Source organism: Dipteris shenzhenensis, chromosome 2 (assembly GCF_047967505.1).
Source record: "Dipteris shenzhenensis isolate YYH24624 ecotype China chromosome 2, Dip_SZ_1.0, whole genome shotgun sequence".
NCBI classification, from domain to species: domain Eukaryota; kingdom Viridiplantae; phylum Streptophyta; class Polypodiopsida; order Gleicheniales; family Dipteridaceae; genus Dipteris; species Dipteris shenzhenensis.
The window spans coordinates 32,334,094-32,406,182 of record NC_141597.1 but is presented as its reverse complement, the minus strand read 5'-3'; the positions used below and the strand labels follow the sequence as shown (position 1 = coordinate 32,406,182).

General features: G+C 44.4%; 1 protein-coding gene across 1 annotated transcript; it reads left to right on the top strand.

Annotated features, from left to right (window-relative positions):
* The first annotated feature begins 33,399 nt into the window (after positions 1–33,399).
* On the top strand, positions 33,400–68,038 carry ABCB26 (transporter associated with antigen processing protein 1). The gene is made up of 18 exons (XM_087387710.1): positions 33,400–34,106; positions 44,844–44,971; positions 45,906–45,948; positions 46,061–46,105; positions 48,605–48,727; positions 48,889–48,992; positions 49,123–49,177; positions 49,624–49,694; positions 49,934–50,036; positions 50,656–50,866; positions 53,939–54,012; positions 55,679–55,735; positions 55,899–55,973; positions 56,082–56,156; positions 59,140–59,421; positions 59,742–59,809; positions 59,939–59,999; positions 67,579–68,038. The coding sequence occupies exons 1-18, from the start codon at positions 33,522–33,524 to the stop codon at positions 67,654–67,656; spliced, it is 2,238 nt and encodes a 745-aa protein (XP_087243836.1). The 5' UTR covers positions 33,400–33,521; the 3' UTR covers positions 67,657–68,038.
* Positions 68,039–72,089: the final 4,051 nt, after the last annotated feature.

The window sequence follows — 72,089 nt, the reverse complement described above, 5'->3', positions numbered from 1 at the left end:
AGCTTCAAAGGCTTGATGTACATGCTCTCATTTTTTTATTCTCTATGAGCTCAAACGTGTATGAAAATTTAAAAAAAATTGTCATTGGAAAAAACTAACTTTTAAGGCCTATAAAAAAAAAAAAACCTCTTTGTAAAAACGTCCCTATAATATTTTGTATCAGTGTCGCTATATAGCGACTTTTAGCAATAGTCGCTATATAGCGACGATTTAGGAAACCCGCTTTTCATACCGATGATTAACGCTAAGCGGGCGCTAAACGTTGGTACGTAAACGTTGCAATAGGATCCATGTGTAGTAGTGATATGAATGAGTTGAAGTAGATGCATGAAAGGGTTTTCGATGATGCTTGCCAAGAGTGCAATATTCACAGAGGCCCATGTGAGGACGAGCTGGGAGATTCATACCATCCACAAGATCATGACGATTTATAGCAAGTAGCTTGGCAAAATCTGAATGAACAAAATGATGATGCCATAGCTTGCAATCCAGATCACTAGGGGCTGTAACCACATTAGCAATATCATCATTTAAGGAAAGTTGAAAGAGGTTACCATTCCGAGGAGCAACTACTATGGTATGTCCATCTTTTTCAATCCGACACTATGTGTCAATAAAGAGACCAAGATCAAAAAGTTGTGCAACAAAAAGAAGATTTCTTTGAAGATCTAGAACATGGAGAACGCCTCGCAAGACTCTTGTTGAAGAAAAAGTGCCAAGATATAAATCACCAACACCCATGACTTGACAAGTAGTGTCATCAGCAAGATAAACCAATTTCTTGTGAGAAAGAGCATGATAATCATGTAACCATTGAGATTGATATGTCATATTACCTGTAGCACCAGAATCAACAATAAAAGTGGAACCATCTCAAACATGAAGTATCCTTTCTGGAGAGACATCAGAACAGATATGATTTGCTTCTTGATACGTATGGGCATCTTGTTGTTGAGCAGCATATGCTTGAGTATGTTCCCGATCATAACACCTCTTGTAACACTGAAAGGATGGATGATTTCCGCCACAATATTCGCAAGGAGAATTATTAGATAAGCGGGGTTGCTTAGTGGTAACATCATGTTCCTCATCATATTGCCAAGCCCAACAATTAGACTCCAATTAGAGATGACATGACCATGCTTATCACAGTAAGAACAATGTTTCTCAGGATATTTGAGACAAGAAGAATTGCCACCTCTATACGGATGACCACCACGTCCATATTTAGAGAAAGGACGCTTGCGAGCAACCCAAGCTACTGTCTCTGAATCTACAGCATCCGTTGTTATCATGAAAGATGCATGAGGGTCTTTACGATGCTCATGTCGTTGAGCGTACTCAATCAAAGAAATACATGTTTGATCAAAATCAATCTCATATTTGTTCAAAAGGATGGTAACAATATTATCATATAATGAATCCTGGACTGTGTCGAGAAGATAGGTCACCAATTGATTTCGTGGAACAAGTACACCAGCAGCAGCAAATCGATTGACGATATTCTTGAATGAGTCAATATGAGTTGTCATAGGAGCTGCAACTTTGTACGGAGTGCTCAAAAGATTACGAAGATAAAGAATCTCTGTGACAAATTTCTTCTCAAAAGTAGAAACAAGATATTCCCATATTGCATGAGAAGAAGGAAGGGCAAATACATCCAGCATAAGAGAATCATGTAGAGCGGATAAAATATACCGACGAGCTACTTTATCATGAGAACGCCAATCAGCAGAGTTAGATCTCCATTGCTCAAAGAGAGTGAAAGATTATCACCTTCGAGTATTAATAACATCTTCACTTTCCAACCAGGAAAACCGTGTCCTTGAAACAAAGGAACAGATCGTTGGCCAAAAGGAAAGCCATTGATGATAATAGACGTTGCCATCATATTTCGGGAGAATATGTTTGTCAGAGCTCACATCAATGATCAAGAATACAATGGTTGCTCTGAAACTATAGAACTCGAGATACCCCAAAAAAAGGATAGAACGTGAGACGGGAGTATACTAGAAATAGCATGCATGCCGAGAAAGCGCTTTGAGCTTGTTGATCACGAAACCACGATATTTTTGGAGAAAAGCAAAACTTGTCGATCACGAAACGGAGGTATTTTTGGCAACAAGGACTACGATCGTGCTGATCACAAAACCAATACTGACGAAACCAAGAAAAAAGTAGTCGTCAGGAAAACTGACGTAACTTTTTGCTCCAAAGTCCGATTAGGGTGTTTAAGTGCTCAAAATGAAGAGAACGATGAGAGCTACGCTCTACAAATAATATATGATCCTTTTGCTACTGATAACTTTCTCAAATTTGCACCAAAAGACCTCCAAAAAACCACATCAAGTTAGACATGTCAAAATCGACAAGAGAAAACAAGCGATGAGATACTGAAAGCACTATGTAATCAAATCAACAACTAATACTTCCTGTCTTTCTTCATTACAGTGATCATACAAATAGCAAAACCTTTCTAGCTCTGATAACATGTTGAGAGAGAAGAAGAAGAGATGATAGACACACCAAATAGACTCCCAAAGACTGATTCATATTGATCACTAGTTACATATATATATATAGGTGAGACCTGGTTTAAGTTCTAGGGCAAGCTATATAAGCTCCAACACATTCTACATATACAAGAACAAGTCCTTGCATTGGATGGGATTTTTCTTTCTTGTGTGACCCTTGTAGATTAATGAAATGTAAAGGCTTAGATGCAAGCTGTTGATTTAACCCCATGAACGTATGGCCGTTTACTTATAATTATCTTATAGAGATTCTATGTTAGGCTCTTACATCCCTAAAATTTTTATAGCCCAACTATATGTGAACGTAGAGAGTGGCTTTTAGAATAGAGGTATACAAACTAGCATTCACAACTTAGATGTAAAGAGTGTCTTTCAAAATAATATAAAAGATATTTGTTCCAATTAGGTTTTTATGTTTTTGGGGTGGCTTTAGCAGCGAGCAACTGCTGGTGTACATGCTTGTACCCTCCTTTCTTACCTGAAGCAGTTGCAAGACATACCAAAGATAGCGAATGTAATTTATCAGCAGGTTTTGCGAAGAATTTTTTTTCAACGCTAGATTATAACACGTGTTTTATATTTTAGATTCATCAGTTGTTAGCTCGTATATTACGAATGCATACATACCTACTTTTGTTCACCCCAATGTTGAATTATTGTACATTGCTCATTGGTACTTGTTCTAAATGGTAAATCATGCTTTCTTATTCTTAAATTTCATATAATAAATGAAGTCTGCATAGGATGGCTTCTTCGCTTAAACTATGCGGGTATTTCATGTATGATTTGATAATATTTTGTACTGTCATGCAGTTACTTTTACTCAAGCTTTATGGTTGCGTTGACAAAGTACTGCACTGTCCATACATCATCTTAAGAACTTAGGAGGTGAACACAAAGCATCACTTTTTACCAGTCCCTTCCAACGATGTCTCCAGAGACCACATCTTCCGATGGGTCTTCAAACTTGAGATCCATCAACACTAGGAAGAAGGCACAGAAGAGAAAGGTTGTCAACTATAAGAAAACCAAGAACAAGACTACGAGAATCCCTGGTACTATGAAACCGCAAGGGCATTAGGTTTTTTGGAGTTTATAAGTACACACATGCACTTGTACGACTAGCACTTTCAAGGTAAGTAGTACATTGTAGACATATTGTTGTACATATCACTTTCAAGATAAGTGGCATAGTTTATACATATCACTTTCGAGGTAAGTGGTACACATTACACATGTTGTACATAGCACTGAAAGTAATAAAATCTAAGCTTTGTTACAAGAACGTGTCGACATAATAATTCTAGAATATCTTAATATTTATTTCCTATTACCATCTTATGTTGGAAGAGGCTTCAAAACTATATGCTGAAAATTTCCTTTTATCTTTCAATTTTATCTTTTTAAGTGCTACTGTCAGAAGTACTTTTAAATCTCAATTTTAAGATTGCATGTAGAAGTAGTGCTTTCGTGATGAATGGTTTATACAATGCTTGTTTTTTACAGAGATAAGCAACTCTTTCATTCAAGGTGAAGGCGCTAGTGGCTATGATACTGATGTAGAATCATCCATTAGTGCTATCGTAACCATTGATAAATGTTCCGTGAAGCGCTACTTTCCGAATGTTGATGGGAGAGACGATAAGAGAATGAAGTTAGAGGCCCCAAAGGATGAGAGATCTCCCAATATCTTATCCTTAGAATCATCGGACCAAGCAAGTACAGACACTGAGTATTCTCTGATTGATAAGCCTCTATCAATTGATGAAATAGACTTATTTGTTAGAAATGGAATATTTAAAGGGAGAGTTCTTAACAAGTACGGCACCTGGACTTTACAGAACGTCGGCTACCCCAAAAGCTTAAAGCTAGATCTTACTCACAGAGAGGGAAATGGTTGCATCACCCTCGCAATAGACAAGGTCTACTATGTGGATTTCGTCAAAACCCTTAATGTTGGTGATTGTATCAGAATAACCAACTATTCTGTATGCAATAGAAATACTCAGAATGACGGAGGGATAGCTGACTTCACGTTGGTTTTCGATCCTTCCACCAGGATCAAACGGTGTGAGCCATTTATAGTTAATCCAATGTTCATTCTGACAACGACCATTTGCAAGTACAAGGAAGAATGTAAGGAGCTCATCAATAAAGGCCAAGTAAATTATCTCCCCTTGGCAACAGTTGCAGTTACGGTCATCAAGCTTGGCAGTTCAATCCAGTAGATGGATGAGCTGATTGTTGGCGACGGTGAGGATGCGAAGGACTTGATAACGGTATTTGCTTACTACAATTACCACTCCTCCAACCATTATGCATACTGTACATCTTAGCCGAGTCTCTTTTATTTGTACATCTTAACCTCTCTTTTATCCTTGCAAAACCTATTTTGACTTTTCCTTGTTTGAAGTAGCTGACATTTTGGAGCAACAAACATTCCGACTATGTGAAGATTGCTAAAAGATTTAAAGCTGCCGGAATCTGTCACTTTATACTGAGAAATGTTGGCGTCAAGAAGAACAGCCAGCCCATCCCACTAAACATGTTAGATTAGACCATTCTAGTCATAGCTCGAATTCCATCTATATCTACAAGGCTGGCTCATGTGTTCCACCGGCACATTCAACAAATAGGTTATGGCAATAAAGTACGCTCTAATGCCCCATAGCGTTTGTGAAAATTAGTGGATTTATCTGATTCTATTGATAATTTGCTTCGTCAACATTTTGTATGAAGGTGAGTGGCATGCTCAGTGTCGTCGGAATCAACTCGACACTCCATGAACCTGTATGGAGTATCTGTAAAGAAGGAAATTTTTCAAAAGACAACATTGTAGCATGTTGCTTGACATGCACCCGAGTTACGCTCTTGGAGAAAATTCCAAAGGTGAAAGGTATTCACTACTACACACGGATCCTATTGCGACATTTAGCGCACGCGGGGCGCTAATCGTCGGTATGGGAAGCGCGTCTCGTAAAGCATTGCTATATAGTGACTTTAGGCAAACGTCGCTATATAGCGACGATTTTTAAAGTCACTATATAGCGACATTTATCAGAATTGTAATAGCAACACTGAGATACTTTTTTATAGTGACGTTTTATAGAGAGCTTTTTTACTCATATAGGACTTAAAAGTTAGTTTTTTCCAATGACAAAATTTTTTAAATTTTCATACAATATTGTGATCTCCATCTTCCTCCCGTACGATGTCATTATGTGCATCTTCCTCTTGGCTCATATTGTGATCTTCATCTTCTCACTAGATTCATCAAGAACAATTGGATCCGGCATTGGTAGTGGCATCTCCATATCCACATAATCCAACTGTGAGGAGAGAAGTGTAAGAAAATAATACAACGTCTATGCTCAACAGATAATAGGATCTCGTATGCAAGAGAGAAAACAAGATAGTATGGAGAATCAAAAATTTGATTACTGTAGAACTGATACAATAGATGGCGTTGCCTCCCAACCGTGCGCTCCTGTGAAAGAAGCTTCGATGGCATGCTGGAAATAGTAGAAGACGGAGGCTAGATGCTAAGGAATCAAGGTTGCTGTAGCCAGTGATGAAATGGGCTTCACGGGCTTGCTCTTATATAGCCAACCAGTCATAGTCGGTTAGGCTCAATTGGGTGACCGACCCAGTCCGCCCAAAACGGTCGACTGGGGGTCGGTCTCGAAATAGGCCACCAACCATACGATAGAACCGGTGCGCAAAACAGAGCAACTAACCTACGGTCTCCATTCGGCCCAGAGCCATCCAGGATCATCTGAGGCTCCAAACGGGCCCCGCAACCCGAGAGTGGGCTACCCCGGGAAATGCACCATCTACCCTCAGTGCGGTCAGTCAAGGGATGCCTTCTCGCACTTGCATGTAGCCTAGTTGGCGGTGTGCCAACTCTATCTGAAGCCGTCCAGCCATTAGGCCACACATGGCCCCCATCTGGTGTCCAAACCAGGACCTACCGGATAACCGAGCTACTCAAATGCCTTCTCCTCATATGGGGGGCTTACAAGTAGAGTTCGTTGGTTCCTGCGTAGTTACACGAGAGTGGAGCATTGATATCTAACACCCCCCCTCAATGTCCACCCGCAAGTGAACTTACTTTTTCGGCCCAATGCCAAGTCGATGAAGATGCCTCTCTAGCAAGTCTCTTCCAAGAGCCTTTGTGAAGATGTCCGCAGCATTCTCTGTAGTCGGACAGTACACCAAGTCGACCTCTCCATCCATGATGAGCTCACGTACAAAGTGATATTGAATCTCAATGTGTTTTGTGCGAGCATGGAACACCGGGTTCTTTGCAATCGCCATGCAACTCTGATTGTCACATGATAACTGCATAGGCTTGTTCTGCACTGCACCCATGTCCCCCAAAATCCTCCTCAACCACACTACCTCGCAAGAAGCAAAGCATGCAGATTTGTACTCGGCCTCGGTAGAAGAAAGAGCAACTGTGGGTTGCTTCTTGCTGACCCATGACACAACTCCAAATCCAAGTGAGAAACAGTACCCTGTCACTGATCTCCTGCTGTCCACGTCTCCTGCCCAATTCGAGTCACAGAATCCGGTCAAGATGTTGCCCTTGGCATAGGTGATGCCATAATCAAGTGTGCCTTTGATGTATTTCAGCACCCACATCCCTGCCCTCCAATGGTTCTCCTGGGGCTTATTAGAAAACCTGCTTAGTACACCAGTCGCAAAACTGATGTCCGGCCGTGTGTTGCACAGGTAAATCAAGCTGCCCACAAGCCTTCTGTACTTCACTTCGTCCACCAGTGGTGATGAATCCTCGTTTGAGAGCTTTGCGTCAACCTCCATAGGGGTACCAACTGTCTTGCACTCAGCCATGCTAAATGCCTTCAGTATCTCTCCAGCATACTTCAGCTGTGAAATGAAGATCTGTTTCGGCTCCTGCCAAACTTCAATCCCCAAACAGAAATGCATCAGTCCGAGGTCTGTCATTTCAAACTCTCTTCCTAGCAAATGCTTCATCTGTGAGATCTTCTCTTCATGGTTCCCTATTCGGATGGTTCCTCAATGGCTGGAGGTTCTCTGCCATCCAAAAGTTGCTTTACCCACTTCAGGAATGGCCATTGCTGTTGTGGTTCTGCGAGCTCTTCTTCATCTTCTTTGTCTTGAATCCTCCCAAGCACCGTTGGGGGAGTTTGGTCTACTATTGGTGGTGGTACTGGATGGATATCCTGGTCCTGGTTGTCTGGGAAGGAAGCATCCTCCTCCAATTGATGCGGCTGTTCTGAGAAGACCACATCACGACTTACAATTACCTTCTTGGTAACAGGGTTATAGAGATGGTAACCCTTCGCCTCTTCACTATAGCCCAAGAAAATACACTTCCGATCTTCGGTTCCCATTTGGTCCTCGTAGCATCAGGGACATGCACAAAACGGTCACATCCAAAAACTCTGAAATGTGCAGCTAAAGGTTTCTTACCAGAAAAGGCTTGCAGTGGAGTCATCCCGTTCACAGCCTTCGTGTAGCTACAATTCAAGATGTAAACTGCAATGTTACATGCTTCAGCCCAGAAAGTCTTTGGCAAATCTTTCCCTTTCATCATACTCCAGCCCATTTCGCAGATGATGCGCATCTTGCATTCTGCTACTCCATTTTGCTGTGATGTATGTGGTGGGGGTTTCTACCTCTTGATTCCGTGACTTTTGCAGTAACTTTCAAATTTAGTTGATGTGAACTCTCCACCTCTATCTGATCTCAACTTCTTCACCTTCCTCCCCTTTCTTTCTCGACCATTACATGCCATTCCTTGAACCTACTAAAAGCCTCGTCGTCTTTAGTCTTCAGGAAGTATATCCATATCCTTCTACTGTAGTCGTCGATCAGCGTCATGAAGTAGTAGGAACCACCCAAAGCTTCCGTCTCTATCTTCTCGCAGAGGTCCGTGTGAACGAGCTCTAGAGGAGCCTTTGCCCTGTTGGCCTCTTTAGGAAAGGGATGCCGATGCTGCTTGCCCATCATGCAAGCTTCACATACATCAGGCAGATCTAAAATTTCTGGTAGGTCTGCAATCATTCCACTTTTATGCATCTCCTTCAAAGAACTAAGGTTTAGATGACCAAACCTCTCATGCCACAGCTTAGTGTTCTTCACATCCGCCCGAGCAGTGAAAGCTGAGAGTTCGTAAATGTTGTTGCACCGTGTACCTTTACCAACGACCTTCCCTTGAAGATCCAGAATCTGTGCACCATTCTTATCGAATTGAACTTTGAGGTCCTGATTTGTGATCGCGGAAACGGACAACAAGTTCCTCTTGATATCTGGCACATAAAGAACATCAGACAACTGTTTTACAACTCCATCTGACTTGAGAGCAATCGTACCTTTTTCTTTTGCTAGACATTTTGCATCATTGCCGACTGCTACCAGGATGTCATTCCCTACTAGCTGTAGAGAGGTATACCAATCCTTCCGACTGGTCATGTGGTGTGATGCACCACTGTCAATGATCCAAGGTTCATCCGCAGGTACATGAACTGCCTCCGTGCAAATCTCCTCAATTGCTACCAATAGCTCTATTGGTGCTGCTTGCGCGCTGTTGCTGGACTCTTTCTTTACTCCATTCTTCTCATCTGCAATCTTCTTTCACCACTCATTCTGCTTGTGCCCTGCCTTGTTGCAATAGAAGCACTTGATCTTCTTCTTTCTCTTTTTATCATTAGAAGAAGATGGGTTACCAGAGTCCTTACCCTTACCTTTCTTTGATCCGGTCCAGAAAGCTAAATCTTCTCCAGTCCTCATCTTTTGACGCATCTCCTCCTCCAGAAGCATCGCGCTGAAATCCTCAAAGTTGAGGGGTGGATTTTTGTTCTGCGTATTCAGTGCCCTAACAAGACCGTCGTACTTTGGTGGGAGAATCCGTATGCACCTTCGTGCTAGATTCTCGCTGGTGATGGTGATCTGATTCGTGGTCTTGAACTGATTTTTCAAGACCGTCCATGCCTCCTCTGCTGTGGTGACATGTTGAATTAACGCCATGATAAAATCACTAACACTGCAGACAATAGAACACAACGCATCTGCATTTCTTCTTGTCCATGCGAGAATCTCATCCGCAGTTGGTACTATCTGTTGTCCTGCATTGGCTAGATCCGGTCTCGCAACCAGCCTCACGTCCACCCCAGTAGCAGTGTCCCAAAGCTCATATGCACTTAGGATGGTCTTCATCTTGAACTTCCAGAGTGGATAGTTAGAGCCGTCCAACTTTCCGCTTTCATCGAACGGTGGGATTCGCAGTCTTGCGGGCTGGGCCATCTCTCACAATCTGCTCGCAAACAGAAAACACACTACCAAATCTTCTTGCTAGAGTCCAGGCTCTGATACCATGTAAGAAAATAATACGTCTATGCTCAACAGATAACAGGATCTTGTATACAAGAGAGAAAACAAGATAGTATGGAGAATCAAAAATTTGATTACTGTAGGACTGATACAATAGATGGCGCTGCCTCCCAACCATGCGCTCCTGTGAAAGAAGCTTCGATGGCATGCTGGAAACAGTAGAAGACGGAGGCTGGATGCTAAGGAATCAGGGTTGTTGTAGCTAGTGATGAAATGGGCTTCATGGGCTCACTCTTATATAGCCACCAGTCGTAGTCGGTTAGGCTCAATTGGGTGACCGACCCAATTCGGCCAAAACGGTCGCCTGGGGGTCGGTCCCGAAATAGGCCACCGACCATACGATAGAACCGGTGCGCAAAATAGAGCAATTAACCTATGTTTTCCGTTCCGCCCAGTGCCATCAGAGATCATCTAAGGCTCCAAACGGGCCCCGCAACCCGAGAGTGGGCTGCCCCGGGAAATGCTCCATCTACCCTCAATGCGGTCAGTCAAGGTATGCCTTCCCACACTTGCATGTAGCCTAGTTTGCAGTGTGCCAACTCTATCTGAACCCGTCCAGCCATCAGGCCACACATGGCCCCCATCTGGTGTCCAAACCAGGACCTACCAGATAAACGAGCTACTCAAATGCCTTCTCCTCATATGGGGGGCTTACAAGTAGAGTTAGCTGGTTCCCGTGTAGTTACACGAGAGTGGAGCATTGACATCTAACAAGAAGATTGGTATCCGAAGCACTTGCTCGGCTATCTTGTGTGAAGTTATCCATGACTCCACAATCATACGTGACTCTCTTTGAATCGATGCATTCCACGCAAAAATGTCGTCCATATGACCATAATGCACTGTACTTTTTGTACTGTAAAAGAGCATCATTAAAACAATGAAGATGCATCTATTTTATAGCGTATATTGCCACAAATAATTACTTAATTACGTCAAGAGGTAAGAAACATGCATGCATCATACATCCAGATGATAACTCTCGCTTGCGCTCGTTTATTGTCTCTCCATCGCGTTCAGCTTTACGTAGAGCCAGTTGTAGCCAATCAAGTGACATGTGAGTGGGGAGAAGAGACAGATCCCGTGGATATGGTTGCGATTGCCTGTACATTACTCTGAATCTCGTCCTTGCATTTATTCTTTTTGCTTTGGCCACTTAATATCTCTCAATCCACTTCTGCATCTCAAGGCTATTGAGGATACAAAACGTATTGAATTTCTCCATTTTCTCTTCGCTCATCTTTCTTTCAATCCCTTTTGCTTGGGGAACCTCGCCAACGATGCAATCATCATCCTTGTTATGCCAAGCTTGCGGCATATCGGGATCCGTGGATGCAAGAAACTCTGTGATATATACTAATGACTCTTGCACAAGCCATCTGTCTGCCATGCTTGCTTCTGGTCTTGCTCTTTGTCTTACAAATCCCTTCAAATTTTTCATAAACCACTCGAGAAAAAACATCCATTGACTATGAACGGTACCTGCAATAGCCACCTCATCAACTATGTGCACAAGCAAGTAGACTTGAGTTGTCATAATGCTCGAGGGAAAGTGCTTCTCAAGCAAGCATACGGCTTCGATGGATTCCACCCTAGCCTTCTCGATACTCAATATGGAGATCTCTTTTTGAGATATCCATCTATTTCACATGCCCATGTAAGATATTTTCATAATCAGTCGACAGATTATTCAGCTTAAATTGAAGAAAATGCAATCAATGCGATACCCTTCCAAGCTCCACCCTACATACCAATGCAAGGAGCATCCATGCAAATGCCTAGTAGAAGTGGACCATTTATTTAAGGATTGTCACCTGAGGAGGCCAGCGACTCCAACTACACCGCTCAAGAGCACTAGCATCAAGTTGCTCATCAACAAGGTCAAGTAGCACTGGTGCCCTTGAAGGTCATCATGAGGATATAAGCAAATTCCCTAGGCAAGGGGATGAAGAAGCAAGCAAGGAAGGATAGGACTTCCATGTCCCAAATTTTTGAGGCACACTTGTCCCCACAAACCAAGCCCAAGAAGGTCACCAGGGTGGGCGAAGGAACAAATCAATTGCTCATCATCCAAGATGGTTCACATGAGGAGATGGTTCAGATGAGGAAATGGCCACAAATCAAGTGCTCATCCAAGATGGGTCAAATGAGGAGGCAGCCACCCTTGCCACCTCCTCTACATTCAAATGGGATGCTTCCTTGGATGATCCTACTATGCCCCATATCCGAAGCTAAACAAACTAGTGCGGGCCCAAGGCCTCACATCTCCACCTGCTCATAAGGGAGCTTATCCATGGTCTTAGAGAAACATTGCTTAATAGATGATCATAACTTGGTATGAAATTTCCAAGAGAAATTTGAGCATAGAATCAAGGTTAACAAAGGGTCAGATACCATCCACCCTGACCACCTAAAAACTCATAGGGGAGAGAAGATACTTAGGGTTCCAAAAAGAGTGGAAGAAGACGAACCACCTAGCGCTGATAACTTAGAGGTCTTGGACTTGATGCAACGGATGTTTCAAGAGGACCCAGTGTTGCAGAAACTGAGAGAGGAGGAAGACCTCTACAGCTTTGATGAGCCACTATTGGTGGGAATGGAGGCCTCCAAGAAACCACATGATATTGTCGGGTTAGCTGCCTTCCTCTCCATAGAGTTCAAGATGCCAATTGCATCCTTGTAGCAGGGGACCTACCCTCTAGCGAGACCTCTCAAGCTGGATGAACGGGCAAATCCTGGCCCAAGAACCTACCAACCCTGAAGAAAACCAACCACAAGAGGAGGGCCAGAACCTACCTAACATTCCCATCAATAAATTAGGCCAATAGTTTGAAGGCGATGACACCAATGTAGTTATCCCCATAACCTACCAGAACCAAAGGGTTGACGCCATCCTAGATGGGGGAGCAGGTGTACGTGTCTGCACCAAATAATTTTGGGAAACGTGGGGGAAACCTTCCCTCAAGCGACCCCATCTTGTAGTGAAGCTAGTCAACGTCGAAACTGTTGAACCTATAGGACTTCTCACAGGTATTAACATTAAGGTGTTTGACTTCATGTACCCGGTTCTATTTGTGGTTATGGACTTCACCCAGCAGCCCAGATATGAAGTCATCCTAGGTAGGCCCTTTCTACGAATGTCCGGACTCATACATGATTGGCACACGGACAACATCTATTTATGCCATGAGGAGCAAATCATGTGAGTGGAGCTATGCATATACAAGACCCACCCATTGTCAAGACAGCAATTTGCCACAAAATCCAACACAATGGATAGGACAGCGTCCCTGAAACTGCTTCAAACTTGTGAGAGAGAGTGTGACGGGAAGGAGGGAGATGAGTTTTGGTATGTCCCTCTCCTGGAGCCAAAGTTCTCTCAAAATTGGATGCACATTCTAGATAATATTGACATCCCAAAAAGAATAGGGTTCCAAATAACAACCCCTAACTCAGCATGAAGAGTTGAATACGCTAGTGATGTTTAACCCCCACGAGTTGTGTAAGTCTAAGTTGATATGTGTTGTTTCAAGTGAGCATGTATGGTGGTATTGATTGCAGAATGTGGGTGCAATATCAAATATGTAGCTAGCAAAATCAATTTTAATGCATCTTTCCATATGAGCAAGGGGAAAGTTAGAGTCAAATTGAACCTCCATTGGCTGACATATGTGGGGGCCACTACTGCTCACCATGAGTTTTCCTCCTATTGGGGATTTTGGTTGAGTAGGGTTACCTTTCCAATAGGTTCCATAATTGCCATGGAGGAGCCCCCTCCAGATCCAAAGCTCCAAAGTTCCAAAATCCTGAAGACTTCCACCAAGGGCAAGGGAAAAGACACCCAAAAAGTGGAGGAGGATGAGGATGAAGAAAAGGAGGACCTACAACAGGTTCCTTCTCATTATAAGGCCTACACAATAGAAGACCGCAAAATCTTATACCAGCAAACCAAGAGAATCCAAGAAGAAGGTTGCTTCCAAGGATATGATGGCCTAGCCAAAGTTAAGTGAACTTGGCACTAGAAGGGGCAGGGCCACACCCAATATACATAGCAGATGACCTCACCAAGGAGTAGGCCTTAATTGACCTCCTCTGAGAGTACAAGGACGGCATGGCCTGGAAGTATACAGACATGAAGGGTGTGCCTGTTGAAGTCGTGCAGCACACTATACCCATGGTAGATGACATCATTCTAGTGCAATAGCGTCCCTAAACTATGAATCCCAAGTATGCGCTCATAGTGAGGGAGGAGATCCAAAAACTTATAGATGCGAGATTCATATATGAGATAGAGCATACAGACTGGGTGTCACCCCTTGTGATAAAGAAGAATGGAAAAATCCGAGTATACATGAGCTTGAAAAAGGTCAATGCCATCACAAGGTGCAACCAGTACCCATTTCCTTTCATGGGACATGTTCTAGAAAGGGTAGCCGAGAAGGATGCTTACATCTCCTAAATGGGTTTTCTGGGTACAATCAAGTATCCATCACCCCAGAAGATCAGCATAAAACTACCTTTGCAACTGAATGGGGTGTGTATGTAGCCAATGTGATGATATTTGAGCTCACCAATGCACCCGCCACATTTCAACGGCAACAACTGATGATCACCACCTTCAAGGAGTACCTAAGAGACTTCATAGAAGTCTTCTTGGACAACTTGTGCGTGAATTTGAAATGGGATGATCCTATGAAATACCTAAATCTAGTCCTTGAGAGGTGTAGTTGTATCGGATATCCCTAAATCATCTGGAGTGTCAGTTTTGGGTCAAACACAAAGTGATTCTTGGTCACATGGTGTCCAAGAATGGGATCTACATGGATTATAATCAGATCAAGCTCATTATGAAGCTACCTTTACCCACAAACACCAAGGGAGTGCAGTGATTTACAGGCCATACAAGTTATTATCGAAGATTCATCCTGTTCTATGTAGACATAGCCCAGCCATAGTATAAGTTGTTGGTAGTCTTTGTGTGGACCGAGGAGTGTTAGAGATCCTTTAAAGCCCTCAAGCTAGCTCTCGCTATACTACAACATAGATATTGCGGGCCCTGGACTGGAATCTAATATTCCACGTCCACATAGATGCCTCAAACTTTGCCATCAGGTGCGTGTTAGCCCAACCAGGGGAGTACAACTTGGACTACTTTGCTAGCTGGCAATTAAATGATGATGAAGTTAATTACACTACAACAGAGAGAGAAGGTCTAGCCATGGTTTATGTAGTTAAGAAGTTTAGGCATTACTTGTTAGCCAACAAGTTTGTCTTTTTTGTGGATCATCAGGCAATACTATATCTGGTTAATAAGCCCTGCATGACGGGACACATAACAAGGTGGATGTTAAGCCTCCTGGAGTTATACTTCATAGTCACGGTGCATAAAGGAAAGACCCACATCCTAGCTGACCACCTCTCGAGGATTCCCAATGGAGAATCTCCAACAAGAGTCTAGGATGACCTCCTAGATGCTTCCTTATTTCTCATTGACATAATTCTAGAACGGGCAACTGAAATAGGCCACTACCTAGTAAACGGGTTACCTGTCGACAAAGTCCTAAAGAAGGACAGAGCCCGCAAACTCATTAAAAATGCAGCATACCAACTAATCACATGCCAACGCTACCACATGGGAAAAGATATCATTATGCATAGATGCTTGTGCGAACACAAGTATGTGGATGTGCTCGAGGAAGCACATTCAGGAATAGTGGGTGGTCACTTCGTCATTTTTGATGTTACAGCACATAAGGTGCTACAAATAGACCTTTGGTGTCCAGTTCGGGAATGCAGCCGAGTTTGTCAAACGATGCGATCCCTGCTAAAGAGTGAAAATTCCCCATAAGGCGGATATGATGCCCCTAATAGGAATATTAACTAATCAGCCTTTTGAGAAATGGGGCATAGATATCATGGGTCCTATAAGCCCACAGCAACTAAATGAATGGGGGTCCAGGTACATCATCCTAGCTACATATTATTTTACCAAATGGGTAGAGGGCCGAGCCACAAAGAAAGCTGATGTGCAATCCACAGCTAAGTTTTTATATGAACAAGTAATCACATAGTTTGGGTGTCCCTTAGAACTAGTAAACGATTGAGGAACTCATTTCCTCAATGAAACAATAGCGATCCTGACTAGCGAATTCATGATCATACATAGGAAATCTATGCCATATTATCCTAGAGCAAACGGCCTAGCCAAAAGCTCAAACAAAATGTGTTATTGTACAGTTGAAGCCAGTGGTACCAACTAGGAGCACAAGGTCATCGCAGCATTGTGGGCCTACCAAATGTCTTACAAAGTGGCGACGATCTGCACCCTCTTTAGCTTAGCTTTTGGGGTGAAGACAATTATGTTGATGGAGTATGTAGTGCCCAGCCTTTGCATCATAGTCAAGGAAAGACTCATCAAAAATGCCTTAGCTGAGTGCCTGACCGATCTTGAATGACTAGATGAGACAAGATTGCACGCAGCGTATTGCCTTTGAGTGGAGAAGGCAAGGTGTAAAAAATGGCTCGACTGCAACCTCAAGAACAAGGACCTCAAAGAGGCAACCTAGCACTCCTCTATAGCGTCCGCAACACCAAGTGCAAACTTAAATATAGGGGCATGGGTCCCTATCGCGTAATGGAGATTAGTCTACAAGGCGCATGCCAAATATCCACCCTAGATGTAGTCGAGATGGACGGCTACCTCAATGGTAGCAAATTGAAAAGATATTATGGTCCACTCACTCTACAGACACTCCAGGCCATAAGGAGCTCAAGGCCGAGATAGCTCAGATGAAACTCCAGGCCATTGAAAAAGCCAAGATACATAATGCCAAAATTAGACAAAGGAAACAAATGAATTTGTTTAAGGCTACGGTACAGCACCTAGGCCCAACTGATGAACTAACGGTGGATCGAGGTTGAGTGTCCAATTGTAGGGCCTAGGTACAAGCATTAAGGCACTCATGGATTCGAGAGCGAGCCATAACTTCATCTCCCATAAGGTATGGGAAGCACTAAAGGTACCCCTAAAGCTTAATGTTGCTTGAGTTTGGGTTATTAACAGTCAAATCTTAAGTACATTGGGGTATGTGGACTTGAAACTAACCGTTGTCCGCCAGGTGATAGAGACTCATTTTTATGTTCTTCCCACAGAGACGACTGATGAACAAATGATCCTAGGGAGGACCTAGTGCTACACCATAAATTTCCAAATCAACTGGAGAGCGCAAACTGCTACTCTCGCGTATGGTGGAAAAACCTCAGTAATTTCACTCTATAAAGACCATTCCACCCTCCCTATAGTGCGACCACCTTCAAGAGGCAATGAAATTTTGAACAAATGTAATTCCAGAGACCTCCCATGCCCCTTGTTCTGGTCCCCAGAAGGAGATCAATCGGTCCCAATGCCACTCGAAGTCCTAATCACAATAAAGGCAAACCTCCACTGCATGCTACTATCTTGCCTCTACTTCCCACGCCCATTGCCAGGAGCAAGACCTAGAGATTTCACGAACAATGGATGCACAAGGCCATCCTTCAGACACAACACTACTGTAAAAGAGGACAACAACATTGGATGCCCGAAGCTGTGGAAGAGTTTCCAATCCCTCCTTGTCCCATGCCAACACGAGTGGTTGCATCAAAAAACAGGGGTCCGATGACATCGATCCCCTCACCAGCAAGGACAAATTCCAATACTCCACGAGTAGAAAATTCACAAGTGTTGGGTTACAATAAAGCTCCTAAAAGCCCAAGGCTACTATCAAGGTGAGAGATATGTTTGGGTCCTAAAGCTTCCAACAACACAAAATACACAAACTCACACCACTGGGATTCATAAGGTACTAACACAAGAACCTAGGTCAACTCCTGAGGCAGTCCCACAAGAGCCTACCCTCGAGCCCAACATGACAGACCATGCAAAGAGCCCTAGGAGTATCATGATCCCACATATTGTGCAACTCAAGGAGAAAGACGGCAAGGTCATCGAGGGAGCAACACAAGAACCAACCCCTAAAAGCACAAGAACCTTTCTCCCAGCCCACGCAAACACCATCAAAAGTTGCCATACCAAGGGTAGCAACTAGGTGTCTCCTAGAGCCACTTCACCTGTCAAATCAAAGGCCGTGGTACCACAAGAACTTGCTCCTACTTGGGGTACAGACACACAAGGACTCGTGCGCTACAGGTCCATCAACATGAACACAACAACACAATCCACACCTGACAACCAAGATGATGAGCAAAATCAGCACATGCTCTACCTAGCTAATGATGAGGTATGCTGTTGTTTGGAATTCAACTCCACTACATTCCACATAATTAGCACTTCATCAAGTGCGCGATCATTAAGTCCAGGTCTAGGTAAGTCTGTGTGGTAGGTATATCACCCACATGCACCAGCAGCTCACAAGTCCTTGGTAACCACAATGCACCCACCCAAATTCATGGTGAGCATTAGGTGAATACGATCAATACATGTCTTCATTTTTTGCATCCTTGCATGCTGACCTCACAAGTCTATGCATCATCAAGTCTGTCTACCCTATTTTCCCTCCACCAATTCTCAAAATTCCCATTTTCAAGCCTCACTAATACCCTGTTGCCTTAGCCTACCATCCCGTCGGACTATCACCTTACGTCCATCACGTTGAATCATAGCCATATTGCCATCCCACCAGATACTAGACATACTGCGATCCAACCAAATTGTAGCCATACTGCCATCCCATCGGATCATCACCTTACGTCCATCTTGTCGGATCGTAGCCAACCAGATCGTAGCCATACTGTCATCCCGTCGGATTGTAGCCACACTGTCATCCCACCGGATTGTCATCATACCTCTAACCCTGCTGGACTGGTGCCATACCTGCAAGCCTTCAACCCCCCTTTGCCATAGCTTTGCATCCTATCAGGTCTTTGCCTTTGCTATCCCCCTAGTCGGTGGGATATTGAAAACTATAAAAGGACCCTGTATCCCCCTGGATCATCACCTTGGCAAAAAAAGACAGACTCTATCAGCATTTTGCCAAAATTTTCACAACTTCCTCCCCACTTCCACACTGCCACTAGCCTCCATTTGAATGTCCTCTACCTCTTCCTCCTCCACAAACTTGTTCATTACGCACCTATCCTCCTTCTTCCCAATAGATCCCAAAAATGAGTTCCTTGAATTCAAAAGGGAACTCAACCTCCACCCCCCAAATCCATCACCTACCAATCCATTGTCCACCAGTCCATCTAGGTCCTAGAGCACTCCCTCAGGATCAATCAGGATGCCATCTGATGTACCTGCAGTTGAACTACAAATCAAGGAGGAGATGAGTACTCAACAGACCTCTCAAGAGTAAACAACAGTGTCTGCCACCCCGCCTTCTCAATCATCCAAGAAGTGTACGCCAGCTCCATTACAGGGAGAATACAACATTGTCAGGACACTGACACACTCTCTACTCGATGAAGCCTGGCTCCAACAACTCAACGGTGCCATCCACTTCAAATATGTTATGAGGTCAGGACTATCCTGTATTACCACAACACGGCCTCCTACCAAGCATTGAAGGATCCGGAGGTGCAAGAGTCCTTGGTCATGATAGATCTAAAGCCAATAGTGGACCGATTGCTCTGCCACCTTAATATGAAGCTGCTCTGGAAGTTCATCAGCACTTACAATTTGAATTCGCATGCTTGCATGCTTCAAGATGCAACAGGGACACCCACTTCCACCACCTCAATGTGGATGTAGTGCGTGCAGCCTTCGACCTACCAACAACAGACCCGAAAAAGTATATGCACAAGAAGAATTTGGACGAGCCCCTCAACAACTACAAGTATGATAGAAAGAAAAGCAAGGGCCGCATCAACTTCTCAGAGCTCATAGTGCCAAAATTGGAAAAATCGGCAAGAGTGTTCCAACTGTTGACACAGGTCAAACATATGGACCACCAGTCTAGTGTGTCAAACATACTCACTAGGCTAGTAGAGCCGCAAGTCACAAACTAAGTAGATTACTTCTGCACATTGATGAGGGAGGATCTAAAAACACATGGAGATGTCTTGGGCAACCCAATGCTCTACATGCCCATCATCTACCACATGTTGGAACAGAAGCTACCAGTTGGATTTGGGCTAACCCACAAAGAAGCCACAAGAGAAGTCCGCCGACTGAAGAAGAGACACTGGTGTTCAACCCCAAAAGGCTCAGGCTTCATATAGGTGTGACCCCATCAAGCCGCCCTGCTCAACAGCCACTCGACAAACAACTGAGGGAGCAATATGAAGACCGTCAAATGCGGGGATTTCTAGAGAGACAGAGATGTCTCAAGGCCTCAAAATGTCACCCGAAAGGAACCCCCATTGATGTGGACATGTTTCAAGGTGAGGATACAGTTAATATTGGCCTCCACCTCGAGGCAGAATTGGTTCTTCCCACCTCCTCTGCCCCCCAGACTATCCACCACCCTCGTACAGGCCCAAGATCCATCTTCCTTTGTCACTGGCTCCTCTTCCTCTCCATGTCCAGGGCTCACAAAAGCCTTATATTTTTGCAGTGCACCTGAATACCGAGCGCAAGGAGGTTATAACATGATGTTTGCCGAACAATTGTCGAAGGCAGACAATATGGAGCTCTAATTACTAGATGCCATGTCCCAACTCCCTCAGGTACTACACACAATTTTGCATTGGAGGCAAGAGCACGCCACCCAACTATCCTCCTCTCTACTGCAGGCAAGGCACATGAGAGCCACACACTCATGATCGCCACACAGGCTACTAGGAAAACCGCCTTGGACAGAGCAGAGGAGTACAAGGCCAAGGTCAAGTACCTAGAAGTGACCATTACAAAGCTCAAGGATGAGCTCTATGCAAGCGAATCCCTAGTTCAGACCATGATGGACCAGTTGGACAAGGTAGAATCGGGCATCCAAACAGGAATTGAAATAGACCAAGGAAACATATGCAAGGAAAATGGAGGGATGCTCAGGCCACATCAAGATGCTCCACGACCTCCTCCCATAGGAGTGGACCCTCAACGTCACCTTGCAGATTGAAAATGATCAACTTTGTACCTTTGGATGCCCAAAGTAGTCCACACTAGAAGACAGGGAGCAATAGGAGTTCACTATGTATAGGGAGGTGCTCGCCACCTACACACTCTTCCCATGCACAATCCCCCAAACCCTACACATGCACTTCGACACACTTTGTGCACAAAATCTTATTTTTCACATCGATCTCGCCACCCCTATTCCGCTCAACACACTCTCTACCATCCTTCGCTGGAAATCCCGATCATTGTCGCCCTATTCTAGCTATGTCCTACTTTTCACTAGATCTTCATCCTACTAGCTTACCTCTAGTCCTTCCCTTTGATCTTCAGACTCTAGCTATCCACCCCATTCTCTTAAACTTCCAGGCGTGGTGTCGAATAATCACTGAGTCCACTAATTATCCAAAGGACGATGACGTGATGCAGCTAGCCAAGCCCAAAAACTGAGCCCATGGGTGTGTACTCTCAAAACCATACAAGCTAACATCAACTAGATGTAGACCCATGGTCATGCTTTGGAAATTCAAACTCAAATCCATTTAGCTGCTTATCACTCCACGACTTACCACCCCCTCGGAGTCATTATTTTGTTCAACAGGGTGCTACAAGCACTCCATGACTCAAGAGTTCCGGGTTGGCAATTTTGAAACAATTCATGTAGAGTATCCCAAAGTTGTCACCGAGGAGGATGGGAAGCCATCTGAGTCTTCAATGCCACATCCCCAACCATAGATATTCCTAACCCCAATCCCACACACCCCACAAATCCTGCACACCGCTCGCTGTCAATCCCATCCTGCCTCCCCTTCCCTACACAAACTAGCCTGAGTACTCCTCCAATGCCTCCAACACTAGCACCACACAACACGAGACCTCCTAGTCCATGTCATCCAATGCTCCTATCGACCTACTAGACGAAGCCCTCAATACCTTACTGCGGCCGGCCAATCTAGTTGGCAAACGGATCAACAATTTGACCAGAGGACATGCAGAGGAGGACCCCATGCCAAATGTTTATGATGATGTTCCTCCAGCACCCCCTTCATCACTGCTAGAAGATGTACAATGGTGGCCTGACCTCCAATCCTTCCAGGTTTTACAGTCGCACTCTCATGCAACACTAGAAGGTCCACCAGCTTGAAGGCTCCCACCTTCATCTGTACAAAATAATTCCCCCTCACTACTTTTATCACTTAGTCCTTCAACGACTAGAAACGGGCCAACCTGAAGTGCACATGCGAGGGCTACAACTTAGCTCCAGACACGCCTTTTCCCCTCACCGACATGGACGTAGGTCTCCAACCCCACTGGTGCATCCCATTTTTTAAGAAGGAGCAATTTTGGTGCTATTATCATAGCACAACCCCTGAGCAGCAAATCCATCCCCTCTATATGCCCATGGAATGATAATGGTCCTAGACCCACCACTTCAAGGAGCTGCAAAAGAAGGATCCAAACATTATATACAACTTCCCCAAGGAGATGACACAAGAAGGATTTTGTTTTTGCCATCAGTCATTCAACGATACCTACAGCTCAGTACCCGACCCCATAGTGGTAGCAGTAGTGCACTTCAACCGCCTTATCCTCATGTTGCTTCGAGATCTCCCTGCCCACAATCATCCAATCGATGTGACAAACTTCACAATCTCAACAACTAGATTTTCTTCGACCCCAACATTGGCCCCTCCCAATTCCAAGACTTGTGCCTATACCTTTGGGTCTGAAATCTTCATGGCCATCACATTCAAACGTTCGAGGACATGCATGCCACCCACTTTTGGAAGTACCGGCGTTATTTCACAAGGATCACCCCTCGGCAACTGGACCACTACATAGTAATCCAGACGATCCTCTCCACTCACTAACTGTAGTGCAACTAATCCAAGGACGACTCAGCAATAGGAAGGGGGGCATGTTAATAGCCATTGAGCATGTTGATGGATCTGGACCGCCGTCCAAACCCTATGGGTTTTGAGCCACAAATAGCTCAAGATTGAGGCAGTCACCACCGAGATCGCCCAAATTGGCAAGGAGAGTACAAGAGCCATTTGGATCCCGTATATGGATAACACAAGAGCCATTTGAAGACAGAGGGAAGGATGTGAGAGCCAGCAGATGCCTTGGTGCCATATGGGCCCAAGTGGTTGTAATAAAAGAGAGAGAGTGTGTGGTATAAGGAATAGGGTTGGCCCTCCCTTCAAAAGGTGACTTGTATAAAAGGCCAAGTAGTTGACTTTGGTCTTCATTGTTATATGCAACCTTTGAGAAATACAAGCTCTCTTCTTGCTCACGTGTTGAGATTAAGATTTGCTTGCTCTTCTTGTTTGCCTTTGGTGTTTGCCATGATTCTCCTTCACCTTCGTCTCCTTCTCCATCCCCTTCCCTTCTTCCCTCCCCCTCCTCTCTCATCGAATTAGTGGTATCCTTGTGCAATAGATTAGCCCCTATCCTTGTGCTTTATCCCATATTCCTATGCATCGAATTAGTTGTATCCCTGCGCATTGAATTAGCCCGTATCCCAGCATGTTGAAGTAGCCTATATTCTTGCATGTTGAATTAGCCATATCCCTACATGTCAAATTAGCCCTAACCCAGTGCATTGAATTAGCAAAATGTTGAATTAACAAAATGCTAAATTAGCCAAAGCTCTGAAATGACCTTGATTTAGTGCCACCTTGAAATAGCCCCTAAACTAGACCAAAATGATAAAATTTGCATTCAGATGTGAAATATCCCAAGATGATTGTAAAGAATGAAAGAGAGTGGTAGAGAGGGAATAGTGTTGGCCCTCCCTTCAAAAGGTGGCATGTGTAAAAGGCCAAGTAGTTGCCTTTGGTGTTCACTTGTGCTCACATTAGAATACAAGCTCTCTTTCTTCTCTTGAAGTTTACTCTTTTCCCCTTTGAATGCCTTTTTTGAATGCCATGTTCTCTTTCCCCTTCCCCTTCATCTTGCACATTCCCTCTCCCTTCTCCACTCTCCTCTCCCCTTTCCCTTTTTCTCTTATGGATTCACGACTGCAACAAGCTAAGAGTTGGTAGAGTGACACTAGTGGATGACATTTGCACGCATTGCTCTTAGCCTAGAGTCTCTTAGAGGGAGTACTGGTGTATTGGCTAGATCCCCATGACATATGAGTCACTGATGGAGACCACAAAATCATTTCCTCAAGTTGAAATTAAAACCCCTCTTGTTATTGTAACCCTGTTAATTTTTTTCAAATTTTTGAATTAAAATACCCCTCCTTTTGAATGCACATAGTATGCCAAAATTGTGTGAGGTGAGCTCCCTGAGAACATCACCAAGCCTATTGCATGTGCTTAAACCAAAAAATCTAGTGACTCCAAAAGCCAAATGTCTTCCTATGCATCTCAATAGTCAGTGTCTAGTCAAAGGAAAGGCCCTCATGAGGGGTTTAAAGATAACACAACCTACTAGTTTCTTTTTTCCTTTTTGGAGGTCCACTCAAGTGGCTTTACCCTTAGCCTTGTTGTATCTTATTTCTTTAGTTTGATAGAAGTTTTGATATTTTGTAGGATGTAATACTCTCTCTCTCTCTCTCTCTCTCTCTCTCTCTCTCTCTCTCTCTCTCTCTCTCTCTCTCTCTCTCTCTCTCTCTCTCTCTCTCTCTCTCTCTCTCTCTCTATCTATCTATCTATCTATGTGTGTGTGTGTGAAACACGTTTGTCATTTGTCACCTATCTTGTTTAACCTCTACAAAGATGAGCTTGATCCTTTCATGGGGACACTAAGCGGGCCTGTTGCTCTCTCACTGGCTCTTTGATTCAAATCGTCTTATATGCAAATGGCGTGGTCCTAATCATCCTCATCTAAGGGCCTCTAGAGATATTTGGATGTGTTGCACATGTTTTGTTGTGAGTCGCATGACTTGAACGTCAACCTTGGTAAGGCCAAGTTTATGATATCCAACGCATCTCAAGTAGCCATGTACAAAGAGTAGTTCACACAAGATGGGTTACAGGTGGCCGTCATTGCATCATACACATACTTAAGTGCTCTTTTCTCTGGTATAATTTTCATGATGCATCTAGCAATGCAAGCCGAACCGAGCAGGGGGATATGCCACACTTGCTTGAGTAGAACAGCAATGATTTCCCCTCCCACGTCTAGGATCCTCATACCAAGTCCCTTCTCTTTGATGCTTGGTCTACGCAATAGGTTTGAAAGTAGATTGGACATGGGTAGAGTGGCTCCAGATGCTATTGTTTTCATGGATGATTAGTAGCAAGCCATAGATCCCACATTAGATTATTCTGGTTCAATTCAACGCATCTTCAATATAGCTTGATGTGGCATTTTAGATCATCACATACCTTTACCAAGCTAGAGAATATGGCTCTTGTATCTCAGTATTGAAAAGAGCAACACTAGCCACCTAGCAGACTACAACAACTTTTATTTGACAATGCCCACAACTAAATTGGAGCATTTGGATAGGATGCCCTTGATCGTGTGCTAACAATTTGGACCTTATGTTAAGTGGAATCCATCCATGAAGGCAAGTCCATCATGTCTTTGGCCTTCTTGAACCTCAAGAAACCATAGCTCCTCCATAAATATTTGCATCAAAGGAATTCATCATATGTAAGAAGTCTTTATCTTTCCAGCCTACATGGAGGCTTCCTAGCATCTCTTTATCATAGAAAAGGGAATCAATAGTCCCCCCACAATGGCATTTGCTTAGCTATCATTTCCAAACTATTAGTTGGATTATCTCCCTTGACAGCAAGCAAAAACACACAAAAATCACTTGGTGTTGTACAACCATGACCAATTGTATGCCAAGCTCATGAGTGGAGAAATGAGGAAAGTTTTGGTATCCTCTAGTAAAGACTCCATCGTTGAGGTTTGGGCCTTCATGTTCCTAAAGAGTGATACTCTCTATGTTGCTAATGTGATGTGAGGTGTAGGGGAGAAGTAGAGCAAGTTGTGTAATGGGATTGGAAGAGATAAGATGAGGGTATGAACTATAGTGAGGGAGATAAGGGAAGATTTATAAAGGAGGGGGAAATGAAAGGAGTGTGTTTACATACCTTGCTCATACCTTGGTTGTGAGCTATTCAAATGGAAGCATAATTTTTGGGCAACACATTTTTTCACATGGATGATTTACATTTTCAACGTAGCAAAATGCCTATTGACTAGCTAGTAACAAAACCAAGAATACTCTTCCCTTCCGCCTCCTCTAACTTGACTCCCTATGTCAAGTACTTTCCCCCTTGTATGTCCTATTGCCCATGAGTCTTACAAAAGATTTCAAGGCTCATATGGTGCTTATGTCTACTTTTGTGACCATGTTTCATGTGCTACTATCCTTGTTATAGCATTTTGGATCTTAAAAATCAAAATCCCCTTCTTATCCCTCTCTTTATGGATCCCTTCCCTCCCCTGAATACCTAGCTCAAGCCCTCCATACCCCCTCCAAATGAATATGGAAGATTTTAGATTCCATCTGCATACGTCACCGATGATTAGCACAAGTTGTCTGGCCTTTTGATTGCTACATTGTCCATTGCCACTACCGAAGTTTTATTTGTCTATTCCTTATCCATTTGCCTCTAGAATCCAGAGTTGCATTTATTTGATTTGGGTTGGATTCCCAAATTTGTGCAAGCCAATTGATATATAGATTTGTTAAGGCCTTATGAAGACGTGCATTTAGAGTTCTAATCAAATTTTTAAGAAACAAGTTTGGAATCATTAAAAAGTCTACATGATTTCCCATTTACATACATGATGGTGTCAGGTAGGTTTCCCAAGGCATTCAACTTTGAAAAGGACATTTGTTTCTGATGGGTATTTGGAGGAGAAGGGAGTGTTAGTTTTGTCTATAAAAGGTCCTTCAGGGGCATAATTCTCATCTCACAATTGGCGTATTGCTACTTGGGTTCTTATTTGGCAAGGAGGTCAATAAGAATTTTGAGGAATCTTTAGGCGAATGAGATGTGGGGGGGGCTTTGAAGCAAAAAAGGCTCCTTTGTTGGGATGGTAACCATACCACTCACGCTTGGATGGAGGCAATTAAGGAAAACTACAAAGTTTGATGTTGCCAAGCTTATTGTGGTAAGAGCAAGCTTATAATTGTTGGGCTAGCTAACAAATTGACTCTTTTTGGAGCACTAAATAGATTGAACAAGTAACTATGGATGGACTATCCCATGTATGAATGCTAAAGTTACTTGGAAATAAAAAATTTACAATAGAATTAATATTGGTGCTTTTTAATGCTTCTTTGTGAAAGATTGAATGAAGAGGCATATGTGAAGAGAGAATTGAAGGATATCCTTTAATCTGTTAGAAAATTGGAGGAAGCAGAAGACTCATTTTGTGTATCTAAGTTTTCACTTAAGGATATGGACCAAGTTGATTTAATTTTCTCTAACATACATCACAGTGCTCACTGGAGTGATCCTCTTGACATTAAATTACTTTTCACATGTATTGCTCTGTGAACATTAGAGTTGCAAGGGGTGTTGTGCTAAAAAGGCAAGGTAGGTTTCCACAGTATCCCCTCACACAATACATGATGGCACACTTTTTTTATAGCAAAAAAGCTTTTATATTATGTCTTAAAAGACATGAGATGATAACTTGAAGTTTTTATTACAATTGGTTCACATCTAGTACAACTAAAAAACCAAAAAACAAACAAGAGAAAGAAAATGAAGAACATACATTAGTTATAGATGAGAGTATGTTGCTTTATCTTTAAGTGCGTGATCATTGCCTTGCCATCGTAGGAGATAGCGTTCTTTTATGGCCACCTTGACCTGTGCAAGCTTTGAGACTTTGCTCTTAGCTGGGGTTTTGTGAGTTCCTCTATACAACATGCATGTGGATGAGACTTTATTTTTTGTTATGTTTTATTCCAAGTAGTGGCAATGCATTTGCTTCCTTTATTGAATCTCCTTCATGTAATATATGTGTCCATGTGGTGTATTTTATATATTGTCTTTTGCATCATGATTGGAATTATAGATTTGTTTTTCCATAAGAAACTTGTGTTTATCGATACATAAACACTTTTGATGTGCAATATACAAAGTTGTTTCATAATATTTTGGCTCACATGGAGTCAACATTATCCCTAAAATTATAGCAAAAGATAATGTTGATGGATCATATGAGGTAAAACCATTTTTAAGTTCCTTTGGGTGTTGCTTTAATAATAATTGTTGTGATAACATTGGACTTGAGTGTAGGTTGTTGTTCCATCAATTTGCTAGTGGTAAGATCCAATACATGCTAGTGCAATTGATATGTGAGAGTAGACAAAAATAGTCAAGAAAGTAAGCATGTATTTTAATGTTGTGGTTAGATTTCCCTCTAGGCAAATGTCCAGTAAGTCAAAGGTCATAGTATCATCACCATGAGAAAGTTTCACTTGTGCATGACATGGAGGGTGATGTAGATGCTAGCAAGATGGCAACAATACCATTCACATATGTCCTAGGGATGTTGAGGTGCAGCCTATTGCTTTAGTGAAGAGAAAGGCCAAGTGTGCAACCAGTGTAGTAATTGAGCTCCAATGTAAGAGAAGAAGGGACAATTTGGACTCTAGGAAGGGCAAGGTGATCATTCCAAGTACAATTGTTGAACTTTGTGTTATTTGTGCTGATGTGGTAGAAATGTTTAATACAATAGAAAGGACTAGGACAAAATGGCATTTAAAGTAGTGCATCACCTTGTTACGCCGAGGTTAAGTAGACAATATGGCTAGGCACATGGAGATGCACAATGGGATATATGTGAGAAAGGCATCATCGAAGAAGAGAAGACAACATTGCATTTATGTGGATGATACTGTTGTGGAGATGTAGGGAAATAGGCCATGACTAGCAACGTGTACAAGGCTATTTTAGAATAAGTTTCCATTTTACTGCAGCTCACATCAACATCATTTTTGCCCCCCTTTATCTATCCATGAGTGGCTGCTTCAACCAACTTTTTTGTCTTCACTTGGCTATCCTTTGGCTACTCAATTCCTCTTTAAAAAGAGGAGGCAACAATTCACATTACAAGCACTTGATTTTAGATTAGATTTAGGGGTTGCAAGCCTTTGCTCAAAACAAGTCTTCACTTTGAGCAGCACACTACTATATAATTGCTTTGCTAAGCCAATGAGCAATTTTTTTGTCTTTTTTTGTCTCCTTTCCCTTCATTTTGAGTTGTGTTTTACTAATTTATAGCAGCACACTCTTGCATTGCATTTTAGGATCATTTTGTTATGAGTTGTTTTACTACAACACACTACTTCATAATTGTTTTGGTAAGCCAATGAGCAATTTTTTGCCTTTTCCTTCTTTGGTATGACTGCAGCACACTTTTGTATTCATAATTGTTTTGGTAAGCCAATGACCTTTTTTTGGGTATTTTCTCTCTTTTATTCATGTTTGAACTATTTGTTGGTCAATTGAGTATTGTTTCTCCTGAGACTAATGTGAGTGCAAGAGCCATACCTTTACCTCATAAACAGTAATATATTCCACTCAAAATGGCCAAAAGGTGATAATTGTTGAGGTGGGAGAGGAATCTTTATCCCACAAACTATGCAAAGAAATAAAGAATAGGCATATGCGGGGAGGACACATCAATCCCTAGCCTATTAGGAACAACAAAAACCCCTACAACTTGCTATAGCTGGAGCATGCCTCAAACGCCTACAAATAAAGGACGTACTTATCCCTTTCCAATTAATAACCATCCTACCTACCTATCCCTTTCCAATCAATAACCACAATTTAATAAGCATACTCCCTCTCCATAGTGATGCATTACATACTTAAGCCCTATAAACATGTGCTGCATCATGCCATGCAAGTTTAAAGTTTGGGCTCAAAGTCTTGTGGATTTCAAACTTATGGGATTGTAAAAGGACATAATGCTATGGTTGCCTTCATGGCATTTATTTGCCTAAGGGAGGGAAACCTTCTACTCTTATCTTTTATTTAAAAATGTATTTTTTAAACTATTGTGTGAAGGATGCATCATTGCTAACTGCTAGCCCATAGCTATATGTTTTGAGATTGCGAGTTACACTTACATAGCCACTAGCTATATGTTTTGCGATTGTGTTTAGTGTGAAATTGGTGGAACTCGCAAGAAAAAAACTCACAAAATTTTAAAACCCCCCAACATCAGTTTGCCACAAGGCTAAGGTTATTGAAGCAACTACCACAAGAAACTTTAGTTTCCCGATGTTAATCTTCCACAAGGCCGAGGTTGTGGAGCTACAACCAACTTGCTGCTTTTGAGGATGTAGATATTTTTATCATCCAAGTCCTAGTTCAGCTCAACTTCCAAAGGTTAAAGCAAGCTATTGGACCCTACCAACTATAGTCCTAGATTCTTAAGGTTTGCACATCTAGCATGTGAATTTAAACACAACAAAAAAAGGTTTGGGAGAGCAAAGCTTTACGAGAGTCTACATAAAAACCTGCATCTTTGAGGTCAACATCATGTGTATAATTTATTTCCTTCAAAAGGGTAAGAGATGAGAAACGTGATAAAATACTCTCTCTCTCTCTCTCTCTCATACACACGCACATGCACATGCACACACACACACACACGCACATGCACACGTAAATGCACACACATGCACACACATGCACACACACATGCACACACATGCACGTGCATGCACACGCACACGCACACACACACACACATGTGCACACGCATGCACGCACACATACACATTTATTTTTTTGAGGTGAAATTCAATTTGTCATTATATTACAAAGATCACTCCAAAAGAAAGGAACAACCATACATGTGCGTGCGCACACACTCTCACATTTACATACAAATGTACCCATGCCTACATTTAAATGTGCGCGCGCATGCACGCACGCATACACATTTAATTTTTTGAGGTGAAATTCCATTTATCATTATAATACAAAGATCAATCCAAAAGAGAGGGACAACCATACACGTGCATGCGCACACACTCTCACATTTACATACAAATGTACCCATGCCTACATATACACATATTTACATTGATGCCTATGTATAAAAATTCACGTACACATATATACATTCACATAGACATAGATGCACTTGCTAACACACACATATGCTAATACAGTATCATGTTCTTATGATTGGAATTGACTTGAACATACAAGAAGACTACTTTATGATGTTAATTTTGAGACACATGCCAAGACATATACTTGTTCTTATACATACAGTTGCGTTGTATGGCTTTGTGAGTTGCATGCCCCTTGGCCATCACGGTCACCTAGTAAATAGTAAAACTAGGCATTAATGATTGCAATCTATGGATGAATGGAAACATTGTAAGGGATGTGAAGGGTAGACATCTCATGTGGATCCCATTAGATTCACAAGAGGGCAAAAAGTGCCTTGGAGCATTGAAATTCTTCATCTTCCTATTTTTCTCCATAAGAAAGGTGATGATCAAAACATAAAAGAAAGAAGAAACGAAGCAAAGACATGCAAAATCAGGATAATTCACAAAAAAGAGCTAGGAAGTCAAGTCTTAAAGGATGACCTCAAGGGGAAGAAAACATTTCCAATGGAGCAAGCTAAAGGAAAGGATGAAATTTCCATAAGCCACTTCCTACCATGCCCACGTGCCCCCCCCATGGCTCCCTCGACTTAGAGGGCAATGATCGCAAGGGGATGGATGAGATACGGAATGGTAGGAATCTCCTTGATTTCGATAACCAATCGATAGGCCAAGAAAGTGAGATTCAGGCTTGCTTCTTCTGCCACTACCCATTCACTATTGTGGAGGGTAGCGGCCATGTCAACATTTTGAGGAAAATGGGATTTTTTAATGGTGCCATCATAGAGAATTAGGAAAGCTATCTGAACTTTTCAATCATCACTAGTTGGAGGACATCCTGGGGTGGTCACTTTAAAGAAAATGTAACATAGCACAATTGTTAATGGAAGGGGCTGATTGAAATAGGGGGCTTACAGTCCTTGTGCAGACAGGAGTGGATTAGCACAATACTTAGTTGATGCAATTTAGTTATGTGCACATACAAAGTGGGCTTTAATGTGTGCATATGGAAGATGGGTAAACAATAATGACAAAAAATGTAAAATTTTAACTTTAGGCGCATTTTAGATGTGTACTTGCTTGCACATAGTTTATGGGCTTTTAGAGAGTGAATGCCCTAAGGAGGACATCAAGTTGGGGTTTAGGTGAAGAAATTGTGATTGATTGGATGGTAGAGACTCAACCCTTCCTTTGAGGGTGCCTTGAGGGTGTTTACATACCGGTGCCCACCCATGTGAGAGAAGGGGTATGCCCTGATGTGGCCACCACGTGTACCCACTTGATGCATTGCCCCTACCTATCTCCTACCCATCTGTAATGTGGGTTGACAAATGGATTTTAACCTTGCACCCGCTAATAGGAAGTGTGACCAAGCAGGCCATCATGCTTGCTTGTCATTATTACTTCGTTTTTTAAAAACCTATTTTCCGCTAGCCAATGTGGAGGGTGTGTAGGCGTGCTCTGATTTGGCCACCACATGTTTTGCAGAAAATGGGGAGCACCTATGAGCTTGAGTAGCCTCAACTTGCCTATCCCCTGCCTATCCATAATTTGGGCTGACAAAGAGATTTGGACCTTGCACGCACCAAATCCTAGGGACTTTAACTTCTACACGTCTCCATTCCACTGCGCTTAAAGATAGGGTCAAGCTTCTGCGGAGGAGGAGTGATAGTAGTTGTGCTCTTCGAACCATGGGGAATAGTCGCCCATTACATGGCTCTCTAACTTGACTTTATTTGGGTCTTGTTCAACCCTAAAGGTAGGATGTGTAACCAACTAGGCCATCATGCTTGCTTTTCATTATTACTTCATGTTTTTAAATTTGTTGTCCACTTAGTGTGTAACCACACAGTGCATGCCCCTGCTCTAACGTAGACGGGCACTGGGTGGTGTGTACTTGCATGGAGATTCTGCCCTCGTGGAGGGGTGTTATCTATGGAGTCAAATGGCATTTGTGGGTGCTATCCAATGCGGAGGTGGTGTGTGGGCGTGCCTTGATGTGGCCGCCAAATGCACCCACGTGATTCGTTGCCCATGAGCTGAAGGAGCCTCTTGGCAAAGGGATTCAAACTTTGCACCTGTCAGTAGGAAGCGTAACCAAGCGGGCGATCATGCTTGCTTGTCAGCAGTACTTCCTTTTTTAATAGATGTGTTGTCCACCACCTAGTGCGTGGGGGGTGGGCACAAGATGGTGGGTAACTACCTTGAGGTTTGTGTACGTGTGGAGTCAAATGGCATATGCCTATGTGGAGGTGGTGTGTGTGTGTGTAAGGACAAGAAGGTGGTAGGGACAAGGCTTTTGGTGTTAAGGCACGCTTTCCTCGTCCCTTTTGGCTCTCTGCTCCCCTTCTTCTCATCCAAGCAAAAAAAATCACTCCTCACATTCACAATCATACATCAAACAGACCTATTCTAAGAGGAACCCATCTTCTTGCTTTCCTTTTGCATGATGCCCGTTGCCTTGCTCCCCATCAGTCAGCTCTAATGAAGAATGTTGCCTGCCTCTGCACCCTCTATGGGTTCCCGCCACCATCACCTCATTTGTTGGACCCCTGAGCTAAGTTCTCGTTTTGGTTTGCATTGCCCACATCCATTTCCCTCCTCCATCGATCCTTTCCCTGCCGGAAATTGTGCCCGCAGACTCGTCCTCCTCGCTTTCACCCCTCCTTCCCTCAGCAACCTTGACTCCTTCCTCAAATTTTCCTCTTTTCAATGCAAACGCTTTGGCTCCTTTCGCCCCTGTAATGTCGGCAATGGCGCATTTCCACCGTCCTCGGATTCCGGGGTCATTGGTAGCCTGGAGCAGGTCCATTCGAAATTGCCCGATGCTTCCTCTAAAGGGAACGGTTCTGTGACAACCCATCACCGCAAAGAGTTCTCCTTTCAACAGCTGTTGGAAATCTGGACGAGCATCAGGTCCGTGCTACCAGGTGGCAGTTGGTGGAAAGTGAACGACGTTATTCAAGATGAGCAACAGAAGATATCTTTTGCGTCCGCAATGCAACGTCTATGGCTTCTGGTTGCACCCGACAGGCTCGTTGTTGGTATCGCATTCCTCGCATTGATTGTGGCAGCTGTACGTCGTTTCTACTCACCTGGTGGTAGGAAAATTTATCCTGCGGGATTTAAGGAATGTGAAACATTGTAATAAGTCGTTTCGTTGACCTTCAAGTCTGCCTCAAAGCTTCTGCGTACGCCAAAAACGTTTTAAGCGGATTTGGGTGCCCTGTTCTGTTATAGGAAGCTTGCCAAGTTGGACTACTGCTCAAAATTTATGGGCTTATTTATGTTAGCAAACTCGTCTTATTACCACAGTTAGACAAGTTGGACTACTGCTCAAAATTTATGGGCTTATACATATTAGCAAAATCGTCTTATTACCACAGTTAGATGGGAATAGGATTTGGCAGAATTTGTTTCTCAAATCTTGTTAAGAACGAGCATTCAATGGGCCTTCAATTGCTATATTTGTATGTGTCAAATGCACCATGAAGTAATCTATCTACTGCTAATGGTTCTATTATTTCTTTTTTGGTTTGTGAGTTGATAATTTGCTGTGCAAGGGCAGCTTCACGCCCTTTTGTGACATTACATAGCCTGTGCAGCATGAGACTCTTAAAAGAATGATCCTGTAATATTTACGCTAATGTTCTGATTACCTAACGACACGTGAGATGTTAAAATTTGGGTCCACTCTTTCACATTTCAGGGGGGGAGACCTTTTTTTTTTTGGCTGTTGAAATCCATGTTTGTTTATATATCAAGAAGCAGTTCTCAAAGAGGAACATGCAATTACAAACATCAAAGGATTTCAATATAAGACAAGTAGACAGAGGAATGTATTTGTGTGCACCGAGACAATCATAAAAAGACTGCCTGAGTGATATCTGGAAATAGTGAAATTTGGAAAAATTGGAATCCCCAAAGACTATGATTTTTGTCTTTCCACAGAGTTCATATCCAACCCAAGTGAAGAAAAGATCAAACTCATGCCTCCGTGGATAAATTCCAAATAGCCAAAAGAGCTTGCCAAAGCAAGCAGGAAATCTGGCTCGGAGATGCTGCTGTAGTAGAAACAGAAAGTCACGAGTGATAGGGTTGCTTGAAGAGATGAAGCAAGGATTCCCTTTAAGGTATACATCTGTGACAAACATGAGGAGGAATATGTCTTACGTGCTAGGAGTTGATGCAGTAGACAAGAATACATCGGATGAAACATATGTCCTCCTCCTGGCTCCTTGCCTGACAAGTAGTTTGAACAGTTAGTATTCAGCTTGCAAGGCCTCTGTACTCATACCAAAGTGGGCATGCTGAATATTAATCCCTAAGCTCTCTTTGTTCTTTCATCAAGCATGAGTATCTGTTATGTGTCTGAGACTGTTGGAGGCATGATACGTTTCAAGTATCAAGAATCAAGATGAAATATGTTTTTTTATGGACAACTGGAAGGTAGCTGTCCAGGCTGGACTTGTTAGCTTTACCTGGCTGCCTGAAGACTGCCCTGACCATTCCATCTTGTTTGCCCCTTGTACAAGCGGGAGCGCTTGACCGAATCTGGCCCTCGTCCTCTGACTGTATCCCCTGCTCGTGTTGTTTTGAAGGGCCTGGAGATAGAGCGGATTCTTTTCGACTCTCAGATCTATCTGCTCTGTCCCTGTGGCGGGCCTTGGCTCTGTCTTCCGGCTGCATGGATTCTCTATCGAAGCAAGACTGTTTTTTGTTCTGGTTATTTTTGTATAATACTTTCTTAAGAAGTTTGCCAGCATATGCATTTGTTGCTTTTTTGTTTTGTCTGCTCTCACCTGAGCAGCCACGAGATCCGCCAGTAAGATTTACGAAACCTTTGGCCCTAGCCTTTGAGAACATGATGCAATAATGCAGCACTTGCTGTGACAACTCTAGCAGGGGAATCTTTGGCAGGAAGCTAGCTGCCCAGGAAAAACCATAATAAGAACGGTAATGCATAGCCCAAGCAGAGGAGTGAATGCGGAGGCAGGACAAGATTTTGAACGACAGCCACAAGTCTATGCCCCACCATCCGTCCCACTCCACTAATATTTATAGACGAATTGGTCTCCAGCGTATAACCAAAATTCTGATGTCTTATGGTTAGTTAAGCCTTTTTCAAGCTGTCGGCAAGGATGCCAATGGCCCATGTCTGCTTGCACCAATGCACTTTGGTGGAGTAGGAGAATGCCAAGGGCTTCAATTAATTTGTCATCTAGCTGCATCTAGATGAGGAGCCTAAGCTCAATGATTTGAGAATGGCATTGAGTTGTATGTTTGAGTTTCGGTCCTTTAGCAGAAAGGGACTCTGACTTTGTAATGCATCAGCCAAGTATTCTAGAGTCAGACGCAGAAACTGTATCTAGAGACATCAGCAGGTGGATGTTATGGTGGTCTACTCAGTCTAGTGGGGAAAAAAGGTGTCTGAAGTCATGTCTCTCACCATCATCACAAACATGGTCCCCTCAAGGTCAACTGCATTGCAATCAAGAATGGCAGCTATGTAGTTAGCGTCGATGAAGTTGTTCAGTGTTTACCAAAGTTCAGCAGGATCCTAGATGACAATCCATGTCTTTTGGCAGACGGTTCCAAGGTCATGCTTCGGGGAGAGGTTTAGGTAGACTAGGGTAGGCAGGAGAAGAACAGCCAGTGGCTGTAGACTGAAATTATTTAGGGGCAGATCTGTTCCCTGTTGTGACCGACCTCGTGGTCTGCTGGCCAACCAGACAGCTGACCAGGCTACTCTGCTGGCTGACCTGCTTCTGGCCGACAGGCCCAGGAGTAAGGTCCTTTCCTTGCCTATGGGGATTGCTCCTGCACAGCCCCTTGCAGCTTCCGTTGCTCCAAAACAGGGCAAACAGCCTTTAAAAATAAACACAAAAAAGGATCTCCCTTCTCCAGGTGTTTGCCCATAGTCAGGGCATAATTATACCACAAAACGAATATCTCTGGGCCCCCGGATGGGGTCACAGGCAATATGCCCTAAAAGGTTACCTCATGCGTCACATGCCCCTTCCATGAGCCTACTACTCCTAGGCCGATCAGTGCTCAGCCTTAGGAAGCACCAGTCTCTTGGACGCCTTGGATGCTGAGTCCTTGGTGTTGAGACTGACATCTCCAGGGTTGGCTGGCTGACCAGCTCCCACGCAGCAGGGGGGCCAGAGGGCTGGCCGACCAGCCCCTGGGCCGACCAGGCTCTGGCCGACCAGCTGGTCGGCCCAGTTGGCTGACCGACCAGGCTGGTCGGTCTAGGCCATCTGGCCGACCCTCCTGGCCTTCCCTATAAAAGGGTCTTCCCCCCTTCCTCATCTCTATCACTTCTTCCAGCAGCTCCTCAAGGCTCGTCTTCAGCCTGCTCCTGGCCATCCCCATCGGAGCCTCCCCTCAGCTGTTCTGTTGGCTGCCCACGCTCGCGCCATTTTTCATACGTAGTCACGAGTGCTAGTAGGGATTGTAAAAATGTACGCAACTGTCCTTCCATGTGGCGCATACCAAATCAGTTGGGCACCAAATCTTGCGTGGATGTACGTCTATGGTAGCCTAAGAGTCGTGCGAAGTTTCATTTCCAACAGATAAGTCCACACGCGTATTTCCTTAGTACATGCGCCATAGCTCATACGTAGTCGTGCTAGTAGGGATTGCAAAAATGTATGCATTGTACCTTCCACGTGGCGCATACCAAATCAGTTGGGCACCAAATCTTGCGTGGATGTACGTCTACGGTAACCTAAGAGCTGTGCAAAGTTTAATCTCCAACAGATAAGTCCACATGCATATTTGGTTAGTACGTGCGCCATTTCTCACACGTAGTCGTGCTAGTAGGGATTCAGCTGATCCCTCCTCTTCGGGGCTCCTGCCTCCTCGCTCCAGGCTTCTACAGTTCCCCTCGTTCCAAGGTTCCTGCCTCTTCGCCCAGGCTCCTTCAGCCTCCTCATTTCTAGGCTCCTGCCTCCTCGGTTCAGGCTCCTCTAGCCTCTTCGCTCCCAGCCCCCTGCCTCTTCGCTTCAGGCTTTTCCAGCCTCCGTGCTCTCAGGCTGCAACCTCCTTGTGCCCCTTTCTTCTGCTTCAGTTCAGCCCCTTCTGCAGCCTCCTTGTGCCCCCTTTCCTCTGCTTCAGTTTAGCCCCTCCTGCAGCTCCTGTTTCTTATCCTGTTCAGGATACCTTGTATTTCAGTTGCTGCCCTGGTTTATGGGCTGAGTTACAGCAGATCTGTTTGTGGCACATCTTGTTATCTCTAGTGTTCTCTGTGTGGTTCTGTAGCTTCAGTTTGTTTGCATCTTCCGCTGCCATTTTTAATATGGTATCAGAGCACCAGAATACTCTCTGATCTTGGAACTCCTGTATTGATGAAGTTGAAGAAGCTTGTCCTCGTCAGCAACTCTCTTTCCCGCTGACTACAGAGCTCTCTTCTTCCCCCTATATTTTTTTTTTGCTGCTTGTCGGCAGCCCTGTTCTAGACTTTGATCTGTTCACCAGCCCCGTTCTCTTCAGCCCTTGGTTGCTGTCCACTCCCTGGTTTCAGTTATGGCTGATGAAACAAAGGATTCTACTCCGGATCTTCGCGTTCCCCCTATGTCCAGTTTCTTTCAAGAGTCTGACAAGCCTGTACGCATCCCCACTCTTCCTACATTTCCAGATGCTCGGCAGTTAGATGGGACCAACTATTCCCTTTGGAAAATTCAGATGGCGTCTGTATTGGAATCTTATGATCTTGCTGAGTTTGTTGATCCCGGGATCCCTCGTCCGTCTCCTGAGGAGGAGCCACATGCTTCTCTTATCTGGGACAAATTGAATGCTCGTGTACGCTCGTTCATCTTTCTCAATTGTCAACCAGGGGTTCTCAATCATATCAAGCACCTTACTTCTGCACGTGCTATTTGGGAATTTCTTGATGGCATGTATCTTCGCGTCACTCCCATGAAACGTATCTCCTTGGAAGTTCAGCTTCGTCGCCTCGATCCGGCTACTTCCCCTTCCATACGGGACCACATCAATAAAATGCAGAGCATGCATCAGGACATCCTCCATGCAGGCAAGGCTATCTCCTCCGAAGATATGGCTATTACTCTCTTATCTCATGTTATTACTGACAGTCGATATGCAGCATTCTATTCTTCTCTTATTACCTCTGGCCGCCTCAGCACCATCACTTGGGAGGAACTTGTCCCCATGATGATGGATCAGGAGGAACAATTCATTAAAACCTCTGATGGTTCTTCTGAGGCTCTTGTGGCCCACCGTCCCAAACCTCGATCCAAGAATGCCCCGTCCTCTGCCACTAACTCATCTTCTTCAGATCCCTCCAGTGACCGTCCTGCTCCCAAAGGTAATTGCAATCACTGTGGCACTCCTGGCCATTATTGGCGCAATTGTCCCTACCGCAAACACAAACGAGCTGACGCACCCCTGGCCGCTGCGGCTGATGCCTCCCTTACCCCCACTCCTGCATTTGTTCACCTTGAGCTCTTGAATTCGGTACCCCTTCCTGCAGTAGAGTCATTGGCTCTCCATAGTTCCGATGCTCGTGAATGGATCGTTGATAGTGGGGCCTCTCGGCATATGACCCCCTCCTCCTCGCTGCTCCAGGATCTCATCCCTCATTTTGGTCGTGTCTGCATCGGCGACAAGCACTCTATTCCTGTTCATTCAGAGGGCTCTCTTGATATTATTCCTGATGGCAAAGGGGGTAAACACTCTTCTCGTGTTCTTTATGTTCCGTCTCTCGGTTTTCATCTCCTTTCGGTTCATCAGATTTGTCAAAACAATATGAAGGTTGAGTTTGAAGCGGCCTCTGTTACCATCCGCGATCGTGCTACCGGACTGCCGGTTTGGACCGGCCATTCTACTAATGGTATCTACAAGCTTGTCGCCCTTCCCTCCCTTACAGGAACCTCTCTTGGCGACCTTTGGCACTATAGGTTTGGTCATCTACACGTTGATGCTCTCCATCGTGCTTTCCGTGATCAGCTTGTCCTCGGCCTCCCTAACGTCGGCACTCGCCAAGGTCTCTGTCCCTCTTGTATATTGGGCAAACAACATCGCGAGCCGTTCGCCCATCATGCCTCTCGCCCTGCCACCGTTTCGCTTGGTCTTGTTCACCTCGACCTATGTGGCCCTATGCAGATTATGTCACTGGGGGGAGCCTCGTACTACATGCTCCTTGTTGATGACTTCAGTCGCTATTCTTGGATCTATTTTCTTTCCCACAAGGATCTGGCTTTCAGTCGTTTCCAGACCTGGCTAGCCCTGGTGGAAAAAGAATCCAACCACTCGCTCAAAATTCTTCGTGCTGATAAGGGTGGTGAGTTCACCTCTCTCGAGTTTGATCGGTTCTTGAGTAGTCATGGTTCTTGAGTTTGATCGGTTCTTGAGTAGTCATGGTGTCAAACGGGAATTTGCCAACACAGGTACCCCTTCTGATAATGGCGTGGTTGAACGTAAACATCGTACCGGCGTTGAAATGGCTCGGACCATGCTAACTCACAGTCAACTCCCTCAGTCTCTCTGGGCCGAGGCCATGATGACTGCAATCCATACTCTTAACCGCTCTCCGACATCAGCAGTCCCAGGCATGACCCCTTATCAGGCTTACTATGGATCTAAGCCCGATGTTTCCCATTTTCGGGTATTTGGCTGTGATGCTTATGTTCATATTCCTAAATCTGATCGTGGACAGCTTGATCATAAGTCCCACAAGCTCTTGTTCGTAGGCTACAACTCCGTCTCCACTGGCTATCGCCTATATGATCCTCGCCGCCGCATTATCTCCGTGAGCAGGGATGTCCTTTTCGACGAGCATGTCCTTCCGCCATCCTCCGCTCTCCTCCTGTTCTTGGAGATCCGTCTGATGCCCCGGAGCCCTCTCTCCCTCCACCTGCCTCGTCCCCCGTTACATCACCTCCTATTCTCTCTCCTCCGCCTCCTTCTCCGGCTCCACCCTCGTCTGCTCCTCCTTTGGAACCCCGCTCGGTACGTGTTCCGCGATGGCTCATTGATACTCTCCGCTCCTCCGATCTTGAGGATCCCTACTCCGAACCCCACCCTGATGATGGGCCTCGTCGCTCTCATCACCACCCCCCACCGTCCTCTTCTGATCCCCTCCATGTCAATTACGCCCTTATGTCTCGCATCCTCGCCACTCGCGAGCCCACTACCGTTCCTCAGGCTCTGGCCCAGCCTCATTGGAAACAGGCTATGGAAGCGGAAATTCATGCTCTTCTTCGGAACCACACCTGGGACCTTGTTCCTCGTCCCTCACACCGTTCCGTAATCGGTGTCCGGTGGATATTCAAAACAAAATACGCCTCTGATGGTTCTGTCGACAAGTATAAAGCTCGGCTGGTGGCTAAAGGCTATGCCCAACGACCCGGCATCGACTATGGGGAGACCTTTGCACCTACCGCCCGGATGAGCACCATCCGAACGATCCTTGCTCTTGCAGCCCACCATCAGTGGCCCATTTTTCAAATGGACGTCAAATTTGCATTTTTGAATGGTGATCTTCAAGAAGAGGTATATGTGGATCAGCCACCCGGCTTCATTAATTCTCGTTCTCCTTCCATGGTCTGTCGCCTTCGCAAGGCCCTCTACGGTCTCAAGCAAGCTCCTAGGGCCTGGAATCAGCGTATTGATACCTTCTTCTGCCGCCAAGGACTTCATCGCTCTCTGGCTGATCCCAATCTTTATCTCTTTCATGAAGGACAGCTTCATACCTTCATCATTCTTTATGTGGATGATCTAATCCTTACTGGGAGTCATACCAATCATATCCTTGCCATTAAAGTTGCTCTTCAAACTGAATTTGAGATGACGGATATGGGCCTCCTCCATTTTTTCTTGGGTCTTGAGATTTGGCAGACTAAGAGGGGGTATTTTGTCTCTCAGCAACGCTATGTTCACGAGCTCCTCGAAACTTTCCACATGGCTGACTGTCGGCCCATCACTTCTCCCATGGATCCCAACTCTAAACTCTCTGCTTCTGGGTCCACTGCTTATCCTGATGCCTCCCTCTACCGCCAGCTTGTTGGTTCTCTTCTCTGGCTACTTAACACTCGACTGGATCTCGGCTTCTCTGTCGGCACCCTCAGTACCTTCATGCAAACCCCTTCGCTTTCTCATTGGCAGGCTGCTCGACGTCTCCTCCGCTATCTTCAGGGGACCTCTACTTTCGGGCTCCTATATACTGTCGGTGGTTCCTCTCCTTCCCCGCTCACTCTCCGAGGTTGGAGTGACTCTGATTGGGCTGGCGACCCCGATTCTCGCCGCTCTACCACGGGCTATGTTTTCTCCTTTGGCTCTGCGGCTATCTCCTGGTCTAGTAAATGCCAACCCACGGTCGCCCTATCTTCCACCGAGGCTGAGTATCGGGCTATGTGTAGTGCCACCTGTGAGGCTGTGTGGCTTCGGCGCTTTCTTCTCGATTGTGGTTTTCAGCAACCCGCTCCTACCACACCTTTTTGTGACAATCAAAGCTGTATTGCCCTTGCTCGCAATCCGGTTTTCCATGCTCGGACAAAACACATCGAAATTTAGTACCACTACACGCGAGAGAAGGTTCTTGACGGTACCATTTTGCTCCTCTTCAGCACCACTTCTGACGCCGCCGACATTTTTACCAAACCTGTTTCCCCTCCCCTTCTCCAACGTCATGCCAGCTCTCTGGGTCTTGTGCCACACCCTGGAGCTGAGAGGGGGTGTTGAGACTGACATCTCTAGGGTTGGCTGGCCGACCAGCTCCCACGCAGCAGGGGGGCCAGAGGGCTGGCCGACCAGCCCCTGGCCGACCAGGCTCTGGCCGACCAGCTGGTCGGCCCAGTTGGCTGACCGACCAGGCTGGTCGGTCTAGGCCATCTGGCCGACCCTCCTGGCCTTCCCTATAAAAGGGTCTTCCCCCCTTCCTCATCTCTATCACTTCTTCCAGCAGCTCCTCAAGGCTCTTGTCTTCAGCCTGCTCCTGGCCATCCCCATCGGAGCCTCCCCTCAGCTGTTCTGTTGGCTGCCCACGCTCCCTCAGCCGATCCCTCCTCGTCGGGGCTCCTGCCTCCTCGCTCCAGGCTTCTACAGTTCCCCTCGTTCCAAGGTTCCTGCCTCTTCGCCCAGGCTCCTTCAGCCTCCTCATTTCTAGGCTCCTGCCTCCTCGGTTCAGGCTCCTCTAGCCTCTTCGCTCCCAGCCCCTGCCTCTTCGCTTCAGGCTTTTCCAGCCTCCGTGCTCTCAGGCTGCAACCTCCTTGTGCCCCTTTCTTCTGCTTCAGTTCAGCCCCTTCTGCAGCCTCCTTGTGCCCCCTTTCCTCTGCTTCAGTTTAGCCCCTCCTGCAGCTCCTGTTTCTTATCCTGTTCAGGATACCTTGTATTTCAGTTGCTGCCCTGGTTTATGGGCTGAGTTACAGCAGATCTGTTTGTGGCACATCTTGTTATCTCTAGTGTTCTCTGTGTGGTTCTGTAGCTTCAGTTTGTTTGCATCTTCCGCTGCCATTTTTAATACTTGGCTTCTATTTATAAGCCTAGTATGGGCTATCTTTAGCATTTGGCCCTAACTTTTAGAAGCCATACCTAAAGTAGCTCTACTTCCCACAAGGGCTTCTGCTTTTCCCTAAGCAAATTTTTTTCCAAAATAGCCTGCTTTTCTTGGATTAGCTTCCTTGGATCAGCGCGATTCACTAGATCTAAACTTCGTTTATGCTATCTCCATCCTCAAACCTTAGGTTATTCCAAACCCCCCTTGGCTAGGCTGTGCATGAACTGTTGTCCATCACGGATATTGGGTTATTGTAGTCGTAACCTTGTCCATAACCAACTCTGGGCTACACTATCATTGAGATTGGATCCAATCTAGGTCTTAGGTCAGCTTGGCCTAAGTGCTTGTGATGGGAGTTTGAGATGACTGGATTGGTAACATTTAGTTTATAGAGAAGCATGATTAGGTGAACCAACTTGATATCTGCAAGATCCAGCAGTCAGGTCCCTATGTGTTATAGAGACCCTGTAACAACAAGTAATTGTCTTTGATGATACTATCAATTAATGTGGAGGCACAGTTTAGTGCTACGTCGTCATGTTTGAGAGAGGGTTTGCAACAAAGGAATCTAGAGAACATGAAAGTGGGTGATTTTTTCGTGCTTCTCCAAGGATCTTGTTCTCGATAGGTGCTGCTCTTATTCGAAGGCCACACGTTGCTGTGGTGGATTGAAGCAGAGCCTTGATTTAACATTTCAGGAATGAAGCAAAAGGAATTGGCATTCAACTCTATAGTCGAGGTATATCTGTTGTCCCAATCTCCTCACTGCCAAGGGTGAAAGAAACCCCAGGCATGTAAAGGAGTCATCAATCTCCAACTGGCTCACTGCAAAAGGTAAATGAATTTGGTACATGGCTGCTTACTCTCATTGAAAGCAAGAAACTTTCCTTCCAGCTGCTGATGTGGTGGTCAAAGTGCCTATTATCCCTGTAGAGGCGATAGGCTAACATGATTCTTAACATCCAAGGGTTGACATGGGTAGAATTGTGTTGTGAGTGCAGGAGTGCATCTAGATTTAAGAGGCTAATTGGAGCACCTTATGTCTCAATTTGTACTGATTGTGTGAGTCATATACTGCTAGGTGCTGTATTTTTCCTCTCATTGTTTGCATTAAAGACTGCGTTTAATGTTAAGGGTCTGTGTACCTAAGGATCTTGCAAGTTTTTATTTCATCTCTGTTTTATAACGTCTTCTTAAGGTTGTCTGAATCTGCGACAGGTTGAACCTATCTGCTGCCTTTTGCAGTTTGTCCCAAATTTAGTTTTCTGACTCATTCCGAATACTCTCTTGCAGCTCTCTGAAATTGCCATCCCACACTATGTTGCAGCAACTATTTTTTCTGCACAAAATGGTCTAAGACAGCAGTTTATCAGAAATGCTCAACTCCTTGCTGTTATGAGTTGTATCTTCGGATTATTCAGGTGTGGAAAGTCTCTCTCTGTGTGTGTGTGTGTCTTTCTTTCTCTGTCTCCCCCCCTCTTCCTCTGTGTGTGTGTGTATTTGTGTGTGCATGTATGTCATGTATGGAAATATATACATCCGTATAAAAATAAGTGCGCATGTGTCCACACACATACCCACACTTGTATTTCTGTGTCTCTATGTGTACAAACATGTGCACGCACATAGACAGATGTGTGTGTGCACGTGCACTCGCCTGTGCACACACTCTTTTACACAGAGAGAGAGAGAGAGAGAGAGAGAGAGAGAGAGAGAGTACAAACACACGCATGTGCACATGCAGGCGCACACTTTTTTCCCCCGTGAAATCCATTTGTTATTGTATTACAAATAAAAGTCCGACAACCAGCTACAAACATCAGAAGATGTCATTAACACACACATGCGTGCGCACACACACACGTGTGTCTGTGTGTAGAATCTAGATATACAAGTATGTATAATTCATTCATACTTGTTTCATTGCATGTATGTGTTTGAGAGAGTAGTACAAACATATCTATGTGCATGCACACAAGCATGTATGTACGAAAAGTATATACATACATGCAGATACATGTGCACACGCACGCGTCTGTTTGTGTGTGTGTGTGTGTGTGTGAGAGAGAGAGAGAGAGAGAGAGAGAGAGAGAGAGAGACGCATGTATGTGCATGCATGTGTGTGTATAGATAGATAGGTAGGTAGGTAGGTAGGTAGGGGGGGTGTGGGGGCGGCGGGGGGTATGATGTATAGATATTTGAATATGTTCATTGTGTTATTTAGATTTGCAGTTTCTTGTGTTTTAATCTTATTGAACTATTGAATTATGAAAAGTGTGAGAAGTTAGTCCAAGGCAGCTGCAATTCATCTTCGTGCATGTGCCTGAATAAACTTATGGTGTTGGACCAACACAGTGGGTTGCGAGGTGGATGCTTTGGGGTTGCTAATCAAATTTTGGTACGTATCAGGTTGTTTTTGTGGTGGAATTTTTTTCTTAGGATTGTTTTTGAAGTTTCATGCCAATGCTTTCAAAAAAGAATCCCTTATGATTGTGACTATTGTCTTCCAGGTCCGGCGAATGAGAGAAAAGCTTTTTACCACTATGCTTAGTCAGGCAGGTCTTTGCTGTCTACATATTGAAATTGATTCAAGATGTCCCACACACTCACAAAGTTAGGTTGCATTTGTATGTAGCTGCCACGACATGGGTTGCGTAAAGCAGTAGTTCTTTTTTTTTTCCGCAAAAAGTAGTGCTAGTTATATTGCTTGAAAATGAGAGTACAAGAAGGCCTAAAGGCCAGCGGGCTGTAATCACAGAACGGATACAGCCCGTGGTAACAAAATAATTACAAGCCTCTCAGGGCATAATCATCTGAGTGTGGACAAACAGCCACGGTGGGGGGGAGTAATGCCACTGAAGACTCTGAGCAGAGTGCTGGAAGAACAGCTCTTGATGGTGCCAGTCGCGAAGGAAGCGCCGTCGCTTCTCCTTCCCTGCCCGGGACTCCCCCTGAATCTGATCCCACTGACCCCTGAGCGTGTGAATGATCGTGCTCCAGATGTCCGCTAGGGTCTGGGTAGCAGAAGAAGAGTGATCTCCTAAGCCGCGGGATCATGCTCGAGGGAGGAGGGGGGGGCTGAAACCAAAGGTGCCGGGGGGGGTCCCGTAGGGGGGGAAGGTAGGGGAACCGAGGAGGAGGGGGGAGGAGGGGGGGGGCGGGGTGAAGGATGAGGAGGAGGCTGGCTGACCTTCTCCTTCCCTTTCTCCTTCCCCTTACCGGGCTGCTGCTGACTGGTGACCACAGGGGTCTCTTGCTGGAGAGGGGGGGGCTTTTTTGTTACTGTTTTGTTTCCTTCCCGTTTCCTTTTGACCTCAGTCCAGCCTTCCCCTTTGGGAGGGGGTGTCGATGCCTGGCGGGGTGGATCCTGAGTTGCCTGGATGGGGGTCATCTGAGGTTCTCTCCTCGTGAAGCGAGGGCAAGAGCGCGCCTGGTGCCCGAAGCCATGGCATCTCAGACACTGATCTGGGCGACCAGTGACCATAATGCGCTGCATCACCACACCTGTGTCCGTCTCAATCTCGAACTCCGAGGGGATACTTTGCGGATCTAGGACTGCCACTTTGACATGTGGCACCCCTTGGGCTGCCGCCGCATCAACGAAGGTGTCCTGCATGAGCCAGCCAAAGTGCGCCCCCAAGTCCTTGATGATCGGGCGAAGCTTTGTTGCGAGGCCTGGGAAGATGAGGGTAACTGGATGGCGGGGAATGCGGAAGCGGGCATCGAAGTCCGCTACACTGAAACGCCTATACCATGGGACCGTAAGGATGATCTTCCCACCCATAGAAGTAGCGGACCGTCTGACCATATCGCTTGCAGCTTGTGCTGAGGAGAGCTTGAGCCAGAAGATACCACGTCCCATGAGTGCGACCTCCTCAATGTGGCTGTCCTCAAGGTAAAGGGTGGACTGCAACCAGTCCTTGATGTTTGCTCGTGAAGGGGCGTAGCCAATGACTCTCCCATAAACGGACATCTGGGAAAAGTCAGTGGTGGCCTGCTTCACCAAGGAGACCTGATGCTCTGTCAGTGTTATGCGGTAGGCTGAAGGAGGGGGGGTCTGTCTGGGCCATCGGTTCCGGACTTACGGCCGCCATACCGCACCGACAAACTGCGGAAGCTCCAAAAGGCAGGGGAAAGGAAGTGGCAGAGGCGAGGGAGGGAGGAATGGGGCGGAGGCGGGGGAGGAAAGAGGGAGGGATGGTGATGTACGAGGAAGCGGGGGGAGGAGAGGCGGTAGAGTGGGGAGAGAATGGCGAGGGAGGGGAGGAAAGGAGGAGGGAGGGGGGGTGGCAGCGCGGCGCAGGACAGGGAAGGGGAGGGAGGAGAGGCGAGGGTGTGGCAGCGCGGCGCGAGGGAGGGCGGGGAAGCAAGGAAGAGAGGAGGGAGGGGACGGGGGGGTGGCAGCGTGGCGCAAAGGTGGGGAAGGGGGAGGAAAGGGGGCGGGGGGGTGGTAGCGCAACGCGAGGGGGGGGAGGTGAGGAAGGATGGAGGGGTGGAGAAGGAAGGAGAGGGGGGGCGGATGGCGGGCGAAGGAGGAGAGGGGGACGGAGGGAGGCGCGGCGGCTGCGAGCAGAGAGGCAGCGGAGAGGGAGGAGGGGAAGGGGGGAGGGGGCCGCGCAGCACGAGGGAGGTAGACGGGAGCGGGGGGGTGGGAGCATTCGCAGGAGCTGGGAAAAAAAACGTTAAAGCAGTAGTTCTTACACTAAGTACATGGGTGTTTCATTAGCTCTCAATTTAGTATTCAAGTAAAAACATAGATAAACTCAATAACACATGTTTAGAGTGTGAATTTAAGAGAACACAGCTTGATGAGTTCTGATCCAGGTAATTAGTTGCACTGCCTGCCATATCCATGATCAAGTCATAAAATCTTACTTGCATCTAAACCTAAGCTCAACTAGCTACCCTAACTGCATTGCTTACAACTAGAACTACCAGATTGCATCAATGATTAGGTAGGCCTTCTGGGCATTGTTCATAACTGGTTTAGGTGGCTTAATTTTGAAGGGCATATTAGCTTGCTTTTGTACTAAGATTTTTTAGCTTTTCGCCAGGATATTGCTTTTTTTGATACAGAAGCAGTAGGCATGCTTACAAGCAGACTGGGATCAGACTGTCAGCAAGTATCGCGCATTCTTGGAAATGATTTAAATATTATGCTGAGGAATGCACTGCAGGTAATTTCTGATTTAAAGCTGGTTAGAGGAAAGAAAATCAGGCTATGTTGACAGCTCTGATTTGCATTTTGGCTACATCAGTGCAGTGTTTATACTCTGGAAAGCCTTTTGGTTTACTTTTTGTATGTGCCTTAGCTTCATCTCATCTTCTGAATTTGCAGGGTTTAGGATCTTTATTATATCTTATGACAATATCATGGCCATTGGCATTATCGACTGTAGCTATTTGCTCTGTCATGTGGTGCTTTATGATGTTGTATGGGCGGTATGTACAAAGCTTTTCTTGAACAAAGTTCAGTGCATGCATTTTTTTTGGGCTAAAAGCTTGAACATAGTAATTGATATAAAGTAAGAGGTTAGAACGATGGAATTTGATGGCCACGTCTTCTCTACAGATACCAGAGACTAGCTGCTAAATCGGCTCAAGATTCTGTTGCTTCAGCCAATGAGGTTTGCATTTGAAAGAGACCTGCAAAAAATATATGCTATTTATGAGAAATTTGGATGGATCCTCCCCTCCCTTTACCCCAACAGTCAACGCAGCATACCTTGGACTAACTAAGGCTGCTTTTCAATTTTTGAACACCAATGAAAAAATGACGGTCTGCCTTTTAAGAGTCTTCAATTGCTGCCTAACTTGCAAATCCTATGCAAGAGAAGAATCTGCTGATTTAAAATCAGCGTTCCATGACCACATTCCTGTAGAAGCACTAGACCTGCATGTGTGGATCTTACTAAAAGGTCCAGATTATCTGACATTGGCATCCGGTTCATCAGCGTCTTCAACAGTGGAGTTCTAGCATAGTCTAGAATGTAGATGGCCTTTTATACTTGTTTTTAAATTTGGGTGATGAAAGCATTGTTACTCAGAATTTGATAATCACTTTGGCTATCAGGTTGCTGAGGAGACTCTTTCTTTAGCAAGGGTGGTACGCACTTTTGGAACAGAGAAGGATGAAATTGCAAGGTGAAAGTCCTAAGCCTTTGGTATCCAAGTAGAAGAGGCAGGTCTCATGAAGGGTAGTAGTAACTACATTGAGGTGAACAGACCTCAAAGGATACTTTTACACAAGCATGCCTTTCTGTTCACCTTGCAGTTAAATTTGATGCATTTTGTTATAGTCAATATTTTAAGTGTTCCCAACTTTCTCTTGTTAGTTTGTTAGTCGTGAAGACTGATTTCCAGAATGCACTTTTTTCTTGCAGATATAGCAAATGGTCAAAGCAGTTGGTTGATATAAATCTTCGTCAAAATGTGGCTTATGGTTTTTGGACTTGGAGTGCTAACACTCTTTACAATGCTACCCAGGTAAAGAAAGCATGCATGAACCTCTACACATAACATGACATGACACTTATATATTACTGGCTATCTGTGTAACATGATTTATGTGGTAATGTGCATAACATTATTGTTATGTGGTTATATGTATACAGTAGATTTTTAAAGAAACATGCTTAGAATACTTAATGGAAGTCTTTTTCATGGGGGGAGAAACCATGTTTTAGACATGTAAGACATGAAGATCTATGCTATAAACAAACATTTTTCATCATAGAGCTGTCTGGCATAGGCTGGTGCTTGTGGGATGGTTCTGACACCTGTAGTCTCTCTCTTGTGAGCAAGCAATATGACTTTGAGATATACTCTTTGCTGATGTTACCTTATGCACATTGTAATTAGTCTCTGATCTGGTCTTGGGCCTGTATTTTGAAACGTTAAGTCGTACTGGGGTGGTGGAAAGATCCAGCACTAAGGCTGAAACTACGTCTCTAACCATTTATTTATTATTGTTTTCACATTTATTCATGGATTATGTTTTACAAGCTCTGTTATTTTGAATTGTTCTAAGGCAGTTGCGCCAAGTCATACTCTGTTTTCTGGATGAAGCAACGACGTTTCTTATTTCCAGAGGTTGGTTTTGTAGGTAGTAGCGCTGATCATTGGGGGGAGCTACGTTTTGATGGGGAAAATCTCTGCTGAGCAGTTGACTAAGTTTGTCTTGTATTCTGAGTGGGTTGTTCATTCAACATGGTGGGTTGGAGATCACTGGGCTTCATTGATGCAGTCGATTGGGGCTAGTGAGAAGGTTTTTGAGTTGATGGATTTACCTCCTAGCAAGCAGCTCACCAATCAAGGTACATTTTAACCAATCTAAACAAAATGCAATCTGCTAATTTGTGCCATTGTTCATAATTCCAAAACCCGTTTTTTCTAACTTTAACAGGACTCTTATATTCTGATTGGTTGTGTGATGGAGAATATTGGATAATATTCACAATTTCCTTCACACATGTTATGATGTATCATTTTGTGTGACCTGTGTGTGGCGTGTGTAAGTTGTGCTTGGGACCTTACATTTAGAAGAATGTGAGAAGAGTTCAAACCAAGGGACCTGATAGTGGTGACTTTTGTGGAAGACACGAATCATTTTCAATTTTGCAGTGCACAAGCTGTCTTTTCCAATAAGGGTTAACCATCTTCAGGGTCAGACCTTTCTTGCACATTGATGTCCTCAATTGCAGCTATGTGGTAGTGTTGATCCATCTATCATGGACACTAAGTTCTATTGATAACTGTACACAACCTGGGCTGCTTATACATTAGCAATAAGTGTCCCAAGTTGCAGTGGATGTACTCCCCTTACGAACTATTTGGGAACTCTCTCTCTAATTCAACAAAGCTTAACCTCATAGCCTGATCCCATGATTGGATTATCATGTTTATTTGTCATAATGTCTGTTATCTAGGGTGAAATCTTAGCCAGAGTAACCTTGTTCTTATCTTTTTTGACCCTGGTAGGGGTTTAAGGGTTCAAGCTTACATTCAATGCTCATTTCGTATTTCATCCAAAAGTCAAGGGCTACTTTACTATTCTCTGCCTTCCCCTTTTAAACATAAGAGATTATAGAATACCAAACCCACATGGCAACTTCCGGTTGGGTGTTGGTAATAATACAAGCACTTACAGCACATCCTTGTTGGACAGAGCGATAAGTTGACTATCATGAGATTGAAACTGCAAATGTTTTTTTAGAGGATGAGTTTGGGCATGTTCCTGGATTCATCTACATATATGCTTCTGCCGTATTAGCGGACATGCAACTTTCACCTTGTGTAGTTTTTGTCCATGTTGCGGGTTGCTGATATTGTGATAAATTTTATCTATCTTAAGTGGTGCATTGTCCTTTCAGCTAGATTGTCTAAGATTTTTTTTTTTTGCTTGGATGCTTGTCTGGGAGAGACTAAAATGAATTCGTATAGTCTTCACAAGTAGTTGTCGCTTGAACGAAGAGAATGTGGACTAGGTTTGATTAGCCTTCTCCTTTAGTGCTAGCCTTCGTCACAACTGAGTCTGCCCTTCACCTCTGGAATGCCGATAGAAACAGTATGAAGATCTTTGTATAGATGGATGCTCAAGTATGTGTGGATGTGTGGATTTGTATGTGTGAGAGCATATGTTTGTATACTATGGTCTACACCCACTCTTGGGTGTTGATGACGTCAGTGGGGATGTCATAGTAGCTACTCCTCGCTATCCGTGATGGAGTTTATGGTTTTCAATCTTTTTGAGTGATTATCATGAGATTGAAACGGCACTATGTGTTTTTAGAGGATGAGTGTGCCACAGCGACAGACAGCTCGATAGACGCAGATCCGTCACATCTTTGCATCTGATTGGAGAGCCATCATGGTCTGTGGATATGTGTTTGGTACACTAGCCTTGCATGTCTGAGTTTTTCTGATATTTTGAGATTATTAGCTTAGCTTAGCACTCTACAAGGGCTGTAGCGAGCCCTCTGCTTCAGCCCAATGTGGCTTGTATGAGTTACTATGTGATTTGTACTTTGTCTCATAGGTCCGCGAGGCCTCCCGAAGACGGTAATACAACTTTCGTTGTTCTCTTTCTCTCTTTGTGTATCTATTTGTGTGTATGTGCATGCACACATGGTGTGTGCGTGCGAGCGTGCTTGTGTGCGCATGCACCTGGACATCACCACCACCTCCTCCTTTTTCCATTTTGTTTGTATGGTAATTAATACCAAACCCAAATGGTAACTTTTGATTGGGCATTGGTGATAATATAAGCATTGCTTTTCTAAGTAGCTTTGTTTTATGCTGTGCGCGTGCATGCGTGCGTATATGTATGTATAAATGCTGTACACTTGTAATAGCTATTTATACGTCTCGCTTTATATGTATTGATGCATGCATGCATGCATCTATCTATCTATATAAATATTACTATAAGTACAGGTATAAGTGTATATACAAGTATACATCCACACGCATGGCACACAATGCTTTTGTAAGCTATGAAAAGAATTGCAGGAAACACAGGTGTAAGTGTATATACAAGTATGCGCGCACACAATGCTTTTGTAAGCTATGAAAGAATTGCAGGAAACACAGCTCTTAAAAACGGATTAATTGTTTCAATTTTGTAATTTACATATCATAGCTATGTAGATTTCAAATATGTTGTTTTGGTTTCAAGCCATTGTTGTCTACAAAGAGAATCTGCCAAAACACACTTGATGATTGGAGAGAAAATTCCAGGGCTTCCGTCAAAGATATGTAATTTGTTCTTAAAGCAGCAATCCAATCGGACTGCTCATAAAAATTATCATATCACGAGGTGTTTGAGATTATTTTGCTTCAGATAGTGCAACGTAAAGTTCAGATTCAAACAATAATACTGCCATTACATTGTTTGTGTTTTCTACGAAGTGCTGGATATCACACCATTAGTGAAGAATGATGTTGTTCAGGTGTGAAAACTGACATTCTGTACCATTCGTTGAACCTAGATAAAGCTCCCTTTGGAACTACAAGTTTATCTGGTCTCTATTGCCAAGCGAAGTTGGGACCGTGCGTTTGTGAAATTTCATCAAGTTTCTTAAACAAGCACAACTGGACCAACATTAAGAGGCCTTCCCTTGGGTGTGGGCATATGTGAGACCTTAAAGCTCTTGTATTTAGGAGGCATTACAAGTATTGCACGTAAAAAACAGGGAAAGTACATGCTTGGAGGCAGCCTTTGTATGAGATAGCTGTCCCCTAATATGGCGTATGCCTTGTTTTGTAAAGCTGTGTGATCCTTATTCTATTAAAGGACTGCTGCTTTTCTTTTTTTTGTTTATCTTGTTATGTGTACAAGGTGATTGCTTTGAGGTCTGAGGTGTTTAGCACGTCTGTTTGAGTTGCAGGTTTGCAACTACCTGAGTTAAAGGGGAAAATACAATTCAAGGACGTGTCTTTCCAGTATCCAACAAGACCTTTGGTATGCAAACATTGATTGGAATTGTATGCTCTGCATTATTTAATTTTGGCAAAGGATTAGCTTTATAACAAATGTGAAAATAAGGTAGATCAGTGAATGTAGCACCATCTTCATAATAGGTTGTTTAGTGGAGGGGCTAAAAACAAGTGGACAGGGGAGAGGATCTTATAAGCATCACCTCCATACATTGTTGGAACGTTTTGACGTGATTTCTTCCCTCCCTCGTTTAGCTAACAACTCTTTTGCTTCTATCTCCACTTTCGTACACACACATGCATGCGCACTATCTCGCAGCCCATGCTGGCTTGTATGAGATACTATCTTGATTTTACTTTGTCTCATAGGCCCATGAGGCCTCTAGAAGACGTTAATATATCTTTCTTTCTTTCTCTCTCTTCCATGCAAGCAATGGTATGACTAGGATTGCAAGGATGTTAGGAAGAGAGTAAAAATTACAAAATTCAGCAGAGGAGAGGAAAATGCAAAAAAACAAAGGATCAGGATCATTAGAAAGAAGCGGGGTAGACACAAGGTCGAGGCTGCCTTGACAACCAGATGGGGGGCTTCCTAGCCTCTATAAAAGGGCCTCTTGGGGGGCCATTTGGCAGTTGGGCCAGCCACTGTTTGGAGCCTTCTTGTGTGCAGATCACCACCCAGGTGAGGAGCAGAAGTGAAGCCCATGAGTGTGGTTAGCAGCAGGGTTCCCTTGAGTAGCTACTCAAGCCTGACAAGATGCATGTGGCAGTTTGGAGGAGTATCTTCAGCAGAGGGTGCAGCATACAAGGCTCGTGGTGGTGCCTTAACTCAGTAGAGTTTGCTGCAGGTGTTGGTACCTTTTACAGCTATTTTCTACTGATTGCTACATCTATTTATGAGATTTCAGAGGGCCTCACCAATGAAGGTAACATCCTCATGTTCCTTGTCACGAGGCCACTCTGCCTGAAGGCTATGGCATCCACGTCCTCATGCACAAGGTAGGTACGCTACCTAAGGCAGTACTACCAATTGAAGCCTACTATATTTATAGGTCAAGATGCCTTGACTTCTAGGACACTGTCCTAGGTCATCATCCTAAGTATGACAATCCTGATTGTCTTTATTAAGACAATCCTATTAGGATTAATTGGAATTCATCTTTTCTAGCTCAGGTCTAACCAGAGGGTAGTGCACACCCTTGATTAGACCCCTAATTACTGTTTAAGGTGCCATAGCTCCTAGGATGATGTCCTTCCAAGTAGGACAATCATGACTAACTTAGTGATGGCTGTCCTATTAGGATGATCTTGACCTCATCCATGCTATCTTAAGTCTCAACCTTGGGCTGGTGCCTACCCTTGGTTAGAATGTGATAAATTCATTGATGTGTGGTCAATGTTTAGGGTCCACTAGTAGTCAATATTGTCTCATATCGAGGAAACCTTAAGCAGACATGTCATGGTTTTGGGCTTCTTATGAACATTCTGTCTCCATCTCCTACAGGTGTAATGTGTGCCCTTCAAAATTGGTTGAGATTTTGTTTGCTAGATTTGGACTTTATGTTGGCAAAGCATATGACCATTTCAATATATACATAGAGTACAGAATGGGTTGCCCTTTAACAAGTCTAGACAAGAGGATTGTTTTTTGGAATAGAAGCTACAATAGTCGCGGTCTCTGGTTTTTGCAGGTCCCTGTTCTGCGGAATGTAAATTTGTGTATTCACCCTGGCGAGCTTATTGCAGTGGTATGTGATTTTTGAAAGATCTTTGTATTTAAGCTATGTCCTGTATTATTTGAACCTTTACACGTGCTTGTGTACCATGCTTTGTTTGGTTTGTGACTAAGTCTACTCCAATTTTCATAAACAGTAAATGAGAATCAAACTGATGTGGCCTTCGTTCAAGCAGGTGGGTCTCAGTGGCAGTGGGAAGAGCACCATAGTTGGGATCCTTCTCCGCCATTATGAGCCTTCTAGTGGTGAGGTAAGCTCTTTTCTACAATGTTGATGGATGAAAATGTTTTGTTCTCAGCCATTCGGCTGTTTAGGATTTATGTTTTTGTTAAAAAGAAGAAAAGGTCAATCTGTGCAGATTCTCGTGGATGGAATTCCCCTCAATGATTTGGACGTAAGATGGTTCAGGAGACAACTTGGAGTTGTAAGCCAGGTGTGATCACGACGCTAGTCTTCAAGTATTATGTTGAAACTACCATGTGTCATTGGTTCTGAATTGCTTGCATCATTACTGAAAAGATGTCAAACATTTGCCAGGAGGAACAAATAAATATATGTAAGGGTGCAATAGTATCAGCTGAGGAAAAATGTGCTTTGGGATAATGCTGTATTGCTATTCTAATTGTTAAGATGCAGTTACTGGAGCTGGGCTGCAGGTATCATTGAATATTGTTGAAACTAAATGGGTATGCCCATTATGTCATAACAATTGTTATCTGGTTGTAATCCTCTTGAAGATGTGGCTATGACAAATCTAGCAAGGAAGTTCTTGGAATTTCTGTGTTCTCTTTTTATTGTTGTGTTCGATCCTCTTTTTTTCACTTGGTTGTCTGAGCATCTTTGAATTCAATGATGAGAGGCTCCTCCTGTAAGTTTGTTAGAAATATTAATCTCCAAGGTGGTGGCCAATGTAATAAGGGGCTAGGGGGAAATTTTCCCCTTATAAGTTGCCCCCCACCCACCTCAGTTAGAGGTTGAGTTTGTGGGTGAGTCAGTCACCACACATGTTTTGACCCTAGTTAGGTCCATCGTACAGTTTTGCCTCTATGTCTACCCTAGTGTTGATTCTCTTTCGGCTCCCGTTCACAGTCGAGCCTTGTTCACCTCTGCCTCATCCCCATGAGTTTGACAGTGGTGAGCTGGAACGTACATGGGCTTCATGACTGCGCACCTAGTCAGCCGCAATCTCTGATTCTCCATCAAGAATTGCAGCGGGCTTTAGTAGGTTGACTAGTTGACTTACGCTTGATTCAGGAGAACATGTTCTCAGCAGCAGAATTCACATGTCGACATTATCTCCTTCCTAAGATCTAGTCTCCCGTAGTCGGTACGAGTGGTGGTGTATGCATATCGGTACCCCGGGTGGTGGCCTTAGAGATCTTTGCACAGGGTGAGCTTATACCAAGTCGCGTAGTGTGGATGGCTCTCCAGGTAGGCAAGGACTGAACCGGATTGGTATTCTGAATGTGTACGCACCTGCTTGCAGACACCACCGCCCATCTTTTTGACGGCAACTCACAGACTGCCTCTCGGTGGTTGACTTGTGGATTGTTAGAGGTGACTTTAACAACCTAGAGGTCATGGAGGACAAGCAAGGAGAAGCCTCTTTGCACAGATGCCAGCTAGGGATAGGAGTACCTGTGAGCAGTTTATCTTTGTGATCAGTGGCAAGGTCCATGGCGCGAGTTGGAGTTTACCAGGCTTCCGGGCAGCCTGCATTTCTCTTTTGGACAGTGAAGTGGCGTCATGATGGGCTGCCGGAGCACCTCGACAGATTCTATGTAGGAGAACTGGGCACTACTTAGAGGCGGTCCCACCGGCATCTTGGCAGGGACCATGATGTCTAACCACTCTCCGACAGTCCTTCATGTGGAGCAGCCTCGTAGTGGTCCCCCCCAAAAGGGGGTTTGCATACTAGATGAGACGAGGTGGAGGTACAACAAGCGATAGTGGAGATCTGGAGAGCTAAATGAGGGACCCAGTGAGGGATGGGCGATATGGGTGGCCGAGATGATTCGGTAGAGCAGTCAGGAGCTCTAGTCCCATGCCCTTAGACAGAGAGCTGCTCTTCAAGAGCGAGAGAGAGCACTTCGCCAAGACCTTGCATCCATAGAGAGACTACGGGAGCAGGATCCGGGGCCCCAGTGGCTTAGAGACCGTTTGGAGTGTGCACACTTAGAGTTATAGGACTTGGAGATTCGAAGAGCACAGTTCTTGTACCGTTCCTCTCGGGCCCGATGAGTCCAGCATAGGGATAGGATGACTAGGCAGTTCTTTCAGACCACAGGACCACATTTTTAGGGATTCAGCTCTAGCGCCTTAGAGTATCGCAAGGACATATGCACACAGACCTCGCAGGAGATTCTCGAGATGACCACAGACTTCTACCATCAGTTGTGCTCGGCAGCACAATGTATATGGTCGGCGTCCCTTAGGATTGTGGCTAGCACGCAGAGGATGATGAGAGATTTCACTTGGGGGATGGTAGCCTGGCTCACGGAGAGAGGACACGCCTTCTCGATTAATCCGGTCTCACCAGTGTACAGGGTACATGGACAGCAGGTCTCCTGGATTGAGATTCATGACACATCTCCGTCCGCCCAATCATGCCCACCGCACATACGGGAGGATAGCATTTGGGAGACAATCTCCAGCATTGTTGTTTGGGGTCCGCCCAATCACGCCCACCGCACAGACCGGTTTTCTTAGATCTTGGACTCTCTCAATCTGCTGTTCTTTATTTCTTGTTATCTTCCCCTTTATGTTTAATTGACATATTTTAGTAAGCACTGAGTGTGCACAATTGACTCAGCGGGTCTTTAGAAACTCAGTATAGCTGCTTATGCTTGGGCACTGATGACGACATAAGCATTGCTTTGCTTGCTAGATACGTCTACCTTTTATTTTTCAAAACTTTTTTGTTAGCTCATTTTTCTTCTCTTTGATTTTCCTTGTAGAATTTTGGACTTTAGAACAACAAAAATCTGAATTTGTACGATTGGATATATTCTAGTGTTACAAATTTATATAGTTTCCTTCAACTACCAGAGTATATGTCAGCCATCAGCTGACTTTTTCCTACATTTTCAAAAATTTCCTGCCAGGATTCCCTTGCTTTTCCCCTACTAAAAGCAGATTGGGATTCTGATCGTACTGGATGTACTTTTTTTTCAGAGTTAGGAAATGATCCTCTTGCATAGTCTATTCTAAGGGACTGCTGTCTATCCTGTGTCCTTGGTTTCGTGGACCGTTTGGGCTGTGAATGTCAAATTATATCTACGAAGTGCCAGTTGCCTAATAGGGACAGAAATTTGGAACATTCTCCTAACATTTGTCTGATTTTGGGCTTGGTTTCACAAGGACGTTCACATAATGCATTTTGGGACAAAATAAGTCACCTTTGAATTTTGATGCAGGAGCCTCGACTTTTTAGCATGGACATAGCATCAAATATAGCATATGGATGTGGAAGGAGCGTCACCTTGAAGGACATAGAAAGAGCAGCAAGGCAGGCTCATGCACATGATTTTATCGTGGCATTACCGGAGGGTTATAATACTGTCGTAGACAATTCTCGCCTTAGTGGGGGTCAGAAACAACGCATAGCTATAGCCCGGGCTCTTATAAGAGATCCTGCTATACTAATTCTTGATGAGGCTACAAGTGCACTAGATGCTGAAAGTGAGCATTATGTACAGGTCAGGGCCTTTTATTTTTGGATTCTATTATTGTTGATGGTTTTCTGTTCAGAGAATCAGTTTTGGGGGAAGGGAGATTTTATTTTAAAAAAAAAGAGGGGGGGGGGGCATTACAGAGTCCATATGGTTTGCTTAATACTTTAAGGTTATTCTGATATAGTGAGTAGATTGTCAGCGCACTACTAGTGTATCAGCAATGTATGCATTTGCTTGGTCTTCCTAGATGCAGGTATATTGAGTACTGATGTGGCTGTCAATCATGCTCGTTAGATGTTGGTGGTTACGCTATTTGTTTAAGTTTTACTACTTTTACATTCCAGAAAGCGTTAGACAAAGCAATGCATGGAGATGGCAAACAAAAAAGAACTGTTCTTGTCATTGCACATAGGTTTGATGTTATTCTCCTCTCCTCTCTTCTTATTTTTCCAGGCATGTGATTCTGTTCTGTGATTGATTGGATGTTTTGATAGTCGCTATTTGTGCTGATCTTCCCATGAGAGTTTTTTTGTTGTTGCAGATTATCAACAATTCGTTCAGCTGATCGTATTGTTGTCATGCAAGGTGGCCGGATTTCAGAGGTATGCTCTAGATTACATTCCAGTACATGCTTGAACAACCAACCATACAAATCAGTTGTCCCTGAGGCGCTGATCATGGGAAACATAGTATAGAAAAACTGGCCAAAAGGGAACTGGATTTTTCACAGAGAACCCAGAGTCTCTGGAAAGAGAGACTGACATCTCCAATGCAATGGGGTAGTCATCTCGCGCGTTGAGGTAGTTCCAGGGTCCCAACCGCTGCAGGAGGGCTTTCTCTGGGTGAGGCTTTGGTCCTGGAGACCGAGAGAATACAATGGCAATCTCTTGTGCTGGCACCGTGCGAGCTATGCCCATAAACTGTGAGGAGACGGGTTTGGACTGCGACAATGAAACTGTGCTTTGGCCAGAGGGCCTAGTCAAAGGAGGATGCTGTGAAGCAAAGGGGGAAGGGAGGGAGGAGGAAGGCTGGGTAATTGAGGGGTGGGTGGTGAGGGTGATCACCGGTTGTGCTGCTTGGGCAGTTGAAAAAGGGGAGGAGGAGGAGGAGGAAGGTGGTGGATTGATTGGAGATGGGAGCGGAGGGGGGAGAGGGTTTGGAGACAGCGCAACGAGGGGAGGAATAGATGATGGTAGCAGGCAGACTGGGAAGGGCACCTCTCTTGTACCTGAGATTGTGGCAAGCTATTGAGCCTACTAGAAACCTTGAGGCGTTGACGTGAGAGGGTTTGTTGGAAGATTAAAAATGACTTCACCCTCAGGTGTTTGGTGCCTCCTAAGGGGGCTCCTCTATTGCTCCACCTTGGGTGTGGGGTGGCTGGAGGGGGCATTGTACTCACTTGTTACTAGTGGCAACCTAGGGGGTATAGGTTTCATGCTGCTATTTATCTTGCACAGGGGGGTCTAACCTCTCGATCTTCTAGTTGCTGCTTGTACGAGACTGTTGGTAGGTGGGGTCTGACCTACATTGCGGGGGCAAGATTTTACCAGGCGTCCCATGTATCTGCACTTGAGGCACTGTCCAAACCTTAACCCTCTGTCTAAATTCGCTGCCATCCAAAGTCTTTAGAAGGATCTCCTTGGTCAAGGGCTTTGGGTACTCTGGAACCTCATCATCTACAAGGATTGAGGCCAATGTAGGTGGGGACTCCAACATTGTATTGAAATAGGCTTTGGTGGAGGACAATATGGGCCGATACTCCTTTGACTGCCTCGATAAGGGAAGGGTCATCGGCAACTGTGGCACATGGTGTGTCATATCCTTAATCTCCACGATGAAACCAAGGTACCAAGGTATAAAGAACATTAGATTCGCTTGAGGAAAATGGGCTACGGCTCCATGAGGCATCTTGGGATGGTGTATCCCTATCTTATAGTGATATAAGAGATTTGTTAAATTCCATTGACTAGGGGAGTTCTTGGGTGAAGTTGAGGGAACTCGGCTGGATCCAATCACGAACCTGGCTCTAGGTGGGCATTTGGTCAACAATACGGCCCATCACGGCTCTGTCTTGAAGGGACTGACAACCAATCTTCACCTGTTGCTTGTTTTTTGAGGAGATGAACTTCGAATGGCTGGGGAGTGGAGGGAGCTGCCATAAGAGCCCTTCTAGCTAGATCAAAAAAAGGGTCACCGCCAAGATTGCTGTGTAAGAAGCGCAGTGGATCTGAACCAGAGTCCATGAAAACTTGTCTCCTCCTGTTGAAACCTCGAAATGATGAAACAGACGAAAGGTTTCGAAACAAGACGAAATGCTCTCAACGAAACCTTTGTTTCGCCTAAATCAATATACACATTTTTGCCCTGTGTTTTCTAGAATCCATATGCTTTTAAGTTTTGCATCCAGGTCTAAAGTTGAAACTTGAGAAAGGAGATTGAAAGCTTGAATTTAAACAAATTTGAATATTTTGAATTCCATTTTTAGGTGTCTTGACCTATATTTCTATTTTTTCACTCTAAACTTGAATAAAACAGATCTTATTTGCCCCTATCTTATATATATATTCAATATCATTTTGAAACCTATTCAAACTTGAGAAAGGAGATCGAAAGCTTGAAGTTAAATAAATTTGAAGAATGTCTTTGTGTTTTGAATTTTCTTTTTAGGTGTGTTGACTTGTATTTCTCCTATTCTAAACTTGAATATAACATACCTTATTTGTCCCTATTTGTGTATATATTACGTATACATTCAAAACCTATGCGTTTCATTCAAAAAGATGAAACAAAACAAAATGCAACGTGTCGAAAGGACGAAACAGACGAAACGTTTCTTGTGACTATGATCTGAAGAGAGAGAGAGAGAGAGAGAGAGAGAGAGAGACGTCCACGGGAGGCCTTGCTGGCCTATGGGACAAAGTACACAAAAAGCGAACTCATACAAGCCTCAATGGGTTGAAGCAAAGGGCACGCTAGGATCCTTGCTGAGTACTAATCTATGCTAACAAAGTCATAATCATAGAAATAGACAACTACAACTGCATAGTGGGCCAGATCAATCAATCTATCCAATATCAAGAACTGACTGAAAAACAGGTTAGTCTTGGTGCTGGGACTCAGAAACAGGACCAGAAATTGAACCCTGGAACAGTGATGGCTCTCTGGTGGGCTGCGAAGATGTCTCGTATCTATGTCTGTTGAGATGTCTCGTGCTGCGGTGGGGGATGTGGTCTCCTTGCTCTCTGGACTCTTTGGGCTATGTCCAGAGTGACCCCTCGTCTCTGTCGGTCCCCCTTGAGGAAAGATGTGATAGGTCGGACCTCAATAGAGTGTTCTCTGGGGACTCTTTGTCGCGCATGTGGTCTTTGCTCCCCTCTTTCAATGGTACTGTGCCGGCCGCTCATCGAGACTGCTCTCATATCGGCTAGCTCCTCCTCCACTCCACTGTGTCCGGGGACTGGACTCAAATGCATAGAAGTTTGTGATGCATCGCTGTGCCCGCTCATCCTCTATGTCCTGTGGTGGTCTGGCCATCCCCTGCTGCCCTCTGATCTATCGCAAAAGCGTCTCCTTGTGCTGACATATTTCCATCAGATAAAGCACGATACAGACTTGCTCATGGAAATGGATCAGGCGTGACAAAGGGCCGAAGCCACTCCCCTTCAGGTAGAGACAGTGGTAGCATCCCCGGATCTCGCAGTAGGTTGGGCAAACACAAAGAAAATGCTCCTCTGTCTCAACCGCCCCCAGCGTACATAGCGTGTAGACCCGTTGCTCTTTGAGTATACCTGTCGCTCTCCCTGCCTCGATCCTCAGCTGATGGGACAAAACTCGCATCTGACCAATGGCAATCCTCAGCTGTGAGAGAGAGAGAGAGAGAGAGAGAGAGAGAGAGAGAGAGAGAGAGAGCCACACATGAACTGAATTGGGAAAGGGAGAGAGAGACCAAGAGAAATACAAGGGATATCAGGACAAAAGCCCAAACCGTGGGGAAAACCTTTGCTATATATAGGCCAAACTTGTTGTGAATTGAGATGCTCCGACAAGTGAGGGAGGGGGCCTATATATATATAGGCAGCCACCCCCCTTACAGTTGGTTGGTCTGTGGGCCGACCCCTGTTGTAGGTGGGCCGAACCATTACAGTGGTTGGGCCAAATCCCTCTATTGCCTTATGGGGGCTGGTACACAGTCCTATAAAAGGGCTCAACCCCCTGCCTATGGGCCGACTCAGTAGCTCCTAGGGGCCAACTCAGTCAGCCCTATAAAAGGGCTGCTAGGCAGCCTATAGGGGCTGAACCCCTGCTCCTCTGCTTGACTTAACGGCTCAAGAGGGCCAACCTCCTCCAGCCCTCTATAAGATTGCCACATAGCCACATAGGGGGGACTTAACCCCCCTGCCTATAGGCCAAACATTAGGGCAAGGTGGCTGACCAGTAGGTCGGCCCACCTCAGCCTATAAAGGCCTCACAAGGGCGGGTTTGCAGCTCCCCATCTCTATTGGATATACGGAGTTTCAGGTGTCAGTCGAGGAGTTTATGTGAGTTTATGAGGGTTTATGGCCCAAACCCTAATTTTCTAGGGTTAGGGTTAGGGTTTATCAACCCTAATTTATATAAGTCATAGCTCAACACTCCCTTCACTCCTTGGGTCTCTAGCAAACTGTGGCTCTGATACCATGTGAGAGGCGCTGCGGATTTGAATAGAAATGGAGAGAGCTAACCACACATGAACTAAACTGGAAAGGAGAGAGAGAGACCAAGAGAAATGCAAGGGATCTCAGGACAAAACCCCAAATTGTGGGGAAAACCTCTATTGTATATAGGCCAAACTTGTGAAGGAAGCAAGAGAGCTAAACAGAGTGAGAGCAATGCAAAACGTCACTGCCTAGAATATGGCAATAATTTTAAGACCCCCTGCAGTGCCAACGTGATGATGTACAAGGAAATGATCAACCACCAAAAGGAGAAGTTCAGGGTATTGCGAAAAACTTCTCACGTGGAAGTGCTTTGGTGAAGATGTCTGCAACATTGTCATATGTTGACACATAGATCACTTGGCCATTGCTATAGCACTTTGACTATAGTGAGAATGGGAGAAGGACCCTCCAATGAGAGATGAAGATCAGCAAATAAACGGCGCAGCCAAACACACTCAACTGTTGCGGTGAAGGCTGCCATGTACTCAGCTTCACACGAGGAGGTAGCCACAGTAGCTTGTTTCTTGCTAAACCAAGAAATGCAAGCATGTCCCAAAAAGAAACAATTGCCACTTGTCGACTGCCTAGTATCATAGTCTCCAACGCAATCTGAGTCATCGTAGGCATGCATTTACACGTCACCCCCCCTAGGAAACTTCAAGCCATAAGACTTTGTGCCTTGCAGGTAACGGAATGTGCTGTCTTTGGGCTGTGCATATATTTGCTCACCTGTGATACTGCAAACTGAACTGAATATCAGGCCATGTATTGCACAAATAAACGAGGCATCCTACAACCTGGCTGTAGAGTGTGGCATCTCCTGATTCACCTGCATCATACATAGTAAGCTTCAGCCCTGGCTCCATGGGAGTGGCTGTAGGCTTGTAGTCTTGCATGTTGAACCAATCCAAGAGCTTTTGCACATACTTGGATTGAGACATAATGATGCCACATCTCTCTTGTATGAACTGGATCCAAAAAAAAAAATTATGCCCAAATCTGACATGTCAAATGTAGCTTTCAATTCAGCTTTGAAATCTGCAATTTTTTCTTCATTTGACCTTGTGAGCAGCATGTTATCTACACAAAGAATGATGACTAAAATATCCCCCTTATCCTTCTTGATGTAGAGGGTACTTTCAGTTGGACTGTTATTAAGCCCCTTGTTGGGCAGAAAGGCATCAATTTTGGAGTACCATGCACGTGGGGCTTGTTTCAGCCCGTACAAAGCTTTATTCAGCTTGCAAACTTTGTGCATTACCCGAAATTTGAAAGCCAGGAGGTTGCTTGACATAAACCTCTTCCAACAAGTTTCCATTGAGAAAGGCTATTTTTATGTCCAACTCATGAACATTCCAATCAAAATGTGCAGCCATAGCAATAATTGATCTGATAGTGGTCATCTTGGAAGTAGGAGCAAATGTTCTATGCCCTTCTTCTGAGCATAGCCTTTTGCAACCAGCCGTGCCTTGTACTTGTCAATGGACCCATCTGGCCTTCTTTTGACTTTGAATACCCATTTGGTACCTATGGCATTCTTTCTTGGTGGCAAATCCCCAAGATTCAAGGTCTGATTTTTATCAATAGACTGCAACTCATCCTGCATGGCATTCATCCAATGCACATTGTCTTTGGCCTCTTCAAAAGTATCAGGCTCTTACTCATCAAGAAGAGTACCTGTGAAAGCTGATCCAACAGAATGAGCCCCCCCTTCTTGTCTTGCTGCACTACGAGTTCTGCCAGGCAAAGGAGCATCAAGCCTACTCTCCCTGAGAATTTGTAGCAGCCAATTCAGAACAGTTTTGGCTGCGTGTATTTTTGTAATCTCTTGCCTGACAGCATCTTCCATTGCATGTGGAGGAACTAAATCAGCCGGTGGCTGAATGGGGGCATGTGGAACATGAGGAGCTTGCCAGGGATCTCAAATGCGGAGCGCAAAGCAATGGGTAGTAATCCCTCAAAAATATCAAACAGAAAGAGAGATTACTGAAAGTGCTTGTGCATCACGTGAATCCCACCTTTTCTGTTCATGTGTGGGTGGCACAACTGCAGCAGCCACTGCACCTAGCACTTGTCCAGCACTCTGAGCTTGTCCTCTACCCCTTCCTTCACCTTGTTGAGGAGGAGTGGCAGGTGCAACCACATTCTCTGGCCTTGTCTCATCCCCAGTGACAATCCCACAAATGTTTGCCAACTAAAAGATTGCGTACCATAAAACTATATAAAGAGTAATTGGTATCATCCAACTTATCCTTCTGTGTGAGGATGCCAAACACTTCATTGGGATTGTTCTGAGCCATAACTGCCAAAGAAAACAAAATGCAGCAAATGTGACAAGAAATATCCCTTCCTGGGATTTAGAGGTGCACAACACAAATCCCTTCCGAGATATTTAATATCTACATTGGAGTCACAGAGTCCTCTAGAACACCAAGCCTTTGAAAGAGTGGGAGAGCAGGAAAGGGAAATAATCTGAATGGAGGCTTCGAAGTGGCAGAGGAATGAGAGGAGATGTACTTGATAGAAAAGGGGGTGTTGAAGTAATCAATGAAATCAATGCTAGAAGGGAAGGAGAAAAGGGGAGTGATGGGTGGAACGAAGATTTGAAGGAAGGAATTGAAGGGAAGGAAAGACTGGAAGGAATAAGATAGGATTGGCAAGGGGGGAAAGTCATCTAGCCGGCTGGCGGTCCCAAAAGGAGGTAAAGGAGAGGGGAAGGAGTGAAAAGCTCCAGCCTGAGGCCAGAAACATGAAGGCTAGGCACACAAGAATTAAGGGCGGGCGGGACAGGAACGATGGTTAGAAAGGAAAAGTGAACCCGTGGATGGGCAGAAAAAAGGGAAGCAAACAGGGAGATATGGAAGAAACAACCGATGATGGAGGCGGCAATGGAGAAGGAGAGCAGAATTGGTAAGAAGAGAGGGGGCACAAAAGCAGAGTCAGAAGAAGTGTTGATAGAAACCTCATGAGGCTCGCTGTGGTGAAGTCAAGAAAAGGGGCAAGAGCCTGATGATGCTGCTCACGGGGGGGAAGGAGATGAGGGTCAGGTAGTGAGGAGGGCAGGGAGCTGTGACCATGAGGGGGCAGAAATGGGCCGAGAGGGTGCAGGAGTAGCTCAGGCGGAGGCTTATTGTAAGCTTGAATTGTCACCAGTTACGCAGAGATCCAGAGTAGTGAAAGAGTCATCGCCCACTATAATCCCACTCTCAATACATGCCCAAATGGAAGGCTGTCCCAACCTTTGATGGTATTGTCTCTTTGAACGCATTTGACATATAAAGGATTTCTTTTGACTGCAGGCTTCGGTGCATTTATTGTGAATGATCTTGAGCTTCTGGTCTTCTTGTGGTGTTACATGCACTTGATTTCCTAAAATTTAATGGGCTTCAATGATATTTGCAATTTTGGTATGAAGATCTCCTGGTCTGAACATCTGTCCTTTTTTGAAATGGACATCTATCCTGAGAATTTCCTCTTTTTACAGATTGGTAGCCATGAGGAATTGCTGAGATTGGATGGAGAGTATGCCATGTTAACCCGGCGACAGATGAGCACTCTCTGAGGCAGGATGAAGCATTTGTTGAAGAGAACATATGCTCCCTGTGAGGCTGTACTTCTACTTGCTAATGTAAAATACACAAAAGCTGACATTGTAAGAGCTATCTATTTTTTGAAGTAGCTTCCGCTGCAGTCATGCTTGCAAAATATATTTGTTCCTCACCTGGGGTTATATTAAATTTGCCTCAAGATTCCCTGTAAGCATCAGGGTTGTAATTGTAAGGCATTATATATGGTGACTTTCACCAGCACCATTTATGTGATATCTAATGATGGGTATCATTGGCTTTACATAGGGGAATCAAATTCATGTTGTCTTGGATCCCTGATTGGGATTGCTGCAGATGTGCAGCAGCTTGAGTCTATAATTAAGATATTATACTTTTTTGGTGCACTCCTGACATTCTAGACTTGTTTTCTTTTAGTTGTAAATTTTTTGAGTGCAAAAACCAATCTCGTAAGGACTTCCTAGAAACATGGATTTTAAAGATGTTATGTCCAATGTATGTCTTTGTGTGTACGTGGGATGATTGGAATGAGAGGATATACTATGATGGCTGCACCACATGTGTAGGGGCCCACTGGGAGCTGTGATGATAGTGTAGGTACACCATGGTGAACACAAAGCTGGTAGAGAGTGCGAGGAGCTGTGATGTTATTGTAGGTTCGCCATGGTGAACATAATGTTGCTAGAGAGTGGAAGCATGAGTAAGACCGAGTCGTGAGTGTGTGCTTGTGGCTGTGATAGCATTGTCCTTTGTGCCGATCTTGTCTGATAGCAATGCCACGATGGAGTTGAAGTCCAATTTCTTTCAAGAAGGCCTTGTGAACATTTGTTTTGTTTTACCCTGAAGATCTAATGAAGCTATGGTGCGAAGGCAGTGTGAGAAGGTGGTTCTAGTTGGTCGAAATGCCATGCATTCAAGGTTTATTCAAGGGAAAAAAACAGAGGGGCAATAAAACATCATGCAATCACTGGTCAACCTTGAAATCTCAAACTACTTAATTATGCATTATTTATATTGCGCATTGAGTCATGAATTTGTGAGTATTCAAAAACTTGTATTATCATCAATTGCTAACCATTCTTTTTGGAGCAAAGTTCTTGTATGCATTTTATGTGTTGCGATGAAATACATTGTTACTTTTGCCATGCGACTTTTAACATGCTTCAAAGTGATAAATCTAATAATGGAAGCAAAAAAGTTGACTCCTTAGAAAGGGGTGATACATCATAATGAATTCTTGAAAGGTAACAGATTGATCTTGGTGGTCTTAGGATAGTATTATTTTGATTAAGATATTCACTATGGCAAATCCAAGTTTTGATGCCTCCTACAAATTTGTGCTTAAAGCCAATGATGACACTATAAGTGAAAAGTAAGACTTGTAGTTAAAAAAATGAGATGATTTACTCTTAAACCGCGGTAATAGCATTTAAACGCGTTAAAGTGTTTCGTTATGGCAAAAAAGTTGTCTCAACTCTAGGGAAATTTGTGATATGCCATCTAAATCCTTAGCTCATGTGGCAGGAGAAAAGGGAATTCCATTGCTTATCTCCAAAAGTGACTTGAAGATTGGGGGGCGAAGTGGATGCTTTAGGCTTCATGAGATGGTATGATCTATTGAAGCACCATAGAATAGGGAGCACCTCATGGAACATTTGAGTAGCTATAAAGAGATCCTAGCAAAGGATAGATTAATTATTGATTTAAGAAATCACGTGCTTGGACAACAATGTTTCCTATGAGCAAACAAATTCTAGCTTCCACCAACTAGAGAGAAAATGAGAGGCAATTTGAAAGACCTTACCAACCTATCATGACACCAGCAAGGTGCCAACCTCTTTTAGCCTTAATTCCCAAAAGAGCTATGATCTCTAAAGTGGGCCAAAACAAAAAAGGGAGAATGGGGCCCATGTTTGACAATTGTGTAAGTCATCAAAATAAGCAATCCACGAGTGGCAACCAAAAACAATGAATAGTTGGAAAAAGAATGAGCCATTTTGTTCAATCTCTATCACATTGGCAACATGGCAACTTTTTATTTTTTTAATTGCTCAAACTTCACCTAGGTGCATCGCTTTCAATTCTTAGTCCCCTTGTGATTTTGCACCAGTGTCTACATGGAGATTGTTCTTAGGTAGGGTTGAGGTGTCCTTATTTACAAGTGTTTTTGTTCTATTTTCAAGTGTTTTAGATTGTTGTTGCCTACCATTGCACATATGCCTCATCTTCCCATTGATAGATCTCCCCTTCATCTTTTGGTAAAGTTGACCTACTTAAAAAAGTGGTTAATAAACACTTAATCATTTTTAAGCATTTAAGGGAGCTTTGGGTGTTTACGAACTACCCACTGTTAGCATGTCCATTGATCAATATTGTGTGCCCCACTCTTCACATAAAACATTATCACTAAACTTGGGGTGTTTTGAAATTTTGAAGGTTTTTCTTGAGAATTAAAATTTTTTAAAGCTATTAACTAAATTGCCTAAAATTGTGTAGGGTTTACAAATTTGCGAAAATATTTTTGACTTGCCACTTTTAAAGTGGAAGCCTAAGTAACAGTGTTTCACCTCATGAAAGCGAAAATGGTTCTTTTATTTATTTCATGAATATTAGAATTGCACTTGTCGTCCCTTCTTTGTAGTCCAGGTGCCACCCACGTGTCCTCTCATACTCTCTCTCAACTTGAAGCTTAATTTCTATTTATGCACCCATCATTTTTTCCCCCTTTCTCTCTCTCCCTTCTTCTTCTTCGTCTTCTTCTGTTCTTCTTCTTCTCACCTTTCAATTTGTCCCCGCAGGCCTCTTGAATGTATTCAACTTGTTCACAAACGAAAATAACAACGTTGTTGATTCTGTGAAAACTACTGAGTCCCAAATGCATTCAAGACGAGCATGAGTGCTGGTAGTTTGTAAAAACCCTTGCTTTCATGGTGGGTTTTCTAACTTATTTGAAAAAGCTTATTGTGCGCGGTGATTCTGGAGTTGCCTGGGATTATAGCTTGCGAAAGCTTTGTCTAGTGTTGCTAGCTATGGTGCTGTCTCGCAGGATTCTATCAATGCTCTTATCTACCTGCCACTGACGATCTCTTCAAATCTATACGAGTTACACAGCCTGTCTGCTGCTGGAGCCAAACCGAATGTTGAATTCATCGAGCTCTTCAGCTTCTTTTGAAGCGATATTGGTGAAGGATCGAGCTTCATCCTAAGCACAATTTGTTCACGGTTCAGGTCCACAGTTTCTGTCAACTTCCCCTGGGATTCCATCGCTGCGTGACTGTTTCATGAAGCATCGCTGCGCCGCTGTTTCATCGACCTGCAGAGCTCTGTTCACCTATAGAGAAGGAGTTCTATAGCTGTATACTGGTGACACTGAGAAGTAAGCAGAATCGAAAAAGTCGTTGCTGTTTCGTCGAGGCGTACCCAGTATATGCTGCATTGTCCTCATCGCAATGGATGAATCGCCCATTCTGTGCAAGACATTAGCTCTCACGTTACAATGTAGCAATCTTCTCAACGTGAGTAGGCATCTGGCGTCACATGATGGAGCTCTTCTACATGCCTCTAAATTAGCCTGGTTTGTAACTCGTTTCAGAGAGGCCATGGGGAGGCCTTTCCCTCATATGAAAGTCGTAAGCGTAGCCCGGTCAGTAGTTAACTTGTTTCATAGATCAGAAAGGGGTAGGGAGCAGCCATGGGGAGGCCTTTGCGAGTGGCAAGCAGTGAAGCCGCGAGTCACTATCATATAAGGCAAAGGCCAACCCATGGCTTCTCTCGGCCGTCAAATTCATGGGACGAGGAGTTGACACATGAGCTCTATCAAAAGGCTCATGTGATGGGCCGCGAGTCACTATCATATGAGGGAGAGGCTAGCCCATGTCTTCTCCCGGCCGTCAAAGTCATGGGGCGAGGAGTTGACACATCGGCAATTGAAAGGCTCTTGTAATGGGCAAGTTAGGAAGGTTCTGGCACATCAGCATTTAGGAAAGTGATGTGATGGGTAGGTAGGTGAGATTTTGGCACATCACCCAGCTCATAAACCCCACAATTTTCCATGATTTAGGGAGACTTAATCCACCGGCTGAGATCACATCTACGGCCCCGGGAGATTCATCCATTGCAAAGGAGAGTCCTTGAGAAGCTATACCACCTGCCCCTACTTCTAATCTTGCCATTCATTTTTTGCCTACTCCCCTTGAATCTCTTCCACACTTTGCATCCTTCCTCCTCCCCTCAGTACGTAAAGGTCCTAGGTCAGCTAAGATCAAATCTTAGCTATCCTATCAAGCCATTTTCAGAATGGAATATGGTTGGTGCTTTGATTTCGTGACCTAGCCTGTGGCAAGTACCTCCCAAACTCCCACAATGCAATTTTTTCAATTCTAATTACCTCCTTGGGAGCCTCCACGTGTTGGGAATGGCTCGTGGCTGG

Bases quoted from the DNA above. Each gene is read 5' to 3' on its own strand.
- ABCB26 (XM_087387710.1), top strand. From the start codon at position 33,522: ATGTTGCCTGCCTCTGCACCCTCTATGGGTTCCCGCCACCATCACCTC. The intron at 48,728-48,888 runs GTAATTTCTGAT...CTGAATTTGCAG, and splicing joins TGCTGAGGAATGCACTGCAG to GGTTTAGGATCTTTATTATA. The intron at 55,974-56,081 runs GTAAGCTCTTTT...CAATCTGTGCAG, and splicing joins ATGAGCCTTCTAGTGGTGAG to ATTCTCGTGGATGGAATTCC.